Below are 54,770 nucleotides of genomic sequence, written 5' to 3'. Positions count from 1 at the left end.
CCTCATCACTGTCTTGCTGTCCTCATACATGTCCTGTAACACCCTTACATGCTTCTCTGCCACTAGACTTCCTCGTGCCGTACCACAGTTCCTCTCTTGTGCCTGTCATATGCAGTGTTGGGGAGTAACGGAATACATGTACCGCCGTTACGTATTTAAAATACAAAATATGAGTAACTGTATTCCGTTACAGTTACCGTTTAAAAAGGTGGTATTCAGAATACAGTTACTTTGTTGAAATAAATGGATTACACTGCGGTACTTTCCTGTTTCATTTTGTCGCGGGTCAGGACTGTTTGGGTTTTGTTTGACAGCTACGTTCTGTTGTTCCAGGCGGCAGCGTTACGGTTGCCATGGTTACAGGGCGACACTCTCTCTCTCTCTCTGCGACTGTGTGTTTCCTGGGTGAGAGAGCGCCTTTTCGTTGTTGTTGTTGTTGTGCTAAGCTAACAGGCAGAATGCTACAAGCATAGCTCTAAAGAATGTAGCATCATGGGCAGTGTAGTCCGTGCTGCAGGGAGAATGGACTGCCATACACGTTATGTGTCTGTGAGCGCGAGGAGGGAGAAAAAGGGGAGTGGAAAACTACGAGTTGTCATCGAGGAAAAACGGGAGCTGGAAGCATGTAAATATAATAATAACCACTGCAGCCAAGAAGAGTGCCTGACGAGCCCAGTTGTAAGTAAGCTATTAAGACTCGACTGTACACCGTGTTCGTGTTTTCCTCCGAAAACAATAAGTTCCGTTGGAGCAGCCTTTCAACGCCTCTCTCTGTCTCTCGCAAGAAAAGTTGACCCAGACAACAAAGTAAAGCTATTTTTCGGCTACGAGCTGACAGGGACCCCGCCGTATTAGTCAGAGGTCCCTTTACTACAGTTCGGAGTCGCGGACCTTCAGTAATAGTAATAAATCACACAGCAATAGTACATTCACGTTGTTGTAAAAAGCATGATAATATATTAAGTAATCCAAAGTATTCAGAATACGTTACTGTCATTGAGTAACGTAACGGAATACGTTACAGAATACATTTTGGGGCATGTATTCTGTATTCTGTAATGGAATACATTTTAAAAGTAACCTTCCCAACACTGGTCATATGCTTTCTCTAGATCAGCAAAGAAGCAATGAAGCTCCTTCCGACCTCTATACTTCTCCATCAACACTCTGAAAGTATACATCGCATCTGCAGTGCTCTTCTGATTGTCATTTCTCTTCTAAACCTAACTTCAACTACTCTTTCCAATAGCTTCATGGTATAGCTCATCAGCTTTATCTCTCTGTACCTTCTGCACATAACCCTTGTTCATGAAAATAGCTGCCAGTACAGTTCTTCTACTCCTCGGGCATCCTGTCAGTCTCCACAATCACGTTAAAAAGTCTGATGAAAATGTCCAGTGCCCTCTGTCCTCGACATCTGGATCCACTCTTCATATCTGCCCTCACTTCCTCCTTACTAATACTCTACACTTTGTGATTCACTAACTGTCCTCCATCTGTCCTCCTCTCTCTCATATTTTCTATTTTAATGAGTTTCACAAAGTGCTCTGTCCAACACACTCTCTTCAGTCTTTAGTACATTTTCATCTCTGTCCTTAATCACCCTAACCAACAACATAATTTCTCTGCCTAATACCTTACCTACCCAACTCCTCCTCATCACCTCTGTTCCCTTCACCTACATGTCCTGTAGGACATATGCACTGACAATGTTTAATATCAGCCCTTTGACTTGCAGCCACAAACTCCTGTCTGACACTCTCTTCACCTCCACAACACTGTTCACATTCTCTTCCTTCAAGCTTACTCCTATTTTGTTTTGCCTCTTATCTATAACATAAGCATTGTACAGTCTGATCTTGGGATGAATTTGCTAGGACAACCACTCCTGGGAAAACTGACTGCTGGACTTAAAGGGTTATATAAGTTATATAACCCTTTAAGTCCGTGTCCATGTTAATCGACAGCAACTGGATAGTTGTATATGTCTTTCTTCCTGGGAAATGTGTTAACATACATTTGGATTATCCATATCTGCATGATACTTAACCCTATTAATTCCCATGGAAGCCATAACAATGTACTTTGTTTTTCACACACTGCTTCTGTATTTTGGCTTTATTTTTGTGGTGGTATTTACCTCTTTTTAAAACCAGTTATGTACTGGATATGCGCGCGCGCGCGCGCGCACACACACACACACACACACACACACACACACACACACACACACACACACACACACACACACACACTGCTAAAAGCAACAATGGAGGACATTTAAAAACCAGAGAAATCCTATAACATATTACTGTTTTATCTGTTCTGACAATATCCATCCGTTTTTGTCAGCTAATCAAAATAAACCATTTATTGCTGTATCTGACCGAGGATGAATATGATACGGCACACTTCCTTTGGTTATATACGCGTTACTTTTTCCATGGTGTCTCATTCTGTCCTCTCCCTCCAGAGCTGCACATATGCAGTCTGTCTGAGCGACCACACAGTTAACAATTAGCAACATTTAACCAAAAATTGGGCTGCATGTGTTCAGAGAACTAATGTTAGTCTGATACCTTTGATATGTTCTGTTTTTTGTTTGTTTGTTTTTTGTGACTATCCCTACAGTGTCACAGATTCAGCTCCGTATTTTAGCACGGAGTAGGGCTGTGCGATATGACCAAAATCTCATATCCTGATGTAAGACATCTATCGTCCGATAACGATATAAATCACAAAAATTTTACATTTTCTGTAAATTCTGTGAATCTCGGGCAGCTTGACTTGCGTGAAGTGTTTCCAGCTGGGCGTGGTGTACCTTGAGTCAAGTGTTTTAACCGATGCATGAAACCAAGGGCGTAGAGTTGGCATGGACGGAAGGGACATGTCCCCACGAATAATTTGATCTCTTCAAGTAAAGAAAAAAAAAAAACAGAAAGAAAAAAAACCCGATCTGTCAGCGTCTCATTCACCCAGCGGTGCAGAAAGAGCTAAATTACGTTCTCTACTGGAGTCCTACTTCATGTGACAAATATGGCCAATGTGATTGGCTGTGCCTCTCAGGGAGCTCTGTTTAGTTTTAGCAGCGGCAAGCCTGCGCTGCGAGGACCTGCAAGGAGGAGAGGAGGATGGCAGCAAAAAGGAAGAACCTGGATATAAGAAAGTGTTTTTCAAAGAAACCTGTAAGTCACTTAAAGCCAAGTTAACTCATAAAATGTGTCCGTCACAATAACGTTACAGGCTATGCTAGGCTTTGGCCCACATCAGTCTAAAACTGTATGTAACCATGAATAACGTTTTTTGGAAACTAACTGCACAACATGCAGCACTATTAGTTATCTCGGTCTCAGAGCAGCATTTCTATTTTTGATTGAAAGTGTCAGAGAAAACAGCAGCCTCGAGCAAGCCAGTATATTAGTTTACAGAGGCTGTTAGAATTATATGTCTAACGTTAAAATGTTGGAGACACAATAATTTCATCCTAATGGTAATGATAATTTCATAGGGTTAATTTTTGAGACAAAATATCACAAAGTAGTCATGATTTTGCAAATATTCCACCTCGTAGTGCAGTTTGCACAAATTGTTTTTAAAATGCACTCACACTACAAACATTACTGATGAGTCTAGATCTGCACAAACTGACAGAAACACTGAAGCAGCTCCACATTTTAGTCTTATTGTCATGTATGTCCTATTTGTCAGGTGACAGGCGAACCAACACAAAGCTCAGAGATCAATGGTGATACAAGATCACAGGTGAAATTGGCTGATGACCTGTTGGTTCATGACTGTATTTGAAGCACATGTGTGACTGCATGTATTTGGAATGTCTTACTGTTATTTATCAGGTGACAGAGGCAGCTCTGCCGTGTTGTAGCTCGGACAGAGGTGAAGAGGCGAGGTCACGGGTGACTGACTGATGTTTTGGTGCTATAGATTAACGAGAGGAGCAGGCATGTGTTTGGCTCTTTCACATAGTGGACATTGAGTTGTTGTGTGGGACACCAGTAGTCCATGTCTGTTGCTGTAACAGTAGTTCATGTTGAGAATAAAAAATCCCAGCTCACTGAGTTGATAGGAGCAATAGTGCCTAAAATGTTGCATAATTTTGCTGAGAGATCTTTTACTTTGTGGTAATCTTAGACGAGTAGTTTTATGGACAAAAGCCACCAGGTCATTCAGTGTTCCCTTAGTGCTAATGTATAAGAGATGTTGGTGTACTATAACTGAACTAATGTTGTGAAGTCCTTAAAGTCATATTCTTTTATTGTCTTAACTGTATTTGAAGCTATTTTTATTTTTGTATGATACTTGATTTATATGGATTATGGCTGAAGTAAACTAAAGCCTAAAATACTTAGTCATTTGCCTAATAGTAATTTAACATTATATAATTCACTTATAAAACTACGAATTGTAATTTTAAATGGTTAAAAAGCATGTAGAATAGCATATGTAGGCCAGAATATTTCTCCTTTTATCAAGAAGCAAAGACAAAAAGGAAAAAAAAAAGAAACAGGCAGCGTTCGGTGGTTGAATCATCCGTCCCCACCAATGCCTAAACCAAATCTACGCCCTTGCATGAAACGATACATTTTTAGACATAAGTTGTAACGGCCGCCGTTTTCTTTGTATTTGTTACACGGCGTGCTGCGGGGAAAAGCCTGTTCTAATGTTTGAGTCTAAGGTTTATGTTTTAGCACCTGGCGGCTCTTTTTTAATTCTCACCCGTAAATAATCTGCTCTTTCACGTGATTCAGTTTATTTTGAAAAGTCTCAACAGGATCTTGAGCTTTATTGTGAAAGGTTTATGTGGAAAATAAACAAGCGGACATGCGATGGTTTTACCGTTGTTGTTGCTAGGGACAACGCATAAAAACAGGCGCTTGTCCATCTGTAGTGTGGTTATATTAAATATAAGAGAAAGAGAGAACTTTAAGGAATTAATAGAACCACTACAATGACCATCAAAACCATGAAAAAATATTGCCGTACACAGTTTATTTTGCGACACCACGAAACAAACGATAGCGTAAAATGAAACGATAGACGTTTTTATATCGTCATCTGATATATATCGTTATATCGAACAGCCCTAGCACTGAGGTCATAACATTGAGTTTTACTGAACTATATGTTTTTATATTTAGCCCTGCTTCTAATACTTACCTCACATCCAGGTTTATTACTTTAGCGGTGTGGTCAATGTCCTGTACCCAATATTTATTGTAGTATGTAGTTTATAAACAGGAAGTATAAATACAGTGCAGTCTTGTAAGAACTTCACCACCTATGACTAGGTCAGGGGTCGGCAACCCGCGGCTGAATAAAGAGCATGCGGCTCTTTAGTCTTTATTTTGCGGCTCCGGGTGGTTTGGGAAAATAAGTTAGAAGTATTTAGCTGAAGTGTATTTTATTTGTGTTTAGTTCTTTTTTAACTTGTAGTTCTAAATTGGAAGATTATTGTGATTTTGAAATATAAAAATAAAATTATATCTTATTATTTTTTCATCACTCAAAATAAGCGTCACACTCGCGGAAGCCGGTTTACCCGCCGAAACGCCGTGCATTTATCGAGACTTTCATCCCCAGGTAGGCCAATTATGGATCTTCGGATCCACATTATGTCAGCAGCTGTTCTCCAGCTGAACTATGTTAAAAACAAACACCGCTCACGCCTCACAGACGACAGCTTACAGTCCTGCGTAAAGATGAAAGCCCCGTTTTGCAGACGCTGTGCGCAGAGGTTCGGGACCATAAGTCTTATTGTAAACATATCACGAGAAACCCGACGATGTTTCCATGAACACGCTTTTCAGCATCTCTTTATTGACCACTTTTCACACGGTTGCTGTACGCATACAGCCGGCTGTAGCTTTTCAGCTCACAGCCCGACACATACCAACACAACAGCAGAGACTTTAAGGCAGCGAGGCGTGATTGCGGGTCCCGCTCAGGTGCGTCCGCAGACCACGCCCCGCCACACACATTAACCAGGTAAAATACATATTTAGGCAGAATTTTGCAAATATCTTTTTTTTTTTTTTTTAGCAGCATGGAGCTTTTTTTCCAATTACTTTTTAAAAGTCAGGTCAAGGCTCCAAAAGCCCAAAGGAGATATAAGGGTGGCTCACGACAGTTTTTGTTTGCTACATGGATCATTTTAGTTCAGCTTTCCTTTTGTCATATTTCTTTAAGAGTTCAAAATGTGTTAATTACATAAATAAAATGTAATTTTCTCTGTAGCACTTCATGGATCTCATAAGCAACACACTGTAGTTGCTTTTTACTTTTAAAAAGCAGTTAAAAACTTTTCTGTTCAAACAAGCCTTTTGTTGATCTACGCATTTTATATTCTTTACATTATTTACATTTGATCTTTTACATTGTGTATAATGTCTATTGATTGTATTGTTTATTTTAATATTTGTGTACAGCACTTTGTGAGTGCCTGTCTGTGAAAAGCGCTTAATAAATAAACTTTACTTACTTACTTTAGTTGTTCACACAAAGCATAAAGGTAAAAAAAAAAACAATATATACAGTGTTATCTTCATTTTAGATTTCAAAAAGTATTTGCAGCTCCCAGTGTTTTCTTTTGTGTGGAAACCGGGTCCAAGTGGCTCTTTGGGTGTTAAAGGTTGCAGACCCCTGGACTAGGCAGCCAGAGGATGATCAAACATTTGTCAGTGCTGGAAAAATGTATAAAGGTAAAGTTGATATGAAAGTTGAAATGTGTCATAGGTATACATGATGAATCGGGCACTGAGTAGGGATAGCTGATTCTGGAAGTGTTTTTAATTACTGTAAAAAGCTTAAATGTATGGAAGTGTGTTTATTGAAATCCCCAAAAGAGAAAACAGTGTCTGGTAATAATGTGACACATACGCTCAGCTCCTGTTGCCATGGAGAAGAGCCTAGGCAGAGAAAAATCTCTGTAGCTGTAGTAAATCTAGACCACATCATTGTTTCAGCTGGGGCCAAATCACTTCACCACAGCTGCTGAATTCATTCCTCACCTTAATCCTATAATAACATGTCTACAAAAAATAATCGCTGGGCCTGCCCCAAAACTCATGTTTGTGACATTTGGAAGTTTTCAAATGTTTGCTTCGGTGACAGAGTGGTTCTCTGGAGGTTTATCAGAGCTCAGTGGGAGACATTTCTTTTAATGAGGACGACCTGCAGCTCAAAAGTCAATGCAAAACAGAGAATGAATGAAGCAGTTAAAAGATGTGAGGGTTAAAGCTAATAATCATATTCATCTGGGCGCAGCGTTTCTGTGTATCCCACAGTTTCTTAGAACCAGTTGCATGTAATTGGCAGCTGGATGCTCTATCAGATGATTTTGGGACATTAGAGGACACACAGTGTTAAAAGTCTTTAGGCTCATAATCTTACGTTGTATAATTATGTCTTATTCAGACATTGCTTATCAGACGAACTGTGTAGGTTTCTTTATTAAATAAATAATAATAGCTCTAAACAGCTTTCCTATCCACCACAACTAAGCAAAAGCATGGTTGGGTTTGACACAATTAGGACAACATTCATTGGATACACTACGCAACTTGGAGGTGCAAATTTTTATACAGATTTCAGCCTCAAATATTTAAGTGTTACTTGCTCTCCCACCATCGGTCCTGTACACTGCCAGCCGGGATTATTAGCTGAGACAACCATGACTTGGAGGGAAAACATCAGGATGTGATTAATTTGGGAACAAAAAACAATGAAGATTCAAGTTACTAAGATTTATTAAGGTCACTGAAACCAGTATATAAATTACAAGATGCAAAAACAAAAGGAAAGAAAGAAATTAAATATCTGATGTCATAGAATTTCAACAGCTTTCGTTTGTTTGTTAGGCTGATTTTGGTTTAAAATGGGAAACATACAAACTGTCTTATATGTGAGAAAAATGCGCCACTCAGTTCCTTCTCTCAAACAGGGTTTTCATTGAGCCTGGATAGTCAGAAGTGACTCTGAGTATGCACCACATTTCACTGAATCGAGTCTCTACTAAATATGCTTGACTATGCTGGCAGTTTAAGTGAGTGGGGTGAAGACAAGACTCAAGACTGGGCCTAGTCTGCTTTATTTATTTAAAATAACAATTATGTTTTGGTAGACTGAAGCACACATCAAAGAATGAGAGCACGCTGTAGCTGCAGCTGATCACTGAGTATTGTACTTCATTTTGGCAGTCAGCAATTTGAATTCATGTGCTTGATATTCGTTACATAGTGTATTAACTTTCCTAGAACCATTTCATTAGTGTATATCATTAAATGTATGTACAGAGACTTGTATAACTGTAAATCATTTGTTTTCACCACAATCAATTTTAAATGCAGATGGAAGCCTTACTAATTTCCTCTAATTACTGAAATAAAAAACACTGTGTCAAGCATGTTTATTCAGTGCTAACTGGTTCATTATTTCTCCTGTCAGACCAGTATCAAGTGGTGTTTGAATGTGCGTGGGTGTAGACAGCAAGTGATTAATCATTAATTAAAAACACGTTTTGGATAGACTGCATGTATTTGCATTTGTTGGAGCGCTTGCATTAAGTCATATTAGAGTAAATGGGGGGCCCGAGATACAAAACCAGCTGTTAACTGCTGTGCAGCTGTGTGAAGTTGAGCCGTGTAGCCTGAATCTAAGGTTTCACTGAAATGTATTTTGAAGCAAAGTAGTATTAACATGGTTAATAGATGGTTAAACATTAAAGTCATTTGTATGTTTGTCACTTGCACACCAGGATGTCAACAGTTGGGTTTTGAGTCCCACAATTTGAAGTTTTAACGTTGGTGTTTTGGCTGCTAACATTAGCTAGTTAGCAGATGCATTCATAAATGGTGTGGGTGGCACCAATTAGTCAGTATCTATATAAAGAAGAATTGAATTGAATGTCCAGGTGGGAGGCCAAAACAGGGTTTTACTTTTCTTGTAACACATTGTTACAGAATTTGTTGTTTTGGCATTGGAGACCCCAGCATCTGTTCGCTTCCTTGTGTTCATTTTGCCTTTATGAATTTGCTATCTAACTATTGGAAAAAACCTGTGAAAAAAATGATATGCCCCTGATCCAGGGCCTGTTTAATAGTTTTTGATTTAAGATCTGGGTTTGCTAGTATCTTTTAAGTTAGGCCTTGTGTACTGTAAGGTATTTAATGTTATGGATGAGGTAAATCTGTTTGGTGCAATGCAGATGTTCTTTTGTGTTGAACTATAACATGCCCAGGCCTATGATTCCAGCCCATTCGTGTCTAATATTGAATGAATCTGCACTGCTTTAGTAGCAGGAAAGAAAAATGTGTAACTGGCAGGCTCAGCTGAATCAGGCCACATGGGCTCTTCATGTAACTAATTTATCAGGAAATTTCAAATTGTACTGAGAGCTGGTCAAAATGAGCCAAATTGGAATTTATTACTTACTGTGAAGAGATTTCCAGCCAGTGATCCTGTGAATCCCAGAAAGTAATTGGCGCAAATAAGGTAAATGTGCAGGATGTGTTAGTTGTGGTGGCACGCTCTTGTATGTTGCAGACCTATTTTGTTCATTTAAACTGGTAAATGTCCTTTAAAAAAAAAAAAGCAGCGTGCAGCTTAAATAATTATTATTTGAAGTTCTGGCTGAACATGTCTTTCTGCCATGCTTAATAATGTTCCAAATCACTCAGTGTTTTAACAGATGTTCCATAATAAATGACAGTGTTGACACAAACTATTGACTGTTTGAATCCCTCCACAGACATGCATGTGTGCTTCTTCCTCTAGCTGTTCCAGAGCTCAGTAACTCAGTGTAGTGGATTTCATGACTTTGTCCTTGGGTTCAGATCAGGACTCTGGACTAGACATGTCGATGTTATCAGCATGTTCTATCAAATCTTTTATCAATGAGATGCAGAGATGAGAAAAGAAGTCCAGAGAATCCAGAGAAGGTAGTGCTTGAAAGCATAGACAGGCTGCCTCTTCTTCTAACTTTCTTCTCCTTCTTCTCTGCCAGGGCATTATAAAGAGAGATGAGCTCGTGTTCAGGGCTGCAAAGCGTCGGGGGATCCCCGTACTCATGATGACATCCGGAGGATATCAGAAGAAAACAGCCCGCATAATCGCAGACTCCATCCTCAACCTGCACCGGCAAGGTCTAATAGAAGGCAACGCGGCGGAAGGAAAGGGATCGACACTGCTGACGACCCACATGACGCCCACCTCTGGATCGGCAGGGTCAACATCCACAGCTGTCTGAGGAGCCTTAATCCTGGAGCTAACACTAAGATACCTGACTTTAAAGCACTAAGTAGCTTTATATTGTGCTGTGATCGTGTGACAGCTGTTGTAACATTCAACACTTGTCTAAACTCCGATTATGTAACAAGAAGTTTGCACATGTACACTTAAATATTCATAAGCTTTGGTAACATTTTCACATTTGTTATGCGCAGGTTGACACGTACTCAAAGGGAATAATCATTCCGAGGGAAAAAGCTGTCTTTAAACAACCGTGTTTTCACAGCTACGACTTTCATATGGCACAAAAGAGCTTTTTAAATGTTTAATCAGTAGGAGAGTTATGGGTTTCATGTGTAATGTGTGATCAGCATTTTGGCTAAAGGTAATCTTTAATCTCAGGAAATGCAAAACTAATAATAGCATATGAAGCATATGCTATATTAAGGCTTGATGTACTTAAATAATATACTTCCAATGTATGTGTAAATAATGTCTCAAGTTATAAATATAAAACATATATAATATAAAAACAAACATAACCGCACATGAAAGTGTAATTATCTTAATCAGAAGTAATCGTTGGGTGAATTTTAACATTGAAAGAAGATCAAATCTATATATATAAGTGACTAGTGTCTTAATTGAGATGAGTTTTGTGCTTTGAATCCAATCTAATATGTACAGTTAATGTTTAAAGTTATTACAGGTACTAATTGTCCCTGTAATTGGAAAGATTTGAGACACTAAAACTTTTGACTGAGCACTTTAACTGCTGAAACTCACGTCCCCCAACGTTTTAGACTCCTGAAATTCAGTCTGCTTCTTCCAGCATGTCTAGATTTAAGTCTAAAACCCAGAGTGTTCAGTGATTAATGAGAAAGCCTGTACAGCAGGGTTTCCAGTGGCTTTCACTTTTGATTGGTTGTTTATAGTTAGACACAGAGCTTCCCTAATGATGTTTACACATGTCGAAACTTTGTAAAAGGAGCCACAAAAACACTCAGATCAATATGATTAATGCAGCAGCTGAAACAAAATCACCGCTTCCAAACGATACTAAAGACATCGTCTGACACAGACTGAATACAAGCTGTGTGCTGGGGTGTAATGATCACTACGACATTTTACTATCAATCTCTGCCTAAAACGTGCACGAACTGAGGTCACAGTGCATCACCAGCCTTTCTGTGAAATACTGGCATTGTCCTTCTTTGCTAATATAAGCTGATATCATATGACAGGGCATAGTGGTGGTCCCACGTGAACCTACACTGCAAAACCCCACCTCCTTAATACTAGATAAATACACTTATTTTTGGTGAAGATTTGCTTAAAACAAGTGAAATTATCTGCCAGTGGGGTAAGTTATTTTTTCTTATTAAGATTTCTTGAAACAAGAACAATATCTAAACTTAAATAAAGCTAAAAAATAAGTCTTTTACACTTATTCCAGGGAACAAATCAGAACATTGAAACTTAAAATAAGCTTTAACCACTTATTCTAGGGAACAATTAGATCGTTAAATCTTAAAATAAGCCTTACACACTTATTCCAGGCAACCAATCATGGCAATTGAAACCTAAAATAAGCTTTAACCACTTGTTCTAAGCAAAATGTTGAGGAAAATAGGCATAAAACACTTATTCTAAGGAACAAATCAAGGCAAATAATCTAAAAAAACTAGTACATTAAATCATTTTAAATAAGTCTTCTCATCAGAAATTGATGCTTCTTTCCTGTGTGACAAAAAATAGGAGACAGATGTTTGTTTGTTGTTTGTTTGTTTTTTAAGTTAATTCCCAATTAAACTGTTTTATTGCTAACTACATTGCTGCCTGTATTATTGTTGAAGTCCTAAACGTCACCTTTAAAGTGTTTGTGCTAATAACATCATGTACAGTCAGACAGGCATGGAGAACAGCACTGAGAGGCTTTGAACAGATCACATAGTTCAATTCAACATATAATGCTTTAAGAATGCACAAGCATCTACTTAAAATCTATTTAATTTATCATCTGTGATATTATTATGTACAAGTCCAATGTATTTTGTTCATCTCCCTTAAATAAACAGGCAGCCTTAAAGTATGAAATATTCATATACAAATACACATATAAATGTGTGAACTATCTCAGTGGCTGATAGTGCTCCACAGGCCTCAGTGTGAGCTTGAAGACATTTATAATGTTTAAGTAGTTTAATGTGCAGGTGCTGAAGATAAACACATTTTGAATGAAAGCTGGGGAACTTTGGTAGCACAGAAACAAGTGGCTATTCTTTGTGACCATATGGATCACTCATATTACCATTATTTCAAATACTCAAAAAAGCTGGGGTCCAGGGTATAATTGGCCGTTTTTGACTACTTTTGATTTGGCCTCTAAATTTTACCTTTAAAAACTTTATCTTGCCAATCTGTTATTTTCTCATTTTGACAAACTGTATCAGCACAATTTATCTAAATACAGACCAAATTTTACAAGTAGAAAGTGATATTTTTGACTGTAAAAACCACAAGCATGTTTAACGAATCGTTTTCATAACTTAAATTGCAAATAGAAATTGTACATTTTTAAAAAGTTATATGGTACTATTTACCTAAAAATGCAGCCAAGGCTCAGACGTTTTTTATATAACCATTTCAAACTATTTACAGAACAATCAGCTGTTCTGCATCAAATAAGAAGGCACAAAAATTATTTATGCAACTCCAAAAATAGTTTGTGTCCACTATAACACAGATGAGAACAGCACAGGGATAAACCTGCAGGTCTGACAGCATCTGTGTCACTCAGCGTTTACACTGCAATCTGCCTTTGGTGGCTTTTTTGCAGCAACTGTGACGATCACTAGTAGAACTGACACACAAAACAACGACTACACTACACACTAACTTGAGACTCCAAACACAGTAATCACAAATTTCTCATGTATCAAAACTGTCTCGCTCTCTCTTTCGCTCACTCCTAAAACTTCCCCCTCTTCCCAAACAACCAAATGCCACATGTTGCCATATCATTTTTTTGATTGGTCGACGTGGTACATTTTTCCACCAATAGGGAAGGAGTGTTTTTTTCTTTTTTCACCAATGACTGTTGCTTTTCACTCACAAGCAAAGCGTGTTTGCTAGCGCTCTCCTTAGAAAACGCTGTTTTTTCCGTTTCTTTCCAGAGTAAACGCCACTGTTTTATTAAAAACAAAAAACACCGGTTTTACGTGGCCTACACAATTTAAACACTGGTATATAGTTTGAAGTTCGCACGTTCGACCCAAGTTGAAATGGAGACTCTGGGTCCGTCGACCCCAGAGGTTAACCAGAAAGCCTTAAGTTAGCTAGTTATGTATCAGGCTAATGTTTAAAGCTTTCACTTGAGTAAATTAACTCATATCACTGCTAAGTAATGTTAGCTAAGTTCACAGCATATTCCATAATAGCGCTGCCATACTGCATCACACTCAGTGCATTTCAATCATTTCTCCAGCGAGTTTGATAGCTAGCAAAATAATAATCATAATTTTTTTAAAATAGCATGTGGAACGTACACGTACTGGAAAATTATTTACTAGGACTCACCTATCATGCGACTGGAGAGCGCAAACTCCGCCATTGTTGTTTTCCATCAAACACTCATTAAAACAGCAACCTACAGATACAGTGGGGCAAAAAAGTATTTAGTCAGCCACTGATTGTGCAAGTTCCCCCACTTCAAATGATGACAGAGGTCAGTAATTTGCACCAGAGGTACACTTCAACTGTAAGAGACAGAATGTGAAAAAAAAATCCATGAATCCACATGGTAGGATTTGTAAAGAATTTATTCGTAAATTAGGGTGGAAAATAAGTATTTGGTCACCTCAAACAAGGAAAATCTCTGGCTCTCACAGACCTGTAACGTCTTCTGTAAGACGCTTTTCTGTCCCCCACTCGTTACCTGTATGAATGGCACCTGTTTGAACTCATCATCTGTATAAAAGACACCTGTCCACAGCCTCAAACAGTCAGACTCCAAACTCTGCCATGGTCAAGACCAAAGAGCTTTCGAAGGACACCAGGAAAAGTATTGTAGACCTGCACCAGACTGGGAAGAGTGAATCTACAATAGGCAAGCAGCTTGGTGTGAAAAAATCAACTGTGGGAGCAATCATCAGAAAATGGAAGACATACAAGACCACTGATAATCTCCCTCGATCTGGGGCTCCACACAAGATCTCATCCCGTGGGGTCAAAATGATCATGAGAACGGTGAGCAAAGATCCCAGAACCACACGGGGGGACCTGGTGAATGACCTGCAGAGAGCTGGGACCAAAGTAACAAAGGTCACCATCAGTAACACACTACAACGGCAGGGAATCAAATCCCGCAGTGCCAGACGTGTTCCGCTGCTGAAGCCAGTGCATGTCCAGGCCCGTCTGAAGTTTACCAGAGAGCACATGGATGATACAGCAGAGGATTGGGAGAATGTCATGTGGTCAGATGAAACCAAAGTAGAACTTTTTGGTATAAACTCAACTCGTCGTGTTTGGAGGAAGAAGAATACTGAGTTGCATCCCAAGAACACCATACCTACTGTGAAGCATGGGGGTGGAAACATCATGCTATGGGGCTGTTTTTCTGCCAAGGGGACAGGACGACTGATCCGTGTTAAGGACAGAATGAATGGGGCCATGTATCGTGAGATTTTGAGCCAAAACCTCCTTCCATCAGTGAGAACTTTGAAGATGAAACGAGGCTGGGTCTTCCAACATGACAATGATCCAAAACACACCGCCCGGGCAACAAAGGAGTGGCTCCGTAAGAAGCATTTGAAAGTCCTGGAGTGGCCTAGCCAGTCTCCAGACCTCAACCCCATAGAAAATCTGTGGCGGGAGTTGAAAGTCCGTGTTGCTCGGCGACAGCCCCAAAACATCACTGCTCTCGAGAAGATCTGCATGGAGGAATGGGCCAAAATACCAGCTACTGTGTGTGCAAACCTGGTAAAGACCTATAGTAAACGTTTGACCTCTGTTATTGCCAACAAAGGTTATGTTACAAAGTATTGAGTTGTATTTTTGTTATTGACCAAATACTTATTCGTAAATTAGGGTGGAAAATAAATTCTTTACAAATCCTACCATGTGGATTCATGGATTTTTCTTTCACATTCTGTCTCTCACAGTTGAAGTGTACCTCTGGTGCAAATTACTGACCTCTATCATCATTTTAGGTGGGGGAACTTGCACAATCGGTGGCTGACTAAATACTTTTTTGCCCCACTGAATGTTAGCGCACTCATCCCCGACTGTCCGAGGGAGGGGCGGGGTCACACGTTGAAACAGACAGAGATCGAGATCTCGCAAAACTAACTCAGGATCTCGCAAAACTTTTGCAAGATCTCGCAAAACAAACTTGGGATCTTGCAAAACATTTGCGAGATCTCGCAAAACAAACTCGGTATCTCGCAAAACAAACTCACAAAAGTTGAATTCCAACAATGGCGGCAGCTACTTAGTTGTAATATTACTCTTTCTGGATCATAAAATACACTTTTAAGATATTTTGAGGCGTGAATGTAGTTGTGTAAATGTCAGATATCTGCTCGGTTTACAAGACATCACATATTTGCAAAAGTGCTCCGACGTTTTCGGAGATCTGACATCAACCATCTCGAAGCTAACGGGAGGTCGAGACCTACTACAGCCGGGAGGAACACCGCTTTCCCGGCACATCGTGCCTGGACCTCCCGGTCGGCTTCGAGCTGGCGGCTAAAACTTTTGCGAGATCCCGAGTTTGTTTTGCGAGATCTCACAAAACTTTTTTTTCTCCCATGTCCCCTGCGGGGCTCCATACTAAACCAGTTAGCTACTCAACATATAAAATGTAATAAAAAGAGCATTTGCAATTTTAAACAGAATTTGCAGAACAGATGTGTTTAAAGAAAGAAAGTACTCTGTATTACATTAATAAGAATTTAAAAAAAAAAGAATTCAAGTGTAAATTGCAACTTCAAAGCTATCAAGTCCAAACCTTCCAACACAGACCTAATCTTGCTCAAACAGCTCTACGTTTCAATGAAAATTTCTACAGCCTGCCATGACTTTTTTGTATGAGCCTGTGGTGTCTTGCTCATGGATTTTGTCCTTTAACACTTCAGTCTGAATGACAGACAGAAGCGTTGCCACACATTTAGGATAGGTGAGATGCAGGGTGTAGTAGTATGCCATAAGATACAGCAAACCTTCTCCAAGGTCATCTGTGGCAAATGTGGTGATGGGAGTGGTTCCAACTGCAATAAGACAACGGGACCCTTCTAAGAGCAGAACAGGGCTGACGCTGGATCTTCTGTTGGCAAAAAGAAAAACAAAGAAAATTTTACAATGTACGGAGAAACTCCAAAGCTATCAGGGTCGTTCAAATACTTAACCACAAGTATGTATTAGACTTAGACTTCACTTTATTGATCCCTTTGGGGTGCACCCTTGGGGTGATATATGAATGATGACAACCATAGATCAGATGTGCTACAGACCATATTAATGTTATTTTTCTTTAGATTGACAAATACTGTATAGAAATTCCCTAATATTCATGCCATTGAAAAATGTAATAAATTCTGCCTCATCACCGTTAGGATTATGTCTTTACACACTTTAGGAAATGACAAAGGTACTGCACCTGTGATAGTTAAATATGTAATTATTTCCATTTTGTTTTTAATTTCTTTATGATTTTCTTTATTATTTTTATTGAAATTTTTGATCTATCAGTATTTGTGCCATTTCAGATTTCTGCACACTTTTCCAAATATAAACTACATTGTTGGAGGACTTGGCATGGATAAAAAGGCCATATGCCAAATAATCTGTTAAAGTGAAGGCTTTAGGGGCATTATTTGATAACAAATGTGAAGAAACCCAGACCTGAAGGACATGAATCAGTGCTTCACTGGCATGTCCCATCTTCTTGGGTGGTGCAGCTCATGATGGGAAGAGAGTTGGTAGTGCTCTGAACAGGGCTATGTTTAAACAGAAGAGGAAAGAAAGAACTAAATCAACTTTCAGTTGAATATTCAATATTATAGCCATAATTGTAATGTTTCACTTACAACTGTCGTCACCAGAACTGCTCCTTGGTGGCAAAAGCATGTTTGATCCACCACTTGAATCTGCATCATAATCTTCTCCCTGGTCGCATGGTGAGATATCCATGAGACGCCTTTTCTTTAGTTTCATCCTAAATAAGAAAACAAAAATAGTTATATTACAGGAGTCCTAAACAAAATGTGTCGTGCTAGGTGTTTTTAAATCGAAAGTGGCAAAACTTGCCTCTTTGTGAACTTGAGCCCACAACTGTTTCCTCCTCATAAAATGTTCAGGCCCTGGAAGCAGGTCCCTTAAATCGCCCCTACTGAGGGTGTGGAGCAAGACCTCGTCTATGTTGGCAGCTGTAAATAAAAGTCAGTAACTTTCAGAAATGTCAAAGTTGTACATCTCTTTAAATGTATACATGTCACTGTCCAAAAAAGGAAACAATTCCAAATGGTCATTTTGTCAAATACATTTTATATGTAATTTAAATATTTTATTGATTTGACAACATAAAACTGATTCTATGTAGGATCACTGTCAGTGTGTGCAACACAAAATTCATTTAGACATTAATTTGCATAAATATGCATATGCTTGGCCTACCATTTAGAACCGAAAGGTTGCAATCATCCAAACCCTCCATGATTTTCTGGTGTAGCTTTTGTCAGAACTTTTCCCTGAGGACAGAAAAACATATGTTTGGGTCAAAAGAAAAAGTCAAGACACCACCTGCCATGGATCCAAAGTCTATGCAATCAGACACCTGGATAAGGTGCAAAAGACAGACTAAGTAGAGCCCGTGTTAATTCCATGGTTAAGTCTTGTAAAATTGCTCACATAAAATTTATGACAAGGCTATTCCAAACTAGTTTTCAAACTAAAACTAATAGTGCCCAACTGCTTGTCAAATCATTCAACAAATGATCAAAGCTCAGATTAGGCCACTTCATCCATAAGAAAAAAAGTTACCTCAGTTCAGCAAGGTTAAAGTGACCTGATTTATATTAATAGTTTACAACATAAATAATTGGAAGTAAGTTCACATCTCCAACGTACAATAGTTTATATGATTAATCATAATCTGTCGGAAATGAATCTTAAATCTATAGGTAAAGATGTCATTCATAAATGTGCAGTATTTTATTCATTTAAATTATTATTATTATTCATTATTTATTTTATTCAGTCATTCACACACACATTCACACACTGGTGATGGCAAGCTAAAGCGTAGCCACAGCCACCCTGGGGTGCACTGACAGAGGCAAGGCTGCCGGACACTGGCGCCACTGGGCCCTCTGACCAGCACCAGTAGGCAACGGGTGAAGTGTCTTGCCCAAGGACACAACGACCGAGACTGTCGGAGCTGGGGCTCAAACCAGCAACCTTCCGATTACAAGACAAACGCCCAACTCTTGAGCCACGATCGCCCCGAAATAAATGTAAAATGGTTCATTTTTAGATTTACAGACTAAGAAAAATAAGTAATATATACTTGAAACAAGTCTAATCATCTCACACATGAGACTGGAAACTAGCTTGTAATGTTCAAAACAAGATGGACTGGCTAAATTTAAGACAATAAATCTGTTTTATTTTATTGTTTTATTTTTTGTACCTTTTAACATTTCACAAAGTAAACTTGTTTTGTATTATGAACACATGTTTTTGTTGGCTGGTTAGAGGCTGGTCACACCAAAAGTCTTAGAAAGACCAAAACCTGAGGTTGATAAAGCCGCACAACCAAATACTGAAAAGTCTCCTGTGGCACAACCACCAAAGGAAATGGTTGTGAAACCAAAGAAACAACAAAAGCAAAAACAGAAAAGAGTGGCTGAAGAACCAAGAAGACCAATTACTCGGGCTCTTCTTGAAGCTCAAAACAGCATGGGTGATGGAGCAAACCCGGAAAAAGAAGAAATGCAAAAAAACACTGAAGCCACTTCTGAAAAAGAAAAGGCTGAATCCCTCCCCATTTCAAATGCAAAGGAGGACATGGAGAGAGAGGGAAATGGGAAGAACCTCAGCAGACCAAACCCTGGGCCTAATGGAGGGACTTGCTAATATCAACCCATTCCCACATTTAGACCCCCGTTTAATCCCTGGCACGAGATTGCTGCTCTCAGACACCAACTGGAAGCCTCCCAATACCATCAGAACAACCTTTACTGGAAAATGGTAGGTGCAAACAAGAGGGCCTCTTATCACCAGTTTCAGGTGAACAAGCTTCATGAACAAATTCACGAGAACAAGCGAAATCATGAGGAAATGATTAAAGACCTCTTAGAGCAGCTGGAAGAGGCTTCTGGTAATAAGCCCAATGACATCAGTGAGACAGACACTCTCGCAAATGACAATGAAGCTATTGTCATATTGGATGAGGTGATGGTTACCCTGCAGGACCAAATCAGCCACCCTACCACAGAGCAGTGTGTGGAGTCTGCCACTCCAACCACAGAGGCTTCACACACTGACTCTGTAGGACTGAAGTCCTCTAAGGAGGCTGAATTTGAGCTCAAATGTAGGATTCAGCAAGAGCAGATTAAGATGCTCCATAAACAGCTCCTAGCAGCTCAAAATCAGCTTGAAGAGCAGGCCGTTAAACATAGGCAGGAGCAGGAGACACTCAACCTGGAAATCAGTGACCTGAAATCCCAGCTCTGCCCCAACAAGGCCCTTCATGATTTGAAGGTAGAGTCTCTTGAGCGAGAGCTGAGAGAGGCCAAAGCTTCCTCCCTTAAAATCCCACAGCAGCACAAAGAACAAAATTCCACTGCTGCAAATGAAATGCTCAAACGTGAGCCTCTGAAAGAAAACGAGACTGGAGAACAGGAGAAGATGGAAAAAGAGGACTCACTGCCATCCACTGCAATGTCTCTGCAGGAGCCTCAGAAAGAAAAAGACACCACAGAACAACAGAAGATAGAAAAAGAAGAGTCAGCTGCATTCTCTGTACAGGAATCTTTGCAAAGTCTACAAGACAAACAGAAAATGCTCAATGTCAAGGTGGCTGAACTCGAGACTGGAGTTAAGAGCCTGCCAGAGACTCCGCCAAGTAAGAAGAAGAACAAGAAGAAGCGGAACTGTGCGCGTCCCCAATTTCACCTAATTGGTCTCAACATCACGTCCTAAAAATCATATTTATATACAACTAAATTGTCAGTGAACATTTGAACCCCTCTCGGTCGAGACAGAAGGCCACCCCTTCCTGAGCCCGGTTCTGTCAGAGGTTTCTCCCCATTAAGAGGGAGTTTTTCCTCTCCACTGTCGCCAAGTGCTTGCTCATAGGGGATTTGGGGGCTTTTTTTAACACCAACCACTGATAAGCTCACTGACATCAAATTTAAGACTCAGCAAATATGGAAAAGGATCATTCGTCATCAAGTGAGGAAGCATCCATTTAAAACATGTTTGCTGAGGCATATTTAGTTGTATATAAATATGATTTCTGTCACACTAAGGCCAATCACAGACTAATTTGGACAATTGGTAGAAAAAAAAAAAAATTCGAAAAATTGAAAAAAAAGTAGTTGTGTCATTGTTTCATGTAGATTTCAAATAACATGCCATTTTATGTCAGCATATTTCTGTTACATTTGTAGTGCTCATGGTCTTATATTCTTATGATCCTGTTTATTTGATGAGTATATCCTTCTGCCTTACTTCACATATTTACTGCTGCTTGGCTAGCTTTAGTCACGGTAGCATCAGCACGGGTAGAAACATCAGAGACATCACATGTAGCTTGTGTTTATGTTCAGAGTGACATCTGATTTAAAAGCAGGCAGCAAAGCACTGAGCAGCATATCAGTCAGCACAGAAAACAAGTGCCATAAATGTCATCAATTAGGCTGGAATAATTTGTTTCTAGTGGCTTCTATTGTAAGTGCTTTGCATTTCAGCATGACATCCTGTATGTGTCCTACACTGAGGACACTTGAAGCTGGTCATTTTCTTAGAATGGAGCTAAAGATAAAACCAAAACAAAGCCAAACTTTCATAAGAAATCTTTATTCTGCAGTAAGGGACATTAAAAACCTAATAATGTTATCATTAAAAATATTAAAATGTGAAGTAATCATAATTTTTGCACAAAATCAAAATAATCTGTTTATGCAATACCAGGAGCTGTAACCTTTTCCACTCTGTTATGCTCAGTCGCTGCATCTTCATGTAAGACACGTTTGTTTGTGTGATCTTTAAAGCTGTTCTTCTAAAAAGTTATGCAATCTAGGATTTTGAATGCTGCTTGCTTCAAGCTGCAGCAAAATGTATCTTTGATACATTCAGTCATGAGTATTTTATACTGTTATTATTCCTGTTAAGAGTATCTGGAATATGCACTTCTTACAGTGGCCATGTTACACTGTGAGACATGAGTCTCCTGGAATTAGACCTCAGTACTGTTAAAGTTGAGTTACTGACCCGTTGCTGTGTCAATAAAAGTGCAAAAAATAAGAGTGCTTCTGGTGTCTTGCTAAAGTCTCATATTTTTTGTAGCTTTTTGAACAGATGGTGTCTTATTCTCAGCAATTTTTTCTAATTATTGTTCTCAGAGTTGAGATTTAATTCTTATATTTAACTCAATCAAGAAAGAAACAATTCAGTCTCTTTCCTTGTCCATCCATCCATCCATCCATCCATCCATTCGCTACCGCTTATCCTTTTCAGGGTCGCGGGGGGCGCCGGAGCCAATCCCAGCTGTCATAGGGCGAGAGGCGGGGCACACCCTGGACAGGTTGCCAGTCTGTCGCAGGGCTCTCTTTCCTTGTAATAAGTCAAATTTTCTTCATTTAAGCACAAATTTTAGACAGTTTTGTCTAGTTAAAAGGCATCGATTAATTTCTAGTTTTAACAATTCTAGTCAAGGAACTTTTGCTCAGCCCACTGGCAGATTTTTTTTCTTCTCAAAACAAGAAACTTTTGTCAGATTTAAGAATATGTATACATATTCTTAAATCTGATGTACACTGATGCATACATCAGTGTTGGCTGTGGAATCATTTAACATTCATTTTATTTTGGGTGTCTCATGTTTTTGGCATTGCAATGATGTATTTGTTCATGTACATATAGGAGAATTTAAAGTTGCTATTTTTTATATGTACAGTTTTGTGTGTGTCCATCTACCCCAAATCAAAAGACAAACATCAATGGAAAACATTTTGTGAGCACTTTATAATTGGCCTTGCAGCTATGATGGCCACATTGCAAATACTGGTTACCGCTGGTGTCGGTATAGCTAAAGCTAGTTAACCAGCTACATGTATTTAAAACATCAACAGACATGTGGCCATAAATGCTGTGTGAACGTGAAATCCACCCAAGCATCCCACTATGGTAAACAACTTTTTTCACTTAGCATTACAAAAATGGCTTTCAACTTTTTACATCCACCAGGTCACTGGCAACCTATCTGAGGCTGCTTTAGGCAGAAAGGTGAAAATGTGGTGCTCTCCCCGAAACATATTAGGATTACAGGACTGAGCCAAAGCTTGGGCACTGCAGCGACAGCTTTGACTCATCCACCCACATCAAATTATGAACTCACTCTGAACCCTCCTCTCTCATTCATACTAAATGAACACTCCTGGTTGCAACTGTCAAAACCACATTAGGTACAATGCATGCTTTAAGTGTTAAATTCAGAGTAATTTGATTGATTGAACAAGTACAAAAACGTAGGTATTCGCACTTACACAGTAAATGTTGCCCTACATGTTGGGATGCCTTTTTCTGGAATATTAAATAGTTTCCTCCCACAGGCCAAAGACATGCATGTTCAGTTGAATGGTAACTAAACTGGTCGTAGGGTAGTTGTGCAGTTGTCCCTCAGTGTTAACCATGTGGTGGATTTGGGACCAATCACCTTTCACCCTATAGTGAACAGGCATTGGCTACAGCCAAGCTACAACCCTGTTTTGAATGTGTATTTAAAAAATGGATGGAAATAATTATCAAAAAAGAAAACCTTAAACCCCTTGTACTAATTCATTTCTGCTGTTGAGGCTACAGTTTGGATTTGGCTTCAGATTATTAAGTGTGAAAATACTTTCCCCATTTGGCCCAGTAACATACAATGAAAGCATGTTTAAGTGTTTAATAACAGCAGACAAGGGTTCTGCAATATCACCGTGAAGGTGGTATGAGGGTTTTAATCCTAGTGTTTGTCATTGCATTCAGTTGTTCTTTGCTATTTTGTGGCTGATTAGACCTGAAGTGGCTGTAATCTTCATGTTTGTTGTTTGCCATTGCTACAGCTGTACTCTGAAAGTTTATGGCTGTAATGCAGACTTGCAGTTATTTGAAAGATTCAAAGGTGCATCTTTGAACAGCGTGAAAGCCGTATTGGGGTACTTATCCTGGAAGCTGTTTGGAAACACTCAAAACCAAACTGAAAGGCGGGCCATAGTGGTGTCTGTGCTAATTAGTTAAAGCCTTTGATCTGGCATGCTGCTTTTGAATGCAGCTAAAAGGTTTAGTGCAGTCTACCTTTAATTAGGACTATGAAAGTGTTGCTGTTGGAGGTTTGTTCTTAATACACAATGCCATCACAGCTCGTCAGAGCCTTTCTGTGTCAGCCAGTTTTTATTACTGAATCTTATGTGCCAAAATAGAACTTAAAAGCTGTACTGTATGTTTTTGCTGTGTGTAAACACTGAAAATTCCTTCTATGCATTTATCATGACATGAATAAATTCTATAACAACCAATGAGGTTCTTTTCCATGTTTTAAACCTTAAATTAATTCTTCATCTATTAAAATGATCATATTCCACATGACTGTTGTGCAAAGGAGGTCATACAATTTTACATTACTGACTAAATGTCCTGGTACAGGTTTGTAAAAGTAGCTGTTTAGTTTCATGTACAGAAATCAAACTTGGTCACCTGGGGGTAATTCAGTTTTGGCGTTCTTTCCTCAGTGCGAAGCCCATATATACATAAACAAGCAGACAATATAATAGCAACAGATCCTTATGATTCCTTAGCATAGCCATAGGCAGCATAAAAGTGGATGTAGCCACCTCACCTAAGACATTGTGAAGTCTGATTCTGAAGCCTTGAAATGAGTGTTTTTGCCACACCCGTGATGATTGCTGAGTTATCAGTCATAAGTTTGTAATCAATGAGCATATCCTGGATAATCTTCCTTTCTGAAACATGCTCCAAAAAAATTACGAAATGGCTAAATGTAGTGTTCGAGGGTGACGGAATACATGAACAAGCGTTACGTATTTAAAATACAAAATATGAGTAACTGTATCCTGTTACAGTTACTGCTTAAATCTTCACATCTGAAGAAGAAAGGGTGGAATCTAACCGTGCAACCAAGCTGCTCTCAGTGTCAAAAGACTCCACCTCCAACCTAAAGAAACATCTGGAAGTAAGTTCTTGTTTAAAAACTCACATTAGCCTACTGCAACTACCTTGTTTTGGTTGTGGTAGCTACCTGGATTACGTGCCACTTCAGCATCTTCAATGTACTATTGCTGTGTAATATATTACCATTACTGAAGGCTGCATTACAACCTGCTACCTGCAAATAATCATGTGCAGTTCTGAAAGCAGACAGAAAGAAAACACATTACTGGTACAGAAATAGTTTTCTTTATGAGATCACTGCAAAAGGTGCAGCCTTACCTTATGTCCACCCTACTGTTACTCATTTTCCATTAAGATTGAAAAATCTAGTTGGTACTGCTTTCAGAACTGCACATGATTATTTGCAGGTAGCAGGTTGTTAATGTTATCCATCAAGTCTAACAGTCTGCAGTCTATGAACTAGCCTCCGCTAACACCAGCTAACAATGTTCATTAATAGTAATAAATCACACAGCAATAGTACATTCATTTAGCATGACAATATATTAAGTAATCCAAAGTATTCAGAATACGTTACTCTCATTGAGTAACGGAATACGTTACAAAATACATTTTGGGGCATGTATTCTGTAATCTGTAGTGGAATAACCTTCCCAACACTGGCTAAATGCTGTCGACCTCTATAGGACATGAAGCCCTTTTTCAAACCACACATTTCATCCCCTAGTGGCCATTAAAAAAATGTGCATTTAAAACTGTGGCTATATATGGTCCAGGCCAAATTCATTGTAGTTTAGTGTTTTATATGTGTTTTGTATAAGACTCTCTTCTGTTGAGAGTTCTTCTTTCTGCTCTGCAGATTGGTCCAGTCCACGAGCTGGCTTGTCAACGTGTCTGCTGCTTAAGCTACATCTATCTAACACACCACAAAGATGTTGATAATTTAAAACAGGAGGGGAAGAGATTTTTTTGTTCCTTGAAAATAATTTAGGAACCACAGTGTGCCTTCATACTTTGGTGGCTTTTACTGTGTTTATTATTTATTACTAGTATCAATGTAACATTTGTAGTATAATTAGTATAACAGAATATTTTTTTTATCTATAATTAAATTGAGATGAATATTAGTTTTGTAGCTGGATGTCACAGAAAGCTGTCCAGGTGATAAACGTAAAGTTGTAATAAGGAGCTGCAGATCTGACTTTTGTAGGAAATTCTGATGATTATCATGTATTTGATAGCAGGAATATTTGTGGGATTAATTAGCAAGACTCCTGTAAAATAGGACAATCAGCTGCTTTGAATTCTTTTTACGGTTTTAGTTTTTTTGTTTGTTTACAGCTAGCAGTGCGTTTCACAAAACAGTGGTGACTGGTGGTTATATAATTGAAAATTAATGATTCCCACCAACAACAAGCTGTTAAATTAGCTCTTAATTCTATGCAAGTTCAGAAAATAAGCAGCCCATTTATACTATCACTTTATACAGTGAGATTTAAAAACACAATCGCAGTGTCAGTGTTTTAATTATTGCAGCCGATTATTAAAGAGGCTAAAATGACAATGGACTAAAAGTAGCGGTGACAGCACAAAGCAACATCCGAAAGACAGTCGTCCTTAAGAAAAAAATGGGTCAACAAGATTTTTGACATAATTCAAATTAATTGCCGGTCAAGTCACTGATCACCTAAATTTGGCTGTTTAATATTGTGCACCAATGAAGAAGAAACACAAAGCTCTCCAAGCTTGCTAACTGACAGTTTACAAACCTTTTAGCTCATTAGCTAATCTGCTACAGACACATTAAGGAGGGCAGCAGTTGGATGATACCCTCTGAATTCCAGTACCTCCAGTCTTACATGAATTATGTAATTCAAAAATGTTAAGTCAGGCCTCCTGCAGTCTCTCAAATTGTTGATTCCATTTAACAATGAGATGAACAAACTTCTGTTCCAGACACAGCTTCTGGTGACCACGTTACAGACAGACAACTTGCATTGAGTGTGATGTATGAAACAACAATGCAAATGGAAAACATCAGAATCATTCAGAGGTGGATGGTGAAATTAGCATAATATATCAATAATTTATCAAACAAATTGGGATTCATGATATGTAAAGATCATATAGATATTTGCTGATTTATAGATATAGACATCCTGAAGGTGTCAGAAGAAGGTAGCATACTGCTCCAGATCATTTTCCATTAACTTCATTTGATTGTTGCAGCCACAGATGATAACTGGAGACGCATAGAAAAGTCTAAATAAAGCTGCAGAAAAACTAACCAATAGAAAACAGGCCTACAGAGCCTATAGAAGCAGTATAAAAACCACGTCTACAATGAGTCTAAGTTTGATATTGAAAACACACAGTGACCACATTTGGACTATAAATAGCCTGTACACGGAGGTCCTATGGACATCACAGTAAATATAATACTTCCAGTGCACTCGTTAATACTACAGCAACGTGCATTAGTAAGGAGCTGTTGTTGAAACAGGTCTGTCGTACCTCATACTGAATATTCTAAAGTAGGTGGGCGATGTTGTTTTAAGCAGGCAGCACACCTCGAAATCCATAGTGTGGTAAACACCTGTGTGCTTACTCATTTAAAGGTATTTTTATTTTGTTTATTTTGTTAAAGGCTAAAACACATTCAAAAAACAGAATAGTTGTAATTGATATCCTAAATGCTGTGCTCTTAAAGAATGCCTTTTAACCTAGTTATACACTACAAAGTGCTCTACAATGTTTTCATTTACTCATATGCAGTCAATCATACACTGTATATTCAAGATGAATTTAGCCACTGGAATAAAATGAGCTGATTTTGGACTCTGTATTTTGAGGCTTTGCTGTGTATTGGCTCCTGAGAACCAGCCTTTTCATTTGTTTCGCCTTTAATGGATATTTGTTTTTGGGCTCTATCGTTTGACTTATTTGATTTATTTCTTTATTTGCTACCCTAATAAGAGGACATCCTGGCCTTTCCAATGATCTGTCATGTGTTTGGGGGGGCTCCTTTAGCTCGAAATAATCACAAACAAGTTAAACTGAAAGATACTTGTTTCCTCGGCTCTCAGGGGGATATTGTTGTTTCTTTTAAAGAGCCCTAAAAGGGTTCTCAAAGTCCTTAAAGATTTAAGATTTAAACCTATTTTAGATTCCAAAACGACCAACATGATGACTAAAATAGCTTGTGCTGTTACTTATTACTCATCATTTCTGCCCCAATCCGTCTAACAGTTGTGATGAATCAACTGACAGCCCAACTTTTCCATCCCACAGTCATGCTGCTCGAAAGGCTCACGGAAAAAAATAAATAAATAAAATGTACAAAATTTAAGCACACGTGACAAAATTCATGTTTAAATTGCTCCTTTTCAAGCTGAGATACACACTGAGCAGAGTGTTCTTGTTGTGATGTTGTTTTTAGTCTAGCCTAATTCGGGGCAGCTGATTGGGCGCTGTTCATGCCTCACTTGGGTTGGATCATGTGGAGAGGTGAAAGCAGCACCGACGAGGACTGCTCAGCTGTCTCGGCGCATGTCCTGATGAACTCCTGAAGCGGTTCATCTGAGGTAAGACGCAGTCCAGGGGCCAGGCACACAGCCAGGGAATCCGGTTTAATGATGTTTCCTGCAAGGTTTCTTTGTCCTAGCGCACCAGCACATGGTCTCCAGGAAATGATGTCTATCTGCCTGTGAGCAGACATATGTTACCATAACAATACCAGATAGCCACATCACACCACAGACTCTGCATGACTGTATTTCAGAGTTTCCTTCAGCAAGTATAATAACACTTAATGGTGCACCCATTACTGCAATAGCTTTCCTACTTTGCATCACTAACGAGCTCATTTGTTGAACTAGGTCTGTCATACATCACAAGTAAAGGTGGGTGATGTTGTTTTAAGCTGGTAACACGCTGTGTATCGCATAGTGTGGTAAACACGTGTGTGTTTAGCCATTTTCATTTTATTTTATTATTTTATTTGTTTTGTTTAAGGCTAAAGATTTGCATAAAACTGAGTAGTTGGAGTTGACATCTAGATCACAACCTGACTGAGATGCTGTGGTGGGACCTTAAGAGAGCTGTGCATAAACAAAGTTAAAAGTGCTAAAATTGGTCCTACAAACTACTGAATCCTGGATTGCACTTGTTTTTTGTTCTATAATAACGACACTGTGACACGCATTGTTCATCTGTATCAAAATCTGCTGGAGGGCAGCTGATCCACAACGATGCTAAGCTAATGAATATTAGTGCAGGAGTATTATTAGATTGATTTTAACCTTTGAGTCCATAATTTTGGAAGCTGAATCCTAAATCGAATAGAGTAATGTTTTGTGTATTACATTTGACATTCTTGCTGTTTTCAGATACCCATGCAGTGCTGTCTGGAGATCCATTTCATTCTTTGAGCAAATAACTGTATTCAGTGGTCCAGTACCTGCTTCACAGATTTTAAATGGTTTTATTTGTCCCGAAATAAAAGTTCACCTCCCCTCCGGTTATGGTTTATAGTGGTAAATATGACATCTCCCTACATGCCCATCACAGCAAAATTATTAAAAAAGACCACGATTAAGAAACATCAAGGTTCACTGGCTGTGCTGTCAGAATAAATGGGCCAAGCCAGCAGAACGGGAAGGAGATCTTACAGGAATGGAAATTTGATCATGCAGTTGTATTGGGGTTTTCTCAGGTGTTTACACTAAGTCATCAATTACTGGCGTGTTTTGCATAATGTCAGGTCTGCCGTTGCGTCCGATCAAAGTCTGCTGAAAACGCATTCACTGGCAAACAGGTTCAAAGCTGTATTTCTTGTGCCTATCTGTCATTGAGAAATTTGCAAAAACATGGTCAGCCCTCACTGTTTTCTTTCGAGTCACAGAGAAACGCGATCTTTTAAAGAACACAGACTTGGTGCCTCGGCCATCTTACAACAAAGCCTTCTGCAAAGAGAGTTTCACTAAGTACTCCTAATGACTGTTTATAACTGCAGATCAAAGTGAGTTTCTGGCATGGCCATAAAATAGCTGAGAGCAAATTTTGCATGAAAGTGCCTCATTTTCTGGGTTATTGGCCAAACATTGAGTAAATGTTGGTAGACCTTTGGCCCATTGGTCTCTGGTCAAGCTGAACGTATGAGAGGGACGTTGGAGAAGATTCAAACTGACTCTGGCTTCATCAGTCACTTAAAGTATGCATTAAACTAACCACTTGCTACATGGCGGCCTTCCAAAAGGACTGACTAATGTCAGTTTCAATTTTTCTGTTTGACAGTTTTGCCAAGGTGGATGAAGCTTGATTTGCATCCCTATATAAAGTTCAGGAAACTAGTTAGAAAAGCTAATGTGAAGTTGGCTGTGAAGGTTGAGTCGGTCTCCATAGACTGTGAGCATGTTTACAACCTGGTACATTAAAAGTTGTTGATGGTAGATAATTGACCCTTTTCATCAGTGTTTGGAAGAATTTCATTTAAATGTGTAGCACTTTTCTACTCAAGCATTCCACACAATACGTCTCTTTCACTCATTGTCTACACCTAAGTGCTTTATATTGAACATTCATATCAGGAGCAACTCAAAGTTAAATATTTTGCCCATCTTGCATATCTGGCCTGCACACTGGAGCAGCCAGGAGACTGAACCACCAACCTTCCAGTTAGTAGATGACCTGCTCTACATCCTGAGCCACAGCGAGTACAGGTGCATACCACTGTTAAGGTTTAAAGTTAGAGACATGGCTACCCTGACAGGTGTGCCAATACAAAACCTGCAGTCATCAGCTGTCTGCTAGGTATCATCTCTGCCAATTTATTCACTGAGCTGCAGTGATTCACCATATATGTGCTGTTTGTGCAACACAATTATCTCATAAATAATATGGCTTACTGTATAAAACAGAAGTCTGCACTTCAGTGTGAAAATGTCAGTTATTTTATTAGTGTTTTACTCCACACTATTAAACACATATCTGCTAATTAGTGCTTGTTGGTGGCCAAAACACGTGTTGTAGAAAAACCTGTGGGTGTTGTCACAGTAGCTGTAGCCATCTTTTATATATTATTATATACTATTATTTTAACCAGACACAGGTTTGAAGGATAATTACAGTTTATTTTAACCTGGTGAACTAATGACCCTTAACATGTGCTGTCCTGTATTAAAAAGCAGCATTTAAGTTTGGGCACACTACTTCAAAATTATTATTTATTGATAGAATTATTTATGGCTCACTTAGCGCTAGCTTCCAGAGCTCAACATCCAAAACATCTGACAAAGCAGGACGTTTGGTGATATTTGGTTCAAAAACGGCTCGAGATCTTTCAGTGGTGATTGTTGCATATGCTGCTTTCAAGTCGTGTTAATAAATGTAAACTTAATTATGGTTATTAAAAAATAAATCAGAATTGAAGTTTGCGTTGAGCAGCTCCTAGAGTCAGAAATCAGTCTTGCTGTTCAATCCAATCATCAGTTAACCTTTTATTATTTCTTCTTGACATTTTGCCCTGGGTGTGGTATGAAGAAAACAAGTGAATTATCCATTTTTTAAATGAAAAAATTCTGCCTGTTTAACCTGAAAATGTATTTGACGAGAGCACCGAGAGTGAACCAAAGCAGGAAAAACAGACAATGAGGCGAAAGCTACTAAAACGCACATTATAGTTCTTTTATTTGTTTACCTGTCAAGTCCTATGAATGAACACATTTAAGAACAAGGAAACTAAATAAAAAGTAATACTTCTAACCTAGAACTACGATCAGATCTCAACATGTATGCCTTTGCCCCATGATCTTGGTCTAATCCAACTCTTCCTCATTATGTGTGAAGACATTCACCGTTTCACTTGTGTTACACCCCGGCCTAGGCAACCGGAGTGCAACACGAAAAAAGTAAAAATAAAGGAAAAAAAAAAAAAAAAAAAAAAACCACACACAAAAACCCCCCACTAAAGCTCACCACCAAAATCCCGAAACGAAAGTATCGACAAATCTATTTTACAGCAAACTATTTATTTACAACAAAACACCAAACTATTTACAACACGGGGGAGATCGCGACCATGACACACTGAAACACAGGGTTTAAATACCTAGAGGGAGCAATCAGGAAAATGGACAACAAGAGGGAAACACAGCTGGGGCAACTCAGAACTGACGAGACAGGGAAACGTAAACTGAAAAGACTAAGATAACACAGACTTTCAAAGTAAAACAGGAAACACATAACAGTCACGCCAAAAAGAACACACTGACAACACCGAAACGTAACAGTTCCCCCCACCCAAAAATCAAACATTTAACACCAAGTGAAAAGTTTGATCCAGACAGACGAAGCCGATGAAGGCTGGAGCGGTCCCACTGACCCTCCAGCAGACGACGAAGGCTGGAGCGGTCCCACGGACCCTCCAGCGAAGGCGGATGAAGGCTGGAGCGGTCCCACGGACCCTCCAGCGACGACAAAGGCTGGGGCGGTCCCACGGACCCTCCCCTCAGCGAAGGCAGACGAAGCTGATGAAGGCTGGAGCGGTCCCACTGACCCTTCAGCAGACGACGAAGGCTGGAGCGGTCCCTCGGACCCTCCAGCGAAGGCGGATGAAGGCTGGAGCGGTCCCACGGACCCTCCAGCGACGACAAAGGCTGGGGCGGTCCCACGGACCCTCCCCTCAGCGAAGGCAGACGAAGCTGATGAAGGCTGGGGCGGTCCCCGGACCCCCCAGCGAAGGCGATCCCGGACGAGCCCCCATATGTTACACCCCGGCCTAGGCAACCGGAGTGCAACACGAAAAAAGTAAAAATAAAGGGAAAAAAAAAAACACACACAAAAACCCCCCACTAAAGCTCACCACCAAAATCCCGAAACGAAAGTATCGACAAATCTATTTTACAGCAAACTATTTATTTACAACAAAACACCAAACTATTTACAACACGGGGGAGATCGCGACCATGACACACTGAAACACAGGGTTTAAATACCTAGAGGGAGCAATCAGGAAAATGGACAACAAGAGGGAAACACAGCTGGGGCAACTCAGAACTGACGAGACAGGGAAACGTAAACTGAAAAGACTAAGATAACACAGACTTTCAAAGTAAAACAGGAAACACATAACAGTCACGCCAAAAAGAACACACTGACAACACCGAAACGTAACACTTGGATGTCACTTCATGGTTGGATAGAAACATCCGTCTTTTATGCCTTTTGTAAGATTTCTCCTCAAGTAGTTTGGTTTTTGCCAAATTTTAAAAAAGGTTTCTGAGTTCATTTCTAATCGGTCAAAGCATCAGTCAGTGTCATTAAAAGGTAGAAACAGCAACATCCAGAAACGGTGTTGCAATTACTCAGTGGCACCAAGTTTCTCCTGGGAAATATGTCACTGAATGCAAGCCTAACTGAGACCCTGAATGGGGAGAATTGGGTTCTGAGTTAACAGCTTCTGATCCCAGTGTGACACAACTGTGAGGTGCAGCTGTGACAGACTAGTTATGTTGTCACAGCTTAGGTAACATGTCTGACAACAAAACCCACAGAAATCTCAACAAATCTTGTTTTCCGTTACCCTCCTCCCTTCCTCCGGATTAGTGTTCAGTGATTCAGTCACCTGTGAGCTCAGAGTCAGTGAGATATTTGTGGCAGACAGACTTTTTGTCATTGTTTCCCACCAGTTCACTGAATGCTTCACAATGGAACTTATTTACAACCTAATGGGTAACAAATTACGCAATTCTTCTCCTGCAATGCAGCGGGAATATTAAGTTGTTGCACTCTTCCTTGTCAGATTTGTGTTGTAAGAAGACTTCCCACACACTGGTGAGTATTATCTGTTTTTTAAACTCCCAGTGGTTCGAATGTAATCACAAGGACTTAGCAGCCATCTTCAAAGACATTAAATGGATATTTTCTTTGTATTAGAATGCAGGCAGTCCATGAGTCGGCAGTTTAAGAACAGATTTGTTGTGCACAAGCAGCGAGGCTGGTCCTCCCACATCACACTGACTTCAAGGGTGCAGTAACTGGGTTAGACTGTCTGATTTTTTCAGAGCCAAACATCAGAAGAGTTCTACAGCACCTGTCCAGAAGCAGCGATCCATCATTTTCAGCTATAAACAGGTAGATCTGAGTACATTTAATGGAGCTGTATAAATGCACGCCAGGTAACACGATCAATGTAAACAGCCAGAATTTAAGTAAGAACATGGCAGGACAACCTAATAATGTTAGAATGTGCCAGAACAAAACAACATGGCACCTTGGGCTGATAAGCAATGCATTTAACACGAAGTTTTAAACATAGTGATGTCAGTATCAGTTCATTCACTATGCGCTGCAAACTCAGGTCGCTTCCTGCTGATGCTACTCAGTTTTGTTGAATGCTTCTAAACAAATCTATAAAGACAAAATAATGTCTCACCCCGTGGTTCACCCTGCACACTCTTCACCCATCCTTTTAGCCACGGAGGAGGAATAATTACAAGCTTATTTTGAAGTGGCAATTAATTTCAAATGCAGTGTTACAAACAGCTCCACAAATGGGGGTTGGGGTTTATCAGGGAAGGTCAACTACTAATCAGAAGGTTGGTGGTTTGATCCCCGGTCTGCATGCAAAAATCCTTGAGGAAGATACTAACCCCAAGCTGCTCTCCAGTGCATCCATAGGTGAATGTTAGATAGAAAGGACTTAGGCATAGCATAGTGTGAATGAGGCGTGTTGCATAAAGTGCTTTGAGTGCTCCGGGAGAGAAAAAGCACTATATAAGAATCAGTCCATTTACCATTTGATAGAAACAGGATCTGATCCCCAGAGACAGGAACATTCACCTTGGTAACAGTACTGTCAGGTGTTCTGTGGCTTGCAACAGTCTTAGATTGAAGAGAAGTCTAACCCTTGGGCTAGAGCAAGCGTTGTGAGGGCCAAACATGACCCAAATGTCACCTGAATTTTAGGCCTAACCTTAGTGCCACATAGGCATTAGTGCCTACATGGCTAACTCTGAATCAGCTTCATCAGTCAGGGTTAAATGTGACCCTTAGAAAACTGCAAATGTGTTTCACATATATATTAGAATAGGAACCAACCATTTACCAAATACAACCAAACTGGTGTTTTTATGCAGTTTGGATCATATTGTGTCTGCCAGCTAAAAGTGCAGTTGCTGTTTTTTCCAAGAACAAACTTGACTGTTAGAGATGCAGAAAGACACAAAAAAAGAAAAGCAGAGAAAGATGAGGAAATATTATTATATTATTCTGACATTTAAGGACTGCTCAGTCGTGTTCATGTGCAGTGGACCTCTACACAATGTGCTGCAAAAGTTATCTGGTTATTTCAATTCAATGTTGTTTATAGCTGCAAATCTCAACCGCATTCACAGCATGGGACTTTGGATTGTAAGGTGAAGATAATACAGGGAATACTGCAACAACTGAACAACTCCCAGTGAGGAAGCATGTGGCAACAGTGGGAAACAGGAACCTCAGACAGAACCAGGCTCAGGGAGATGCAATGACCCTCGCGACTGATTCAGAGTGAGGGGACTGAGACAAAGAAACACTGTGGAAGAGAGCCAGAGTCTAAAAGTAACTAATGATTAAATGCAGAATGGTGTATAAACACAGTGAGTGACAAAAGGTGAGTGAAGAAGAAGCACTCAGTGCATCATGGGAAGTCTAGGCCTGCATAACTGAGGGAGGTTTTGATAATAACAATTAAATGTTGTTAAAAGGTTACACAATCATTGCAAGTGTGTAAATGCATGAAGAGCAGTAAAGCTGAGAGCAGCAGCACAGGTCAGCTGATCACAGCCTGTCCTCAATGAAGAAAGCTCACATTATAAGTCAGGCCAGTGTTTCTTAGCGCTGCTATACCGATCATAGTGTTACCCCACCAGCCAAAGATCACTTTAACCCAGATAATAATAACAATAAAGGAACATTTCCAGCGTGCCAGTTCAATAAACACAGCAGCCATTATGTCACTCTAATTACACAGCTCGTCCTTTTATTTGGATGCTGGTTTTATTCAGCAACAAATTCCACGGTGCCGTTTTTTGATTTGCTAATTAAATGTAGGCGATCCCTGTACACGTTTTTCTTTGAACGCTAACAAAAGGGTAACACCCACTGGGCTGCTGTATAACATTTAATGAAACGGGTAGAGTTGCTGTGCATGAAAGCCTTTGTTCACTTACAGTGAAAGACAAGGACTGTGAGTGCACAGCCTTATGAGGTGATATTATTGTATTTGCTTGACACTCTGTTTTCTTTTATTATTTTCACTGAAGGCATTTTCCATTTACCTGGTGTTATTTTTATGATCCACCTCCACAACAGTTGGGAAGCTGTGTAAATAAAAACAGAACACAATGATTTGCACATCTCATAAACCCAATTTTGTTCACAATAGAACACAGAAAACATTAAATGTTCAAAATAATTGATATGTTTACTTGATTTTTATATTTTAAGAAAACTATTATCACTTTGCGTTTGGCAGTAGCAACATGAGTCAAAAAACTTGTGATGGGAGGACAAAAAGGTGGAAAACTAAATGTTACAAAGAGAAACGTTTTCCAACTGACAACAGGTCAGTGACACGGCTGGTGTAGTCTTAGAGAGACGTAAAGATGGTCAGAGGTTCACCAATCTGCAAAAAAAAAAACCTCTACGAATGTTTGAATTTCAGAATAATGTTTCTCACCATGAAGACTTTCAGTATCTCACCCGCTAAAGTACAAAATATCACAAAAACACCAAAAATCAGCAGCTCTATCACGCAAAGAAGAAGCTGTATGTGAATGTAATCCAGAAAGCTGTCTTCTTTGGGCCAAGGCTCGTTTAAAATGGACTGAGGCAAAGTGGAAAACTGCTTTGTGGTCACACCAATCAATTCTCGAGATTCTTTTTTTTAAACATGAATAATGCGGCCTTTGGACTAAAGAGGAGGAGGACTATCCAGTTTGTTACAGCACTCAGTTCCATACGATCATCTGATTGTGTGGAGGTGCATTAGTGCCTATGGAACCGGCAGCCTGTACATGTGGTACCATCGTCGCAGAAAGGTATAGACGAGCTTTAGAGCAGCACATGTTCCCATCCAGACAACGTCTTTTTTTCGGGAAAGGGCCTGCAAATTTCAGCAAGACAAGGCTAAACCACATGGAGGGGTCAGGGGAGGAACGCACTCTGGAAAACAACAAACTAATAACAACTCCACGGCTTCACTTTCTTACTTTTTTCAGGCTCAAACATTTATCTTTTTTAGATGTATGTCTTTTATCTTTAAACCGTGCTTCAATTTTCTGCTCCCTTTGTTTGTTTGGCAGCATTTAGGGAATGATACTGGGATATGGGGAATCAATTTTTAGTTTTCATCCAAATATCATGTCTCATTTGACCTCTGACCTCACTTTTACATTTCACATCTGCTTTCCTTTCAAGTTGGCCACAGGTTGCGTTCTATCTTTAAAGAAAGCATTGTCAAGAGAAAGAGAATGAGGTGTCTAAAAAAATACTGTAGTATAATAATTACATATTATTGATTCTCTAGGATGCTCATATGTGTCCAGTTATTTACAAATCAACACCCATCGTCGATGACCTACTCCTACATTATGCTTGTGTAATCAAAGTAAATACCTGTCATGCTACCCTTGTCTGATTTTTACTGCACTACAAACTTCTTAAAGTATGTTTAAAAAAATAAATAAAACAGAATGTTATTGCCTTAAAAGTAATTACTGCTGAGAGAGTGAGCTGCCTTGGCACAGTTTTGCTTCCTGTTTATTCATGTATTTGATTAACAGCATGTGTGTTGCATTTTGAGATTATTTATTAAATATTGATGTTGGCATGCCTGGCCAGATTTCTGATATGTTAAAATAAAGTTGAGTGCTGCTGAAAGAGACCAAGACTGTTACAGAGCAGTTTGTTAGGTTCTAAATAAAATAATTAAAAGGCCACTTTGAATGCAGTGGTTATGTGTTTAAGTGAAATTTATAATTATATACATTAAATTGCCCGCAACAGATTTAAGCTGCAGAGACAGGAGTGATTCACTCACTGGACATCACTTTGAAGCTTGAAGCTAGGTTAATTAGCCTAAGTAGCCCTCTATTGAAAGAGGCCTGGTAAAGGAAACTTGGTCTAAGGTACAGAGATCTGTCGCTGGGGTAATCAGCAATCTTAATCAAACGGCCAAGATGAGCAAAGGACAATCTCTGACCGTCCTTGAGTTGCCCACCCGAAGCTAAACCTTCAATCCTGCAGACTGTCTGTGGAGAAACCTCGTGATGGCAGTTCACAGACATCTCCAGCCAGTTTGTCAGAGCTTGACAGGATCAGCCAGGAAGAAGTGAATAAACTGCTCAAATCCAGCCTCACCCCAGGAGACTCAAAGCTGTAATTGCTGCCAAAGGGGTTTTACTGCAAAGTGCTGAATTAAAATTCTACATACGTCTGAAAAAATAAATGTTTGCCTTTTGGTTTTATAGACACGTTTATCTTTTTCATTATGCATTTTTGGAAATTCAATTAAAATTCAGTCTACACTGTAAAAATGTCAAAAATCTTCATCTGTGCTTGCAGAGGTGCTCAGGGATTTAAGCTAATGATCTCAGTCTAAAATATGTCCCACTACCCAAGTGTTCAATAGTAAACACTACACCTTTCCCAACTTTGTATTTCGCACTGAAGTCAAAAACAACACAACTCATCACAGAAGCGTGGAACATTTTACATCTCCCCTCAGGGCAATTCACCCGGCGCCTTCTTTTATCATATCTCACTTAGTGCATATGCCTCCTGTGGCGAAGACTGTCGTTCAAACAGTTGTTGCTAGTCTGTATTGTGATATGTGATGTTGAGCCAAAAGAGCGAAGCTGGCAGCTGTGTGTGATTTGTTGATATCTTGAACGGTATGAGTCAGGCTGCCTCGCTGTTTGGCTTGCTCTGAAGTTCCTGCACCCTTACAAATGGCCATGAATTATTCAAAAGCTGAACTTGTAATTCTAGCCCCTAACCAACAGGCGGCCCCGTGATGAGAGAAGGCAGTTTGCTGGCTATAATGCTGCACTCTTTGGGGTTGGAACATGTTTTCTCACTTAACCTTCCTGCCTTCTTGGGACCTTTTTGTGCCACTGCTATGTGTTAAATGGCTGCCATTTCCACTGTGTTCAGTGGAATATAACCAAACTTGCCACAGGATAGTTTTTACCTGTCAATGTTAATATTCCAGTGTGAATTCCTTAAATCAGCCTAAAATGGCTGAGCAGCAGAAATCCCCACACCCATCACCCTGGGGACCATTTTCTGCCCATTGACTTCCATTATAAACGCTATTTTTCAACCCCAAATTATCATCATATGATTTTATTTTTTCTTCTTTTCTTGGATGTCAATGAAGACTCAGGGCCTTGAAGTTTTAATTTTTAAATTGCAAAAAAAATGCAAAAAAAATAATGGCAGGTCAAAATGTATGTTGGTGCCAATCTTTGGTCCATCTAAAGGCCTACTTATAATGACAATCACATATTACTTCAACTGGTTTTTTGTGGAAATATTTAGTTTCGTTTTTTGGTTTTTGGGGCTTATAACACAGGGCGCTCATGTAATAACACTGGGATTTGAAGGGTTAAAACAACGAAAATATAATTAAAACTTTACATGAATATTTCAGGGAGAAGTAGTTTTACAAGGTTGGCTAATTTAAAGTGGAATAAAATATGGATATATGGTCTTTTTATGGCGTGGCTGAGAATGGTCCCTAGGGTGATGGGTGTGAGTTTTTTAAAGGATGGCAGGAGGGTTAAACAATGAGACTTTTTAACTTTTAGTTTGTGTGAGTGTTCTGGGCAACAGAAACCAACAATAACACGGGCAGGAAGTATGAATAATGGATTACACTCCCAAAATGCAAACACTACACAGCAATCAAGGATCCTCGCTTCTGTTAACCGTAGACCTCCATTTGTTCACAGTGATCATTAGACAGATTTTCTCTGAAAAAGAGCTCATTATGTCTGCCATGAGAATGTAAGCCTGGACTGAACAACACAAACATGCACAGCAGCACAAAGCGCTCAGCTTGTCCCGAACGGGTCTTCTTGGAGATGAATGTGACATATGATTGGACATTGGTGGTGTTTGGGGAAGGTGGTGTTGAATTGAAATTGGCTTTAAACAGAGGAAACATTAAGAGGTTTGTGCAGGAGAGGGGTATAAAATCGCAGTAAAATTACATCAAGTTGCAGACTGAATTTCTAAGAGCACCCAGCAACTGTCAGCAAGAAACAACCACAACATTTAAACAACGAGGATTTATCATCGGTGAGTCTGTCTGTTGGATTCACTCACTTGTTTTGTCTACCAGAAATAGTCCAAATGTCCCACAACCCAAGCTTTCAAAGTCTTGTTTTGTCCAGTCATGAGTTTAAATCAAACATTAGTTTATCAGATGATAACAAAGGCCCCTTAGTCCTTGATCTAAGTGATCGTGTCAACGTTTTGTTCTGAAGTGAGGTCAGCAGCACTGACAAATCTGTCAAAGCAGCCAGACCCCGAACTTTAAGCCATAGCAGTGCCCTAACTAATTATCTGCCAAGTTTTTCCCTGGAAATATGAAAGGAGCTACCACCGACACGTCTTCATTTTTCAGTTCCGGATGTTGCATCTCGACTAGCACGCATTTTACATGCACTTTTAAACACAGCCACTAGATGGCCTTCTGGGTCATTAGGTGAACAGTCTCTTAAGAAAACAGCATACTTAAGAAATCCACAGTCTGCTGTGACTGTCATATTCTCAGATTTTCATTTAAATGACCATATATTTCTAATTGAAGCTTTTTATTTTAAAATTTTGCTAAATTATAGAAAAATGGCAGTATGTATAAAATGGCAATAAGATAAGTAGTGTCTGAAATAAGAGTCTAGTTCACGGTGCGGTTAAGTTTTCGTATGATCACGCTGTAAGGATCAGGAGTTACATCCAACATTCCTTGAGCCCTTGCTGTGATTGTTGGCATGGTGAGTCTCCTGCTTTCCAAGGCTACAAATCACAGCAGACAATGTACCCTGAAAAGATTTCTCAGCTGTCAGTAATTCAACACACTCCCCCAAATTTTGCTTTTTGTCCAGTTCCTACTCATAAAACTATGTATTCCCCTTCCTATTATCTCATAAGATGTCTGTAGGTGTGTTCAAGGCAGGAAAATCCTGCCAAACCAGAGACCTCTGGAGCCACTGGACCACACAGGGCTCCAGACTGAGCTTTCCTCCTTCAGTCCACTAACAGCCGCAGAGACATGGCCCTCTGCCTGGACACAAACTGAACAATAATCAATCAAGCTGTTGACGTATTGCACCAAGAATCACTGCAGACTTCCAGTGACGGGAGTAAGTGATGAGTTTGTGTCTGCGTCTCTTTAACACTGGTGTCTGCGGTGTGTTGTTGTTCTGCTCTGGAGAGATTTAGATGGTATTTTGCTTAAATCATCTCTTACATTCTTTTTTTCATTAGAGTTTATGATTCAGGTCTGTGAGGTGTTCAATACCCAGAAATCATGTAATGTGAAAGTGATGATTTTATACCAAAGCCTGAAAAGCCACAAAGAGGCGATGCTGAGTACAGCTTTCTTTGGCCTGAGCCTTAACTGCTGTTCAGGAAATAGTTTGTGGAAATTTGTTGACATTCTGTCTAACAGAGAAATAGAAGGGAAGTTCCACATCGAAGCCATGCCTCGGGATTAAATGTGAAAGATCCTTGAATCAGTTGGCCTGTTAACTCACTCTCTGCTCCAAAGTTAAAACAAATAACTGTAAGCGCCACCTTTAAATTTTGTCCCGCTAAAGTCGACTGCAAAAAACTGGAGCTAGCTAAAGATAGCAGCTACTTAACCTTTAACATCCACTAGTTCAGGCTTTCTAGATTGATTGGTGCAGTTGTGGTTAGTTTTTGTTATCCACAGAAAAGAGAAGATTTTTCAAATTTCAAATGTAGTTAATATGCATTTTGGCATTACGGTTTTTCTCCTACAAGCGTTTCTATTTATGTCTTTAGAAGCTTAAAAAGGTTGTTTAATAGGAAGTACAGCTTGTAATAAGTTGAAATTCTGAAAATATATAAAATAAATGAAAATATAGAGCTGCTCTTTTAATTATGCCAATAAAATCACAGAAAAACAAGACCAGGACACCATAGTCAGTCCAGCATCCACTGAGGTTTAATGACCAAGCTTTGTAAAATGTTTTGTCTACTTGCACAACCTCAGTTGAGTCATACACTCTCACAGGATGAAGTACCTTACCAATTTTCTGGTCACTGCATTGTTAGTGCAGACTATGTCATCACAACCCTGGAACCACTTATACTGGCTTTGAGTGAACTAAAGGAGGCGGCGTTATTTACTGTAACAATGTGCTCAAAATGAAAATACAAAAAAAAAAAAAAACCCTGATAAAAACAAACAAAAGATAGACTAGAAACTAAGAATTTTGCAACTATGAATTTACAACTATAACCAAAGGGTCCCAAAACACACCGCAAGCAGGAATGACACAACAACAAGCAGAGGGAGAGGATTTAAATACAGGTGATGGGCAACAGGTAGGAATACAGGAGGAACAAATCAGCTATAACGAGATGGGAGCGGAGCAAAACTAAACACAACACACATGAGACAGGACTACCAAAATAAAACAGGAAACACAACATAGAGACCGAGAGCGAGGGAGGCATAACAGGCTAGGGACAGGGAAGGGAACAGACTACATGACCAAGTAAATAAGGACTATAAATATAAAGAGTTAAACTGGGAAGCACAAATCAAGACTACGAAACAAAGATCACCACAATAATAAAGAACCGAGGTCTCAAAATCCAGAAAACACTACAACTCTGAAAAAAACACATGAAACTCACTGAGGTCTTTTTCTGAACACCAGTTGTCATAACTCAGAAAATACAGTTTAAATAGAAAAAGATTTTAGTTTTTTTTTTTTTTAAGTTGTCTAAAGCAGCCTACTCCTTTCAAGCTGTTGCAGCATCTCCGTCTGTATAATCGTACATTTTCTGCACCCCCACAGTAATATATGCTACCACTGCTTGCGTGCATGCTGTCATGCCTTCCTTCCCTTCTCAGGAGATAAAACAGGTCATTTCCAAATGAGAAGGTCAGTGGTTTGATCCCAGGCTCCTCTGGCTGAAGTGCCCGGAAGGTGACAGGATACTGAACCCTAAATTTCCCCATCAGAGTGACTGTGGGCAAGATAGTTGGAAAAGCACTCAAAATTTACTATCAGGAGGAGTGACACCAAAAGGCATCAGCTGTTAAAATGTGAATGTTGCAGTACCTTAAGGTATTATTGTTGTACGTAGTGTTGAATGGTGCAGGATTTGGTATCAATACATTCGTCCAATTCTATTTATTTATTTCTCAAAACAGACTCTCTTTTAATGACACCTTTCTAGTCTTAGTGACCACCTTATAGACATTTGTACCTACAGGGGACATTTGCACTTGTTATACCTTTAGGAGCAGAATCTGACCCTTACTGTATCCCTGTTTCTTAGAGTGTAGAAAACTATTTTAAAAAGACGGTCTTAAAATATCCTCAAAGGAAGTCAGAAACATATTTTCTAGTGGAATGCTACAGGTAGTGATTTTTTATTTTCTGTATTTATCTGAATATCTGAGACAAAGTGGTAACATTTGGTGAAAGAAAGCATGGAAGAGTGGTGTTCAAGTTCAGGAGACACACCGGGGAAGATGTTTGGAGACTCAGAGGTTGATTATCTGACCCATTAAAACTGTTCCTCTGGGAAACCGGCTGCTCTTGCTGTGCAGGCAGCGAAGAAATCATATTCTAGCCTTCATTTGATCGACCTGCTGGTGGGCCTCGGATGGAAGCCAGGCATTTATTTCAGCCGTCTCACAGGAAGTCTCTCAAACCACCACAAACAAGTGGAGAAACCACTATCCACATCCAAGCTGCCACAGTCAATTACTGCAGGACCAAAGATCGCAGAACACAATAAGTCTTTCATAACAAGGGATCATCTATTAAAGTTTTTTAAAAATTTTTTTACAACTATTGTAGCTGACATGGCAGAGCTCCGCAGTTCTGTTTTTTAAAAAATGTGTTTGCATCATCAGGAGTATATAAGGAGCCACTTTCAGTCAGTGGAATAGCCTGAAAAGTCTATAAAGTCTATAAAGTGAATTTTATTGTAATTTACCATTAAATATTATATTTGGGCCAGTGTGATAACTCCTTTAGCTTCTCTAAGGCAGGTAGTCCTCCTATCCTCACCTTTATCTGCATTCAGATGAAGTCAGTCTGCCTTTACACTTCCATCTCAGTTGATCCACATATTGGCACGAAATCCCAATTTAACCTTGGGATGTTATTCTTACAGTTAGTATTATTTCACTGATGGCACATGAAGGAATGAGCAAAACACATGTCGCCTGGAGTCCCATCCACACTCTGCCTGCTGCAACTGATTCACGACTTCCATCTCAGGAATTCTTGGCAGGACAAAAAAGAAGAAACCTGAGCAAAGAAAAGCCTGCGAAGACTTAAAGCTACATAATGTCAGGCCTCATAAATGAGGCAAAGCAGGGCTTGGGATTTGAATTCAGTTGAACATGAACCGCTCGATGCATTCTGACTAAAAGAGGGATTATTTTGAAGTGTTTTAATCAAAAACAGGCGTGCATTCCAACTCAATCAAATTGGTCATGTTAAATTGGTTTACATGGATCAGGCTGGCCACGACTCTAACTCTGCAGCGGAGAGTCGGCAAAGTCACAGAGACGGCAGCTCGCAATATGATTTTTGTTACTGAGACCAAATTCACAAAAAGCATATATACATATATGTATATGTATATATTTAAATAAATTTGATTTTAAACATTTCTACTTGGGGTGATACATAGAGTATAAGCAAACTTACACTTAGGGTCCACTCCACTGTTATGTTATGTACGTGTGTGTGTGTGTGTGTGTGTGTGTGTGTGTGTGTGTGTGTGTGTGTGTGTGTGTGTGTGTGTGTGTGTGTGTTGGTTTTGGTCACAGCCACAGACTGTATATAAAGATGGATGTAGATGTTCTTTGTTGGTTGGTGATGTTGTGAAGCCTCAAGCCTCAAGCTTTTAGCTGTTGCTGAAAGACATCACGAGTGAGCAGTCGCTGCACTAACAGTTCACTTGATCAGTTTGAAGTAGATTAGATAAACAGTTGTTGAGATAGACAGAGATGCTTGTCCCAACGTAAAAAGGGATCGAAATGCCAAAATAAGAGCTGCTTTAAAATGAGCTTACTGTAATGTATGTTTTATTGAAATTTCTGACTCCTGCTTATTTCACAGTCACGTCAAAAGGTAAACCTCTGTATGATTTAAAAAATGGGCTCTGTTGTAGTTTTGCATACACATGCATCTTCATTAAATGACAGTGATGGAGGTATAAAACTGGTGTGCTCCCTTCCCAGCAGCCACACTGTCCCTGCCACGAAGCCCGTTCAAGCAGCACATGCACCCTGCAGTGTCTACCATCAAAAATCCTTTATATTGGCTGAGACAAAGAGACTGTCGAGGACTTCTACAGGGGTTATCTAAGTCTGTGCAGAGGCCTGAATACTTTAAGGGGAAGATCAAATGGAAAAGTATACGCTTTTGTTCTGAAAATCAAGTCCTTCAAGTGCTTTGAGTGCTTTTGTCATTCTGCAACACATCCTCTGTGCTGTCTGAATTTCTCTTTGTGGCACAGTTCGCCCCAGTTGTAACACAATCTTCCCCCATAAGGTAGAGCAGAGAGGATAAATAGTTATAAAGTTTTAGTTCAATAAAGACTTGCAGATGATCTGTATATTGTCATGTTATAAGCTAAAACAGATGTTATCTGTAGAAACAAAGCACCTAAAGGAGAGAAAAGCCTCTGCAGATTTCTTGCATGTCTCTGCTTCCCACTAGCTGCAGACAGAAAAGGAGAGTGCAGGAAGTTGTGAGACACTGATTAGCTGCTGAGACAGATGGCGTTAACTGTGTTCCAGTGAAATCCAGCAGACTGCCCACAGCCCCGGCTCCCACAGGCCTCAGCAGAGCTCTGGATCACATAAGATGCACCCTGAGAACATGCCACAGGGAAGTTCCCTTACTTTGGCAGCCAAAATCAGGTTTCCAGCACCAGCACAAGATTTACTTTAATATCTCTTCTTCCTTGCTTGTGAAGTTCTATTTCATATTTTTGATCCACATAAAAATAACCCATGTTTTCTGGAAATAACAAATACTCCTCCCTGTACAGGAATAGCTATTTTTGATCAGGAAATGTCCCAGGGCCAGGTGGCATCAATCTCCTGCTCACACCCCAAAAATGACAGAATCTTTTTCCTAAAAACCATCCTTCCCCTTCATGAATAGAAAAAAGTTGCACTGTATAATTCCTTAAGGGTTCAGGATGATTCGAACAAATGAGCACCATACAGTTAGAAAGTCCACTTTCTGTACAGCCGGGACAGTTAGAAAGCTTGAAGTCACGGAGACAAACAATAATCAAGCGCATAAATGAGCAAAAGTTTTCATTGTGTTCGATGTAGACAGAGAAAGATACAGCAGATGTTAAAGAATAACAAAAGGAAATTCCCAGGGAAACTTCACTGATGCCTTCTGTCTGTTGTTTGCACACCTTTACAAGTGGTGTCCATGGTTATTGGATTTGGAGGTTTACTTTGAGGACAAGACAAAATCCAATCTGTGCTCACGTTTGCTCATGATCTGGTGCTAGGTATAAATAACAGATACCCAGTACCAGAAGCTCAACTGTAGTATTTTGGCTGCTTCTGTCTGTGTTGTGTTTGTTTGTTTTTAAGTCTGCAGTGGTAAATGGTAATCGGACTCAATCAATCAATCAATTTTACTTATGTAGCACTTTTAAAAACAACAACTGTTGACCAAAGTACTGTACAATAAAATAATCAGATAGATAAAAATAAAATAAAAGATAAGAAAGTAATACGAATAAAATAATGACAGACTCACAGAATTAATTCCCATTCTTATAAACTGCTTTTCTAATAACCCAGAGCACTCAAAATACTTTATACAACATGCCTCATTAAAAGCACTACTTTCTATCTAACATTCACACACTTTCATACTCTGGTGGATGAGACCATCTGGGGGTTAATGATATTTGGCATGCAGACTGGAATACCTAGGGGTCAAACCACCAACCTTCCTCCTGCTCTACCTCCTGAGCTACAGCAAACCCAGTGACCATATGTGTGGGATGCCAAGTTATCAGCTAATGATGTTTAGTTGTGTTTAACTGTATCACTCAACTGGACCTCACTAGCATGTTTGTTCTGTTGGTGCCTTTTTGGAGCTGCAATACGGTCATTAAGTGATGACGTGACGAATCCTACTTCCGGGCCTAAAGTAGTCTGTGTTTAATATGGCTTTTGTGTTGTTAACATGTTTAATGTTATGTATTTTCTTCTATTTAATCTCAAAAAGCTCCTAAAACAGTCAGTGATCACTGTTGACCTCCCTCGGCTTTTATTACCGCTAACCATTTATTTAAGCTCAGTTTTTAAAACCTTAGGATGTAACTACAGCCCAGCCCATGCAGCAGTATATGAATGACTAACCTCGTATTGTGGATAGATTATCTCAGTTGTTCTCCTGGCTGAAGTTTGGTCCTTTTACAGCATCCTGCCATGCGATTACATTTGTTCCTGACCACCGAGAACACTCACGTTCAACTTTTATCGAGTGGAAAAAAAGTTAGCTTGTTTATATTATGCTAACATAGCTGTGTCGCTAGCGGTCACGTAGCACATCATTATATACCAGCTAGCCAAACTTCAGTAACCCTACAAACGTCACTGCTGTTTAGTTTTCTGTCTTCATTTATGCTGGAAGTGATAACAGAGCTGTACGTTTTAATTTGTTTCCAAAACCCTGCAGTCAGGACATGCTATATTGTATTTAGATAGAAGCTAGCGAGCTAACTTCCTGCTAACTTCTAACTCCGTTAAATGTCATAAATTCCATTTTCATGGATGCCTGGATGTTAAACTCAATTGTTACACCTGGTAGAGCAGAACGCTGATCATTTTATTAACCTCTGGGTGGTCTTGGGTCGATTTGTGCCATTTTTCATTGTTCGTTTACACGCCATTTGCACTGTGTTGAATGGAATATAGCGAAAGTCTGCAAAAAAAAGTTCGGTCACATTTACTGTTAAAATTTCAGTATGACTTCCGGAAATTAGCTTCAGTGGCTAAGCTAGCGATAAACTTACACTATTGTGCTTAGTGGTCGATTTGTGCCCATTAAAACCCATTATAAACGCTTTTTTTTATTGCAGAATTTTTAAAATTAACGTCCGGGTGATGGCTTAACTTTCGGTTTCATTTTGCACTAGAGGCCTTAGAATTGTAATTTTTTTATTTGGCCACCGGGTGGCGCCATTGCTCCACCTTTGACGCCTACTCGAACATCCACCTTTTCCAGCGGTCTGCTCGAGACAGACACCCGGAAGAGGCACACTGATTCCCCGCATGCAGCAGCAGCTTGGGCCGCTGCTCGTTTGGGACCATTTCTGACCCCAGATCGGTTAGACGGTGCATTTTTTTTTTAATCAACAGGAAATGACGTATTTGTTGTCACGTGGTATCGGACGTGTGTGCTGGAAATACGGAGACCGAACAATATGCCCAGCGGCTGCGCGAGGCACACCCGCGATTGAGGCACTCCTCCTGGGAAGCAGCAGACGCTTCGCCCCCTGGGGACCATTTTCTGGTCCTAAAAAAAAAATTAAAAGTCGATCGAAATAAATGTTGGTGCCAATCTTTGATCCATCTAAAGGCCTAATTATAATAACAATCAAATATTATTTCAAATGTTTTTTTTTTTAATATTTAGTTTTTTGTTTTTTGGGGCAAAAAAACAGGGCACTCATGTAATACAACTGGGATTTAAAGGGTTAAAACAACGAAAATGTAATTAAAACTTTATATGAATATTTCAGGGAGAAGTAGTTTTAAAAGACTGACCAATTTAAAGTGGAAAAAAAATGAATATAAATTTTTTACAGTGCACTTTTTGGGGAATTGTCCTTTGGATGCATTTTTTTTTAATGTGCTCCTGCAAGAAAAATAATGGCAGGTCAAAATGATTGTTGGTGCCAATCTTTGGTCCATCTAAAGGCCTAATTATAATAACAATTGAATATTACCTCAAATGTTTTTTTTGGAAAATATTCAAGTTTTTTGTTTTTTGGGGCAAAAAAAGCAGTGCGCTCATGTGACGAAACCGGGATATAAAGGGTTAAAATCAGCGAAATGTAATTAAAACTTGATATGAATATTTCAAGGAGAAGTAGGTCTAAAAGACTGGCTAATTTAAAGTGGAAAAAAATATTAATATATAAATTTTTTACAGCGCTTTTTAGGGCGTGGTCGTTTTGTGCCTCTAAGCCCGATAGTGTATGCATTTTTCTAGGACCCCCCAGAGGTTAAAGATGAAAGACTTTAGACAGTTTTTCAACTCTCAGTAATGCCATAGTGATCGTTTGATATATGGACCTGCAGCGGAGTTTAGGTCCAGACACGGCTAGTGACATCAGACTTTACGACCGGATTACGAGTCAAGTAGTATCACCTGCTGTATGGAACAAACCATCCAAGAGCACATGGTCTTGGATGGTTTGTTCCATACAGCAGGTGATACTACTTGACTCGTAATTGCAGCTCCAAAAAGGCACCAACAGAAGAAACATGCTAGTGAGGTCAAGTTCAGTGATACAGTTAAGAGGAGCTGAAGCATAGCAAAACGCTACCATCAGTGTCGGGTTCTGTTGGGGTGTATGCTAATCAAAGAAGTCATGTCCTTAAAGTTAACCTTTGTTGTATCCTCAGATGAAATGACTCAGGGCACTTAAAGTTTGGTGATTCTGTATCAAAATAAGGTTCAAAAGCTTTTTTTTCCTTTTTTCTCCAGGATGTTATATTTTTACCGCCACATTTTACCGCCCCTCCCTGAGCCTGGTTCTGAAGAGGTTTCTTCCTGTTAATAGGGAGTTTTTCTTTCCTTTTCCTTCCCACTGTCACCAAAGTGCTAGCTCATAGGGGGCCATATAATTGTTGGGTTTTCTCTGTATGTAATATTGTAGAGTCTACCTTACAATATAAAGCACCTTGAGGCAACTGTTGATGTGATTTGGCGCTGTAGAAATATGAATTAAACTTAATATTTGCTGCTACCAAATTAGCCCATAGACTGAAATTCAGAGTCTGAGAGTGCTACATCTCTGTCTTAAAATACCTGTGGTCAAGTAGTCATTACACAAAACAGTTTTTTGGCATTTCTGAGTTTTCAGCCCAGAAGGCTGAAAAATAAAACCAAAGTGAGATGTACTGGTGCATTTTCAGTGCTGGATCTCTTCCACTATGTCAAGCCTATTGCCCTTTTAATGGAATTTTATTCTGGGAAGCAAAGTTGCAGCGAGCCAAATAGACATTTAATTTGAAATGTGTATTAGTGTAGCCAAAGAACTCTGCAAGCCTGACCCACTTAGTATTGACAGTCTGAACCCTGGAATGGAAACCTGTTAGCATCCAGCTCACTGACCATTCATTGAGGGTGTGAGCAAAGGTTTCACAGCTTGGTTAGCTTCCACCTCTTTTTGTATTTGGAACACGGAAATGCAAAGACAGATTACTCTTATGCATTTTGGCATTACACTTCTTCTGTAATGCCAAAATGTACGAGAGTTCATTTGAACTATAAAGTCTTGTATCCATCCATCCTCTCCAACTTATCCAATTCATGGTAACAGGATTTGAAACCTATCCCAGCTCCAATACGGCAAAAGGCAGGATACACCCTGGACAGGCTGCCAGTCTGTTGCAGTGCTAACACAGAGTGTTAGCCAACCATCTGCATCTCTGGGGAATTTAGAATCACCAGTTAACCTAATACCGCATATTGCATGTCTTTGGACTGTGGGAGGATGCTGAAGTAAGCACCTTGAGGCAACTGTTGTTGTGATTTGGCACAAATAAAATTTAATATAATTGAGTACCCAGAGAGAACCCAAGTAGACATCGACAGAACGCGCAAGCTCCGCACAGATGGTGGGGATGAACCTAGGACCTTCTTGGTGTGGAACAACCGTGCTAACCACCACCCCACTGTGTGGGCATCAGATGTTGGATTTACTTAATTCAATAGTGGACATTGGTTGCACACAACTGTTTTGCTTTGGCAGAAACTTAAGCAACTGAGTTAAATCAACACAACTTATTCATACTCAATGAACATGTGCATTTTGTGTTGATAAAATGCAATTGAAACATGTTTAGATGCAGTAAGTTGAGCTCTAGGAATATTGTAATGCTTCACAATTTTGTCATTTTATTTCAACACTATTCAATAACTTTTACCCCAGTACTACTTGGTCACTTAAATACTACATGCTGTCTTCATATTACATAATGTTCAACAAAGTCTAGAGTCTGGTCATTCAACCTAAAAATTGCATGGATTTACAATGACTATCCTCATCCAGGTTGCAGGGGGGGGCTGGGGCATAACCCTGAAGTGATAGGTTAAGAGGCAGGGTACACCCTGGACAGCTCACCAGTCTATAACATAGAAACAAACAACCATTTGTCACATTCACAGGTAATTTAGAATCACCAATTAACCTAAATCTAATAACTGCATGACTTTTAACTGAATACCCAGAGAGAAACCACTGCAAACAAGCCAGATTGTGGATTTGAACCAAGGCCCCTCTTGCTGTGAGGTAACAGCACTAATCACCACGCCACCAATCCAGGCTTAACAAAAGTAGGAAAGCTATGATTTCAAGGCTTGATGCTGAATTTTCTATACATTTTTGTCCTTGACAGGTTAAACCACAATAAATAGCGATAGCATACACGTGGTGTGTGTGTGTAGTTGTCTGCCTCTTATTACCCTGGTGATTTCCCTGCAGTTTGAGATCTCGTGCGATCTTGTGAATTTCATGAGTCCAGCAACTTACCACTCTCACTAGATTGTATCATGACATCTAAACAAGAACAAATTAAGTTCTTGAATTTCATACAGATCCTACATGATTTTATTACGTTCAAGATAAAAACATGAAATTTCAGACTGGGAGGGTGTCGCAAGATTTAACATTGCTATATTATTGACTTACTTCACTTGAACATGATATGAACAAATTAATCTCTCTGTATATCATGTCGTTTCTACACTATATAGTTACACTTAACTTTAAAGCATGAGGCAATTATGTTAACTACACGCAAGATGCTTACATAAATCCAAGAGATGGCCGGTCCCTCCTGGTGTCAGCGGTGAAATCACAGATGGTCAGTCTGAAATATTAACAGGAGATGTGAAATAGTCTCAGCCCCTCTCAAGGAGTCGGCTTTGAAGAGGACAAATATATTTTACATATATATATATACATACATACATACATCGTGTGAGTGTCTGTGTATGTATCTTTATCTCATTAATGACACAAGTGGACTAAATATAGATGTGACCTGAGAACCTGACTGCTGGACAGCTGTGCACCACTTCAGCAGCCCCGCCCACCAGCCTGTGGGTGACACACCTGCCTCTCAAGGTGTGAATGATGTGATATTTGAGGGAGTGGGAGGTGGTGAGGGTTACGTGACCAATAGAGAAATGTATGATGTCACTCAAAGCTTGGCTTGCTTGCTTAAGTAACCACGGTTACCCCATTGCTGTCATCAGCAGAGCCAGCAGTTTCATTAAGGCATGAGGCCAAACGCACATTAAAGTGTAGACGTTGGTTCTTTTAGTTTGGTGTTCCGGAATTTTTGCTTTCAACAAAATCACACCTTGATACTCTTACATTTTATTAAGACACTCTTTACACACATTTGAAATGTGTAAAGTTTTACAGCCAGTCTGTAAGGTTATTAGTGTCTCACTTACTCTGCCTTGGACGGGCTAGCACTGTCAGAGTGGAATGACCCATTATGACTAATGCATAAAACTCTCCTCCTAATGTGACACTGGGCTGGCACTTTGCCTAAGGCTCTTACCTCCACCTTTGGGGATGGTGAAACAATTTAGGTGCAGCCCCGATGTCTAGACTTATTGCTTAATAATCTTATTGCTTTAACTTGCAAATTTGAATAAAAAGTAGTCCAAATGAAATCTGGAACGTTTTTCTTTGTACAGCTGTTTTCAGTTTCAAGTCATATGTTATAGACTCTGAGGACCTCAGTTAGCCTTTTGTGGCCAATAATGGTGATGGTGATTATGTGGCTATTAAACCTTTTTCTGCTGTTCAAAACATTTTGGTTACTTCAAACGAGAGATTTTCTCACCTTGTGTTTCCGTGTTCTGTTTTAAACCAGACCAGAGAGCAGAGCCAAAGCCATGTCCCATATTTTTTTGCAACAGCTTCTTGCAGCCATCAGGTGAGGCAAGCAATGTGTAAAACATCTTTTAACATGGCAACATGAATACAGTGAGACAAGATACAGTGGGGCAAAAAAGTATTTAGTCAGCCACCGATTGTGCAAGTTCCCCCACCTAAAAGGTGAGGTCAGTAATTTGCACCAGAGGTACACTTCAACTGTGAGAGACAGAATGTGAAAAAAAAATCCATGAATCCACATGGTAGGATTTGTAAAGAATTTATTCGTAAATCAGGGTGGAAAATAAGTATTTGGTCAATAACACAAATACAACTCAATACTTTGTAACATAACCTTTGTTGGCAATAACAGAGGTCAAACGTTTACTATAGGTCTTTACCAGGTTTGCACACACAGTAGCTGGTATTTTGGCCCATTCCTCCATGCAGATCTTCTCGAGAGCAGTGATGTTTTGGGGCTGTCGCCGAGCAACACGGACTTTCAACTCCCGCCACAGATTTTCTATGGGGTTGAGGTCTGGAGACTGGCTAGGCCACTCCAGGACTTTCAAATGCTTCTTACGGAGCCACTCCTTTGTTGCCCGGGCGGTGTGTTTTGGATCATTGTCATGTTGGAAGACCCAGCCTCGTTTCATCTTCAAAGTTCTCACTGATGGAAGGAGGTTTTGGCTCAAAATCTCTCGATACATGGCCCCATTCATTCTGTCCTTAACACGGATCAGTCGTCCTGTCCCCTTGGCAGAAAAACAGCCCCATAGCATGATGTTTCCACCCCCATGCTTCACAGTAGGTATGGTGTTCTTGGGATGCAACTCAGTATTCTTCTTCCTCCAAACACGACGAGTTGAGTTTATACCAAAAAGTTCTACTTTGGTTTCATCTGACCACATGACATTCTCTCAATCCTCTGCTGTATCATCCATGTGCTCTCTGGCAAACTTCAGACGGGCCTGGACATGCACTGGCTTCAGCAGCGGAACACGTCTGGCACTGCGGGATTTGATTCCCTGCCGTTGTAGTGTGTTACTGATGGTGACCTTTGTTACTTTGGTCCCAGCTCTCTGCAGGTCATTCACCAGGTCCCCCCGTGTGGTTCTGGGATCTTTGCTCACCGTTCTCATGATCATTTTGACCCCACGGGATGAGATCTTGCGTGGAGCCCCAGATCGAGGGAGATTATCAGTGGTCTTGTATGTCTTCCATTTTCTGATGATTGCTCCCACAGTTGATTTTTTCACACCAAGCTGCTTGCCTATTGTAGATTCACTCTTCCCAGTCTGGTGCAGGTCTACAATACTTTTCCTGGTGTCCTTCGAAAGCTCTTTGGTCTTGGCCATGGCGGAGTTTGGAGTCTGACTGTTTGAGGCTGTGGACAGGTGTCTTTTATACAGATGATGAGTTCAAACAGGTGCCATTCATACAGGTAACGAGTGGGGGACAGAAAAGCTTCTTACAGAAGACGTTACAGGTCTGTGAGAGCCAGAGATTTTCCATGTTTGAGGTGACCAAATACTTATTTTCCACCCTGATTTACGAATAAATTCTTTACAAATCCTACCATGTGAATTCATGGATTTTTCTTTCACATTCTGTCTCTCACAGTTGAAGTGTACCTCTGGTGCAAATTACTGACCTCTGTCATCATTTTGAGTGGGGGAACTTGCACAATC

At 39.7% G+C, this 54,770-nt stretch overlaps 1 protein-coding gene and 1 long non-coding RNA gene across 2 annotated transcripts in view; one reads left to right on the top strand and one right to left on the bottom strand.

Annotated features, from left to right (window-relative positions):
• Positions 1-12,463, top strand: part of hdac11 (histone deacetylase 11) — a 47,535-nt gene extending 35,072 nt beyond the window's left edge. Inside the window, exon 11 of the mRNA XM_004559863.6 lies at positions 10,019-12,463. Within this exon, the coding sequence (XP_004559920.2) occupies positions 10,019-10,261 (243 nt within the window). The 3' untranslated portion in view covers positions 10,262-12,463. The remainder of the gene's footprint in view (positions 1-10,018) is intronic.
• A 5,086-nt stretch (positions 12,464-17,549) lies between these two features.
• Positions 17,550-47,781, bottom strand: LOC143418725 (uncharacterized). Its single transcript, XR_013098738.1, has 3 exons — positions 47,312-47,781; positions 17,917-17,990; positions 17,550-17,669 (listed from the first exon to the last, which is right to left on the bottom strand). It is a non-coding gene; the product is annotated as an uncharacterized LOC143418725 (long non-coding RNA).
• Between the last annotated feature and the right edge of the window lie 6,989 nt (positions 47,782-54,770).

This window comes from Maylandia zebra, linkage group LG5 (assembly GCF_041146795.1).
Source record: "Maylandia zebra isolate NMK-2024a linkage group LG5, Mzebra_GT3a, whole genome shotgun sequence".
NCBI lineage: Eukaryota > Metazoa > Chordata > Actinopteri > Cichliformes > Cichlidae > Maylandia > Maylandia zebra.
The sequence above is the reverse complement of the archived record's forward strand: the minus strand, read 5'-3'. Positions and strand labels throughout refer to the sequence as shown.